Source organism: Vigna umbellata, chromosome 10 (genome assembly GCF_029865625.1).
Source record: "Vigna umbellata cultivar VRB3 chromosome 10, Vumbellata_1.0, whole genome shotgun sequence".
Classification (NCBI taxonomy): Eukaryota; Viridiplantae; Streptophyta; class Magnoliopsida; order Fabales; family Fabaceae; genus Vigna; species Vigna umbellata.
This window is the reverse complement of record NC_142174.1, coordinates 9,102,241-9,174,329: the sequence shown is the minus strand read 5'-3', so window position 1 is coordinate 9,174,329 and position 72,089 is coordinate 9,102,241. Positions and strand designations below refer to the sequence as shown.

Sequence of the window (72,089 nt, the reverse complement as noted above, 5' to 3'; positions counted from 1 at the left end):
TTAGAACGGACGCTCGTGATAAGACCGAGCGCTTATTAAGAACGGACGCTCGACATAAGGCCGAACGCTATGAAGGACGAACGCTCGACATAAGGACGAACGCTATCAAAGACGAATGTTCACCATAAGGACGAACGCTATCAAAGACGAACGTTCACCATAAGGACGAACGCTATTTAGGACGAACGCTTCGGTATAAGACCGAGCGTTACTTATTCATAAAGTTTTAAATATTTAAATACTGCTGAGCTAGACGAACGCTCAGACCATCAACTGGGGACGCTCGCTCTCGAGCAGAATTCTTTCCAAATGAAGGAATTCCATTCTAAGTTGTTTTAAAGAAAAAAAACCGAACGGTCTAAGACCGTACAGTGACGAGCGTCAATTATCAAGGGGATAATTTGGGTTTTCAGACTTCTCAAACTTAACAAATTTCCAGATTTCAACATCTCAGAATATACTTTATACTTCAAAAAAATTTTCAAATCTTTAAACTTTATAAATTCTACTTCCAGATTAATTCCCATTCAACAATCAACCTATTAAGAACTCATACATTAACATATTCATCCATCACTCATACGAATCAAACCAACATGCAGTTTCAAACCACCCAAACATATATAATACAGTCAACAGTGCTCGTTCATGACAGATAAATCAAAATCAGAATCACAATCCATAACAGTGGTCCTCCATACAGCTCAAATATCATGCTTCTATCACATGCAATTCAGTTTACACAACATACAAGTATCAATTAAAAATTATAAGCTTCCCTTACTTGGATAGCAGTGTACTCCCTATGCAACCACTTGTTAACTTGTCCAAATAAAATTTCCTACCCGCAACGTGCTTTCTCAAGCGTTTCACTAACTCTATCCAGAAAGAACGTAGGAAACTTAGAGTATATTCTAACATGCAGCTGCATTAAGGTCTGCATGCAACTTAGAAAAGGGTTTCTAGGGTTCGAGAGCTTACCAGTCCAGATCTTGGTTCTGTTCGGTTCAGAACGCTGTTCACGGTGCAGGGAACGTTTCTGCAGTATCTGAAATGGATTAGGAGTAAGCTTTGGTAAGTTACAGAAGAGAGAGGCTTGGGAGTTCTTAGAGAGAAGTTGGAGGAGATGAAAGGGTGAATTCGGAGGAAGAAGATGAGTGAGTGCAGGTGAAAGGGTTTTTCTGAAACTTAGAGTTTTGTAAATTTCTTGTTCGTTTGAACGAACGTGTCTCAAGCCGACACCTGCACACCAACCTCTGATCAGGAAGCTTCTTCCGCAACACGTGGCGTGCTTGCATGCAAGGATTGGTGCGTTTTTAATGTACTGAGTGCGTGTGACGTGGAGCGGTTTCAGAGAATTATGGGGGCTTGGTTTCAGTGCACTGCAGAGGGATTTATCAGCTTTTGAAAGTGGGTTTTTAATGAGAATAAGCGTTGATTGTGGTGTGGATTAATTATGATGACAGGGAATTACTACTACTAATTATTTAGGGTTTCACAATCGGAAATTCTTATTTTAATTAATTTGAATTATCTGAGGCTAATTATTTGCATTATTAATTGCAGGAAAATTATTGGATAATATTTTGGGAAGAGAAAGGCCGCATCAATTATATTTTAAGCTAAATTGAGAGACGAGGTGTGAAATTCAATTATGGGAGTGCACACAGAGTAGCTGATTTCGTTTTGGGCTTGGAGAAGTGGATTTCAAGTGGTGTGTTTAGAGTAAGGGAGGTGCACAAGCAAAGCACACGGCCCACACCTTATCCAGCAAAGATGGAGGTGCACGAAGAAGCCAAAAAAATGGAAGACAACACGTTGTCCAACAATTGGATGAAGAGGCACTTTCGGTCCAGCAAGCTACGCATGGAGAGGGTGTGCACGTTGGAAGAAAACCAATAGGAGGTGTTGCCACGTCTTTGAATGGAAGTGTCACAGCCCATCAGCACACGTCCAGCACAACAACGTTTGGGAGGTGCTTGGACTAAAGAAAGGTGACATCCAGCAACTCCCATCCAAAAAGCTTGGAGAGATTAAGAATTGGAGAAGCCACGTTAGCAGCAATTGGCAGCACACGGCCCATGAGAAGCGTTCCAGCAGCACACGTGGAATTGGAGGGTTTTCATCTTGCATTGTAAAAGGGAAGCTCCAGCCGCCATTCAAGGGGGGAGGTGTATCCAGCAAGGCTTCACGGGAAGAAGCTGGCTGGAAATAAGCACAATATTATTTTCTTTCTTTGAAAAGCACTCGGACAGCAACAAGAAAGGTGTGCGCGGATGAGTGGGGGGGCTGGAGAGGGGACACACGGCCAAGAGGCAGCCAACCACCACCCTCACGGAACTTGAACTTGGAACGTTTGTTTGAAGAGCACATGGTCTTGTTTTTGTTTTTGTCTTCATGTTTGAACTAGATTTTTATTTTTATATTCTATAAATTAGAGTGTTATTTTGCTGTGAAGAAGTGTGCATGCTGGCAGCTTTTATCACTTTCATTTGGTGATTAAATGCTTTGGAGATTTCTTTTCTTTGAAAAATGAAGAAGTGATTAGGTGAAGGTTGGTGGGAAGCCACGTCCAGGAGGTGCTCACGGTGATTGATTACTTTTTCCTTTCTTGGAGAAAAGTGGTGCACGGTGATCTTTATTTTGGAAGAAGAAAATTAACTCTTTTGCATTAGAGAAGAAAGGTGTGTGCACGGTAATGGGAGAATGAGAATAGCACGGTGATTCAATTGGTGAGCACGGTGTCAGCAGTTGTACGTCCACGAGGGGTAGCTCCATAATTTTATCTTTCTTTAATGAAGTTTCGTGGTGTAGCCCCTTGCTGGATGCTACCTTCTGCTGGGATCCCGTGTGCACCAATTTCTTCTGCTGGACCTCCTTTCCAGCTCCACGTGCTTTCATTTTGCTGTATGCCACCTCCAAAGTGCTTCCCATTCTCCGCGTGAAAGCAGGCCCTCCATGTGCGTGCAGCTCGAAGGCTTCTTGGACGCGTGAATTGTGCTGGAAAAATGAAGATGTGGGCAGCTGCTGCTGCTGGAAAATGTTGCTCGTGTGCTTGCTTTCAAAACATGGCAGCCTTGGGTTGTGTTGATTTCTACTATACGTCACCTCTGCTGGACTAGCTGGGCTGTGTTGCTGCACCGAGAGGAAGCTCCTGGACGCTGCAGTGCTGGACCAAGAAGAGTTGTTGGATGCTCTTTACTCCAAGCACTCCTTCACGTGGACCAGGCCGTGTTGATGTTCCTTTCCCCTTTGAAGGCTGGATGTGCACCCCTCTAGTTGCCAACGTGGCTTCTGCTGGAATGCCCCCTCAAGTTTCCTGGACGTCCAAAGCCCGGTTCCTCCTTGGCTTCTTCGTGCACCTCCATCTTTGCTGGATACAACCCGTGTCAAGCTGCTGTGTGCACCCCCAAGCTTGTTGGACCAGCTCTTCTCTTTTTTTAGTTTAAACAAAATTGATGTCATTGATGGACAAATTTATGAACACCAAATTATGATGTCACAAACTTGTTTTTCAATCGGCAAGTATGACCGAATCGTTCAAGTAATAAAACTTGGTAAGACCAAGTATCGTTCTTCCCAAAGGACTCACGGCCTAGTTTAGTTGTGTGGTTTCTTGATTAGCTAAGACTTAAAGAAGAAATATTTGGAGTTTTATATGCAAAAGACGAAAATTAAATATGTATGCATGAAGTTTTTGATCAATGGCAAGAAAACAAAAGATAAACACTTTCAATGAAATATATGTATGAATATGTTGTTGGGGGTCAATTTCATCTTATCCACTCTCATATATTTTTAGGAATTCAACAGTCAAATCATCATTGTTAATGCCACTCTCTAATGTACCTTTCCAGAAGGCTTCTCCCTAATCACGAGTTCATACAATTCCTAGCATTCCTAATGATCAGTTCATAAGTGCAGGAGCTTAACGACAACCAATATAAAATTGGGAGAAATTCCCCGGATCTAGACTTCCCCGTACGTGCCCGTATCGACAAAACCAATAATCATGCATCGAATGAGTTAAACAATGCAAGCATTAAGCAAAGAGGAAAAACCCTAACTAATGATGAAAAGAAAGCATAAGTCTTAATTAAAAGATGTAAAAACAGATTCCATATATGAGAGTTTCACAAGATTACATTGATTCCCCAACAAACATACAGAGTTTAGTTCACCATATTCATGGTGAACCTAGATGAATTACAATGAAAGAATGAAAGAATAAACCCTAAAAAGGTGAAGAGGAAGCCTCAGCATCCAAGATCCTCCTTCGAAGGGGTGGAAGAGAGAGTGTTTGCTTCGTTCCAGCCAGAGATGCCTAACCCTAGGAAACCCTAAAGTTTATATATCATTCGTAAATTACAAAAAGTCAAGTCCAAGCCCATTAAAGTGCCGCTCAGCGGTAAAATACCGCTCAGCGGTGAGTGCGTGACTTGTTTGCTCCTCTCAGCGGCCATTTTGCCCCTCAGCGGACCTCCCGCAAGCTCCTGAGTGCCGCTCAACGGTAAAATACCGCTCAGCGGTGAGTGCGTGACTTGTTTTCTCCCCTCAGCGGCCATTTTGCCCCTCAACGGACCTCCCGCAATCTCCTGAGTGCCGCTCAGCGGTAAACTGCCGCTGAGCGGTGACTTCGGCTTCTCCTTTTTGCACTTTTTGTTGTCTTTTCTGATTTCAACTCTCTCCTTCTTCACTTCTTTCACCAAATTCACCTTAAAACCTGCACAAAAACACTGAAATCAAGCATAAACCTGTCCAGCTCTCTTATTTCTAAAAACATGAAGAAAAGCATGATTTCAAGCTAGTTTCTAAGTGTAAAGGTTGCTTTTAGTGTCAATTTTAATCATGAAAATAACAGTTTTTCAACTGTTATCAGTCATATTTTCTTTTGACCTCCAAAATGTCCCAAATATTATCCAACAATTTCTCTACAATCAATAATGCAAATAATAAGCTCAAATAATTCAAATTAATTAAAATAAGAATTTTTGGTCAAATTAAGCACAATTAGCAAAAATGGGAAAATATTGGACAATTAAGCACATTTTCCGAATTAAATCCGGTACAATAAACTAAGTGAAGTGAAGAAAATATTGACTCATCAAGTTCCTTCCGCGTGTTGCCTCCTGGACTAGGCCAAGTGCTTCTGCCACCACCTGTTGCTTCTGGGCTTCTGATGACAAATTTATGAACATCGAAAAACGGCGCCAAAAACTTGTTTAACCCTCGGAAAGTGTGACCGAATCGTATCAAGTAATAAAACTAGGTAAGACCAAGTATCGTTTTCCTAAAGGACTCACGGCCTAGTTAGCTATATGATTTGTTGATTATTTGAGACTTGTGAACAATTGATTGTAGGTTTTAAATGCAAAAGACAGTAATTAAACATGTATGCATGAATTTGATCAATGGAAAAGAGGAATACAAACACTTTAATGAATTAGATGGATGAGTATGCTGTTGGGGTTATCAATTTCATCTTATCCACTCTCATATACTTTTAGGAATTCATCATTCTTTTCATCTATTGCTAATGCCACTCTCTAAATCACCTTGCAAGAAGGCCTATCCTTAATTACGAGTTCATACAATTCCTAGCATCCCTAATAATTAATTCTGAAGTGCAGAAGCTTAACGGCAACCAATATGCTATTGGGAGAAATTCCCCGGATCTAGATTTCCCCGTACGTTCCCATATCGACAAAATCAATAATCATGGCATTGAATGAGTTAAACAAAGCAAGCTTTAAGCAAAGAGGAAAAACCCTAACTAAAGATGAAAGAAAGCATGTATCTTAATATAAGATGTTAAAACAAATTCCATATATGAGAGTTTCACAAGACTACATTGATTCCCCAACAACAATACAAGGTTTAGTTCACCATATTCATGGTGAAACTAGATGAACAATAATGAAAGAATGGAAGATAAAACCCTAGAAAGATGAGGAGGTAGCCTGAGCATCCAAGATCTTCCTTCAAGGGGTGGAAAAGTGAATGTTTGCTTCGTCTCAGCCAAAGATACAAACCCTAGGAACACCTATAGCTTATATACTATTCGTAAAATTACAGAAAATTAGGCCCAAGCCCAAAATAGTGCCGCTCAACGGTAAGTGCGTGAGTTGATTCTTCCCCCTCAGCGACATTTTCACCCCTCAGCGGATCCAACGTGAGTTCCTGAGTGCCGCTCAGCGGGAAACTGCAGCTGAGCGGTAGTTTCGACTTCTCCTTTTGCACTTTTTTATGTCTTTTCTGATTCCATCTCTAGCCTTCTTCACTTCTTTCCCCAAATTCACCTTAAAACCTGCATAAAACACTGAAATCAAGCATAAACCTGTCCAGCTCTCTTATTTCTAAAAATATGACCAAAAGCATGATTTCAAGCTAGTTTCTAAGTGTTAAAGGTTGCTTTTAGTATCACTTTTAAGCATGAAAATAACAGTTTTTCAACTGTTATCAGCTTCTCTACGCTCTTCGCTTCTCAAAATAAGGGTAAATGACCCATGATGCTCCTGCGTGCAATTGTTGGACTCCCTTCCCGCTCCACGTGCTTTCATTTTGCTGGATGCCACCTCCAAAGTGCTTCCCATTCTCCGCGTGAAAGTAGGCCCTTCATGTGCGTGCAGCTGCTACTGGACCGTGAAGCATCTTCTCCTAATTACCGCTTGTTGGATGTTGCTGGGCCGCGTGGAATTCCTTTCCCCTTTGAAGGCTGGATGTGCACCCCTCTAGTTGCCAACGTGGCTGCTTGTGTTGGACGCGTGATATTCTTCCTCTGCTGCTACCCGTAGCCCTCCATGCTTACTTTCTTTCTCCAGCTCTACTCTCCTCTCGGTGGTGCCTGCCCTCTTCCAATAATCCCCCAAAACCAGCGCATGTGTCTCCTCTATTCCAGATGTAATTCTCCCCTTCTCTACTGTCAGCATGTCCAGCCCATCTCCCAGCTTGTTGGACGTGCAAAAATCTCTTTCAGGTGCTGCTGGCCTGGACTTGCTTGTTGGATCGCTTCCGTGTTCTCACCAAAATTCAATCACCTTGCACCTACTTTTTTCTTTCGCTGCTGTGATGGCCCGTGAGCGTGGACGTGAAGGCTTCCTCTTTCCCGTGAAGCCCACCAAGCTTCTTCATGTGCTTCTCTCTTAGGTTGTGTGTCTCCCCTCAACTGGATAATGAAACCCACGTGTTGCCTTTGCTTTTCAATTCTCATTGGGTCGTGGTGAAGCTGGTGGAAAATTAATTACTGAATAAAGCCCCTTCTACTTGTTGGACCGTCTCGCTGCTGTGAAGATGTGCACCCCCCTTCCAGGACGTGGACGTGTGGTGTGTTTCCTTTCTTCAAGCTTGCTGGGTAGAATCAACTCTCAAGGGCCGTGTGGTGCTACTGCCAACCTTCCTTCCGTGTAGACCCATTCATTCATCCAGCACACTTTCTTCATTTTAAAAGAAGCTTCTCCAATCAAGCCTATCTCCATGTGCACTCCCATAATTTAAAGCCACACCTCCTCACTTACTTTAGCTTAAAAATATGATTGATGTGGCATTTCTCTTTAAGTCCCAAAAATTATCCAATAATTTTTCTACAATTAATAATGCAAATAATTAGCCTCAGATAATTCAAATTAATAAAAATAAGAATTTCTGATCAAATTAAGCACAATTAACAAAAATGGGAAAATATTGGACATTCAAGCACAATTCCCTGATTAAATCTAGCACAATAAGCTAAGTGAAATCAAGAAAATATTGACTCATCAAACTTGGTGTCCTTTTTCTTTACAACCCCCATCAGTTGAGGATTCAGTCTTCCTTGAGGTTGTCTCACTGGTTTAGCATCCTCCTCCAAAAGTATTATATGCATGCAAAAAGAAGGGCTAATACTAGGAATATCTGCTAAAGTCCAGCCTATTGCATTCTTGTGGTCTCTGATAACCTGTAATAGTTGTTTTTCCTGCTCATCAGTAAGCAATGAAGATATAATAATAGGGAGTTTCCCATCCCTCTCAAGATAAGCATACTTCAAATGGGATGGTAAAAGTTTCAACTCCAAAATGGGTGGTTGTACCACAGATGGCAAAATTTTACTGCCTAAGGTAATCTCAGCCACCTCAACATCATACTCGGACGCCTCAGAGGTATCATCTATCAATACCGCGTCCTCAAAATCACCTGCTTTACAGTTTTCTTTTTCGTCCAAAATTAGGTATGACATATTTGAAAAAGAAAAATTGTTTACAACATCACTTGATAAGTCAATACAAAACAAAGAATGATCTTTACTCTGGTGCTTCCCAGCTTCCAACACGTTGAACCGCACCTTCTCGTCTCCTATCTCCATTGTCAATGATCCTGCATGCACATCTATCTTGGTTCGTGCTATCATCATGAAAGGTCTTCGCAAGATAATAGTTGTTGGACTGATTCCTTCATCATCCTTCATGTCCAAGATATAGAAATCTGCAGGAAAAATTAACTTGTCTACTCGGACAAGGATATCCTCAAGCACACCTGCAGGGTTAACTGTGCTACGGTTGGCCAGTTGAATGACCACACCAGTAGTCTTAAGAGGTCTCAAAGATAGAGAACTAAACACTGATAAAGGCATTACATTTATGGAAGCCCCTAAATCTAGCATGGCATTGTCAAACTTTGAATTTCTAATAACACATGGAACAGAAAACATACCTGGATCCTTGCATTTTCGCGGTATTTCAATATGCTTCTTAATCAAACTTGACACATTTCTTCCCAAATTCACAACCACATTATCCCTAAAATGCCTTCTATTTGTGCAAATTTCTTTCAAAAACTTGGCATATTTAGGGATTTTCTTAACAGCATTTAACAAGGGAATGTTGATCTCCACCTTTTTGAAAGTATTTAAGATCTCTTGGTCTAATTCCTCCTTTTTTTGTTTCTTGGTTTCAACCGATTTGGATATGGAGGAGGTGGAGAATAAGATGAAGAAGATTTTTTAGAAGAAGAGTTAGAGGATACTAACCTGGATTTATCAGTGGTAGTCTCCGGTGATGGTTCACTTGGTCCTCCATTGTCATCAATTTGTGCTCCTTCTTTCTCCTTATCTTCATCCTCTTGGGCTCCTTCAGGGCCTTCTACTTCCTTACCCATTCTCAAAGTAATAGCACTTACATTTTGCGGGTTTATCACTGTTTGTGCAGGTAGTTTATTGGACTCCTTAGCCTCTAATTTTTCCACCCTCTAAGTCAACTCTACAATTGATTTCTTGATTTCTGAATTTTGCTCAAGTATTGTTTTTATGAAATCTTGTAGTGACATTTCAGGTTGAGGTTGCTGCCTTTGTTGAGGTGGAACATAAGGTTGTTTATTTTGTTGATACCTATTGGAGGATGAGTCATGATAATTATGGTATGGTCTATTTCCTCCAATCATGTTTGCAGCAAAAGCTTGAGATGGGTTTTCCACAGTGGTTTCCACCAAGCTAGGACATTCATCAGTATAATGGTTAGTTGAAATGCAAATTCCACACTTCTTAGCAATTTGTGGAGTTGAGGTTTTAAACAAACTTGCAATCTCGTCGAGTTTGCTTTCTAGCTCATTCAATCTTTCATCTATCCTCTTTCCATCAACTACACCATTATCAATTTCTCTTGTGCCATACTGTTGATTGTCTACTGTCTTCCGTTCTATTAGATCTATACCATCTTCTGGTGACCTGTCTAAGAAGGATCCTCCGCTTGCAGCATCTGCGCATGACCTATCAGTAGGACTTAAGCCTTCATAAAAGCTTAGAATAAAATCTTCCATTTGGAGTTGAGGGCATGAACAACATAGTTTCTTGAATCTTTCCCAATACTCACTAAGATTCTCTTTATCTCTCTGTCTTATATCTTGAATTTCTCTGCGGATAGCTGATAATCTAGATGTAGGAAAATACTTCTCAACAAAAAGTCTTTCAATAGTTTCCCAATTTGTAATACGTGCAGATAGATAATACCACCAATCTTGAGCTGCTCCTTGAAGAGTAAATGGAAAAGCTCTCATTTTAAGGCTCTCTATTGTGATCTTGGGAGATCTAAAATTTTCACACAACATGTGAAATTGTCTCAAGTGCTTGTGTGGATTCTCCCTTGATAACCCATTGAACTTTGGTAAGGCATTTAACAGGTCAAGTCTCAACTCCCACTCCTCATTAACGTTACTTCGGATAGCTGTATTGTGGGAGGTGGCTAACTGTCTGATGGTTCTTTGTACCATATTGTTTGGGTTAGGATTAGGTAAAAGATTGGATGGTATGTTTATAACTGGAGATAATGAAGGTGGTATGGTTTCAGATGTAAGAAGTGTTCCCTCAGTAGAACACCCAAATTTCAAACTTCTTCGCAGCTTACGCAAATTCCTTTCGACTTCCGAGTTAATTTGATAAAATTCTCTCGGGTTAGCTCTGGTCATGCACTATGCAATCTTCTTGAAGTTGTTTCTTTGTTACTTCTCTTTTTTTTTCTTTTGTTCTTGCTTTAGAGAAAGATTTCAAATAAGAGATAAGAGAGACTTGTTGGGTCCACTCCCAGGAAAGAGAGGTGTGTCACTGATAACAGTTGAAAAACTGTTATTTTTATGATTAAAATTGACACTAAAAGCAACCTTTACACTTAGAAACTAGCTTGAAATCATGCTTTTCTTTATATTTTTGGAAATAAGAGAGCTGGACAGGTTTATGCTTGATTTCAGTGTTTTTGTGCAGGTTTTAAGGTGAATTTGGTGAAAGAAGTGAAGAAGGAGAGAGTTGAAATCAGAAAAGACAGCAAAAAGTGCAAAAAGGAGAAGCCGAAGTCACCGCTCAGCGGCAGTTTACCGCTGAGCGGCACTCTGGAAGTCACGTGAGGTCCGCTGAGGGGCAAAATGGCCGCTGAGGGGAGAAAACAAGTCACGCACTCACCACTGAGCGGTATTTTACCGCTGAGCGGCACTTTAATGGGCTTGGACTTGACTTTTTGTAATTTACGAATGATATATAAGCTTTAGGGTTTCCTAGGGTTAGGCATCTTTGGCAGAAACGAAGCAAACACTCTCTCTTCCACCCCTTGGGGTAGATTGGGAGATGGTGACAACTCTCCTCTTCTCTTTCACGGGTTTTTCTATCTCTTTCATTCTTTCATTATTGTTCATCTAGGTTCACCATGAATATGGTGAACTAAACCTTGTATGTTTGTTGGGGAATCAATGTAATCTTGTGAAGCTCTCATATATGGAATCTGTTTTTACATCTTTTAATTAAGACTTATGCTTTCTTTCATCATTAGTTAGGGTTTTTCCTCTTTGCTTAATGCTTGCATTGTTTAACTCATTCGATGCATGATTATTGGTTTTGTCGATACGGGCACGTACGGGGAAGTCTAGATCCGGGGAATTTCTCCCAATATGATATTGGTTGTCGTTAAGCTCCTGCACTTATGAACTGATCATTAGGAATGCTAGGAATTGTATGAACTCGTGATTAGGGAGAAGCCTTCTAGAAAGGTACTTTAGAGAGTGGCATTAACAATGATGATTTGAATGTTGAATTCCTAAAATATATGAGAGTGGATAAGATGAAATTGACCCCCAACAACATATTCATATCTATATTTCATTGAAAGTGTTTATCTTTTGCTTTTTGCCATTGATCAAAATTCATGCATACATGTTTATTTTCTGTCTTGCATCTTAAACCCCAATTATTTCGTTTGTAAGTCTTAGTTAATCAAGAAACCACATAACTAAACTAGGCCGTGAGTCCTTTGGGAAGAACGATACTTGGTCTAACCAAGTTTATTACTTGAACGATTCGGTCATACTTGCCGATTGAAAACAAGTTTGTGACATCATAATTTGGTGTTCATAAAATTGTCCATCAGTCACAATAGACAACTTAAGTACCAAGTCTTTCCTAGCCTAAGTGTATTCAAACTAACCTCAAGTATTTCTCAAGAGAATTCTTAATTAAAACAAGAACAAAGATTTTTGCTAAAACAAGAATGACTAAAGACTACAAAATAACTCAAATTAAATTAAATGTATGTGCGTAAAAAAAATTAAAGATAAAAATAAAAAATAAAAATAAAAATAAGAAATAAAAATAAGAATCAAAATATTCAAAATACTAACCGTATTCCCCGGCAACGACGCCAAATTTGATAGGTTGTCGTTGAAGCTATCAAATTAATACTACTTTTCAAGGCAACTTCAGTATTGCCAAGTAGTAGTATTCAAGAAAGTAGATAGGGTTAAAGTAACCCTGAGTCGTCTCCCCAACGAACACGGAATTGCTTTCTGTTGAACAATCGGCAAGTATGACCGAATCGTTTCAAGTAATAAACTCGGTAAGACCAAGTATCGTTCTCCCAAAGGACTCACGGCCTAGTTTAGTTATGTGATTTGTTGATTATTTAAGACTTAAGAACAAAATAAGTGAAGTTTAATATGCAAAACAGAAAATAAACATGTATGCATGATTGTGATCAATGGCTAAAATAAAATACAAACACTTCAATGGAATATATGGATGAGTATGTTGTTGGGGTCATCAATTTCATCTTATCCACTCTCATATACTTTAGGAATTCAACATTCTTTTCATCATTGTTAATGCCACTCTCTAAATTACCTTGCAAGAAGGCCTATCCCTAATTACGAGTTCATACAATTCCTAGCCTTCCTAATAATTAGTTCTTTTAGTGCAGGAGCTTAACGGCAACCAATATACTATTGGGAGAAATTCCCCGGATCTAGACTTCCCCGTACGTTCCCGTATCGACAAAATCAATAATCATGCATTGAATGAGTTAAACAAAGCAAGCATTGAGCAAAGAGAAAAAACCCTAACTAATGATGAAAGAAAGCATGTATCTCAAATAAGATGTTTAAACACTAATTCCATATATGAGAGTTTCACAAGACTACATTGATTCCCCAACAACAATACAAGGTTTAGTTCACCATATTCATGGTGAAACTAGATGAATAATAATGAAAGAATGAAAGATAAAACCCTAGAAAGGTGAAGAGGTAGCCTGAGCATCCAAGATCCTCCTTCAAAGGGGTGGAAGAGAGAGTGTTTGCTTCGTTTCTGCCAAAGATACAAACCCTAGGACGTCCTAAAGCTTATATACTATTCTAAAATTACAGAAAATTTAGGCCCAAGCCCATAAGTGTGACGCTCAGCGGTAAAGTACCGCTCAGCGGTAAGTGCGTGAGTTGGTTTCTTCCCCTCAGCGGCCATTTTGCCCCTCAGCGGATCCCCCGTGAGCTTCTGAGTGCCGCTCAGCGGTAAACTGCCGCTGAGCGGCAATTGCGGCTTCTCCTTTTGCACTTTTTGATGTCTTTTCTGATTTCATCTCTCTCCTTCTTCACTTCTTTCACCAAATTCACCTTAAAACCTGCACAAAAACACTGAAATCAAGCATAAACCTGTCCAGCTCTCTTATTTCTGAAAATATGAATAAAAGCATGATTTCAAGCTAGTTTCTAAGTGTTAAAGGTTGCTTTTAGTATCAATTTCAAGCATGAAAATAACAGTTTTTCAACTGTTATCACTTTCGAATATCTGACTCTTATGAATGTTATGCAATGCTTATGAATAAAAGTAATGGTTTAAGAATGTTTAAAGAATAAATAGGAAATTTAAAAACAATTATGTTGAAATAGGCTAATTGCACTACTTTTCAAAGATAGATTCATCATCGGTTATTCACGAATAATTGTTCAACTAATTATTGATTAAGTTTCAAATTAATTAAAGTACATTCTTAATTAATTTGAGGGCGATCGTGTATTTAACCAAAGTAAATTCTCAATCAAATGCAAAACCTTTCTAGATTATTCACAATAAATTCAACCAAAATACATCTCAATCAAATTCTATTGTGTTTAATCATGTCTATTCTTAAGTCTCCTAACCAAATTAAAAGCTAATCAATCAAAGTAAATTCTCAATTGATTATAGTTGAAATTATTACTAATCAATCAAAGTACAATCTCAATTGATAGTAAAAACCATTTAATCATATGAAAGTTCGTAAATTAAATCAAAGTAGATTCTCAATTAAACCTAGAAACCCTAGAACTCATATAATCAATATGCATGTAGATTCAAACACACTATGATGCAAAAATCTTTGCTTTTAATTTGATAGAGACACTAGTATAAAAACTGCTTTTTAACTCGCGTTATAGGCCTCGGTTTAGGTGCAACCGAAGTCTATCAAACTTATACGCCTCGGTTCAAAATCAACCGAAGCATATAAGTCATATTACCTCGGTTAAAGTAATGACCGAAGCCTAAAAGCTCACCTACCCCCTGACAGTCTCTGAAATTTGAAATAAGTGCAGAGCCTATGGCTTCGGTTCGTTCAGAACCAGTGTAGAATAGTGTTTATGCCTCGGTTTAAACGCAAACCGAGGTATATAATCATTTCATACTTTTTTTTTCTAAGAACTATAGGCCTCGGTCAGGTGTAGAACCGAGACCTATATGTATGTATGGCTTCGGGCCAGCAGAGAACCGAGACCTATTCATTTTCCAGATCTCCCTCGCTCTCGCTACCTCAGTCTCCCTCCCTCTCACTCGTTCTCCCTCACTCTCCCTCCCTCTCACTCTTTCTGCCTCACTCTCCCTCCCTCTCACTCGTTCTCCCTCCCTCTCCCTCCTCGGTTGCTCTCTCCCTCCGTCAATCTCTCACTCCCCTGGCTCTCGCCTCGCCATCCCTCCCCTGGCTCTCGCCTCCCCTGGCTCTCGCCTCCCTCCCCAGGCGCTTCTTCCTTACCCCCACGAACCTCCCACAACTAAACCACACCACACCGCCCAGATCTGCCACCGTTTCCGTAAAGAGCACCCGATGAAGAGGAAGGAGAGGCATCGCGCAGTCGGCGGCGGCGGAGGAAGAATATCGGAGAAGAACGGTGCGGGGATGGGGGCCTTGTGGCGGAGGCAGATGTGGAGGCTGCGGGGGTGAATGCGAAGGGCGCGGAGGGTGCAGAGGGCGCGGAGGGCGCGGAGGGCGCGGAGGGCGCGGAGGCCACGGAGGGCGCGGAGGCGAATGCAGAGGATGTGGCGGAGGAGGAGGAGAAGCGACAGAGGCAGCGGTGATGGCAGAGGCGGAGGCGGATGCGGCGATTGAGGTTGCGGAGGCGAATCCAGAAGCGTTTTTCTCCAGATTTCTTTTATTTTTGTTTTGAATTGAATCTGAGATTGAATTTGACTTTACTTGTTAAATTGATTGCTTGAATTGAATCTGAGATTGAGATTGATTTGTTGAATTGAATCTGAGATTGATTTGTTGAATTGAATCTGAGAAGCTTGAGGCACCAAAATGATTTTTGTCAAGAAGCTTGAGCAATACAGAAGCTTGAGGCGTGATACGAGTGGCTAAAGAAGAAAAAAAAAATAAAAAATGGACCATACTGCCTCGGTTCAGGCTCCAACCGAGGCAGTAAAGGGAGTGAAACGATTTCGTTTGTTAGAACCGAGGCCTAATCGTATCATTATATGTCCCGTTTCAAAAACCGAGGCATAAAGTCCACCGCTTTTTACCTCGCCCGAATATGCCTCGGTTCAGGAACCGAGGCCTATTAGCGAAAATAACCGTTGTCGTATCCCTTAACTGTACTAGTGAGAGATGAAAGACATAGAGAGAGAACAACTTAAATCAATAATCAAAATAAACAATTGCATTAACTCAATCTAACCTCAGAATCCATAATGGAATTACAACAGAATAGCCCTAGATGCTTAGCTCTCCATGAATGGAGTTGAATACAAGATGAAAGAAAAGTGAGAGGAGTATGAGAGAATGAATGAATGAAGTCCCCCCTGGGTCTTTTTATATAGGGCTTGATTGGGCTTGGACTCTGAATATTCAGTTGACAAAATCTTTTATCTTATATCTTCCAAATAACTAAAAGATGTAGATAATTATAACATTATTTGGAAGATATTTTCTGTTGATATTCCCAAATTACATTAATTCAACAACTGAATTTTATCTTTTAGCTTTTCTGACTTTCCAAAATTGCATAAATGCCCTGAAATTTCTTCTATCTACACTTTAGCCCCTTTTGAATTTTCCAAATAAAATCTGATTTTGGGCCTTGAATTGCCATTTGGACCAATAAAACTTATATTCTCAGCTACACAAATAAACATTAGAACATCAAAGAATAATTTATGTGCTAAAACTCACTTTTTACGTCTCTTTATTTCCTAAACCCAACAATTCCAATCATCACAAATCCACTTAAAATCAATCATTTAAGCACAATTATCCCATCAAAAATTTGAATTTTAAAGCATAAATGTGGGCATAAATATGCACTCATTAGTCCAGTACAAGGGAAACTTAGGTTGATCGTTTGGAAAATAAAATTGGGAACGACCAGCCTCAAGAATGACAACCTTGAGGAAATTTCCCTTGAAGTCCTTGTAAGATGTGTTGAACAACTTAAATAGTTGTCTTTCCTTTATGGCTTAATTGCTTTCTTTGTCCCCGATTTGGCTGAAGTGTGTCAAGTTCGTCCATCCTTTTAAAAAAGTTTTAATTACGTCCAAACTTGTTTTAAAAGTGTCAATTTCGTCCAAACGTGGATAAAAATTGTCTCAATCAAATTCCTTTCGATAAATAGGTACAAAAGGCGTTAACTTTTTTTTCTATCTTCTCTAGTTTTCTGAACACAACAACTTTTTGTCAATGTTTACAGCATTTGGTGATTATTGATGTAACTGGCACCTAACTCAATTTAGTACATACATCTCTTATTTCTATTTATTTAATTAATGCTTCAACACCATAACTACTCACTTCCCCATCCGAACACGATTTAATATACTAAATTCAGTTTAATTCAAGTTTTCTCTCCAATAAAAAATATATTAACTATACATCAAAATATGATAAAAAACAATGAATTATATTTCACATAAATCAAAATTAGTGTATTTTCCCCACACTAGTGCAGAATTGGCTTTTAACGTCCCCCCAAAGACGTCCGTCCACAAAAGCCCCAACGTAAATAATTGACAGGTGGCATATTCGTAAATAAGTGAAACTCTAGACGTCCGTTGTGCGGGGGGACGAACATCTATAATATTATAGACGTCCATGGGAGGGACACAGACGTCTAAGAGGCTGAACAAATGAACGCTTCAACTCCCCTGTCAGCCCACTAAACGTTCGTTTAGGAGGGGCCCTTATAGACGTCCGTCCTGGGTGGATGGACGTCTAAGAGGCTGAACAAATGAACGCTTAAACTCCCCTGTCAGCCCACTAAATGTCCGTTGGGGATGGGGACGGACGTCTATAATATTATAGACGTCCGTCCCCCAATAACGGACGTCTATAATATTATAAACATCCGTTGTGGAGGGAGACAAACGTCTACAATGATATAGACGTTCGTCACCCCATATCGGACATTTCGGGTGCTGACAGGGTGGTTGAAGAATTAATTGTCTTCAACCCCTTAAACATTTGTTGTGGAGGGGGCCGAATGTCTATAATATTATAGACGTCTGGCCCTCAGCACAACGGACGTTTAAGGGGCTGACGGAGGGGAGTTGAAGAGGTGATTGTCCAGCCTCTTAGACGTCCGTCCCCCCCACAACGGACGTCGAGAGTTTCACTTATTTAGATGACAACATCCTTTTCCTCTCTTCCTTACCGGGAAGGCAATCTTATGGCCTTCACCTCCCGCCCGGCCCAGAAATGGAACCCAGCCCCCCTTCTGATCCATTCATTTCTGCAAGCAGGGGGGATCTTCGATGCTGTCATTTCGAAATGTCCGCTTCAACTGCAATTTCACCTCCCAAAAAGCAAAGTTGGCTTGACGAGCGCAGATGCGAGGAAGCGGGAGCAAGATAAGCGCTTTTGTTACTGAGAAGCTAGATTTACCGGGAGCAAGATAAGCGGAGCAAGATAAGCTCGACGATTCAAGACTTAGCCGAGCGTTAGCAAAGCTAGATTTACCGAGAGGATTCGAGCTAACGAAGCGCTGTAGTAGCGCCGGCCGAAGCCCTATGTGCTAAAATGCTGAGCTAAGGACGCTCCGCCTTATCTATAGAAGTAGTCAACCGAGTGCACAAACGGACGTCTTGCAGTGCACAAACGAACGTCCAACCCCAACCCTACTACAAAACAATTCAGGAGGTGGTCGTCGCGGACGTCTGACGGGCACGTGGGACGTCTATGTGGACGTCCGAGGTGTACACCGGACGTCTAGATAGGCGTCGGGCCTGACACATCGGACATCTATATACACGTCCGATGTGGACCCCCGACGTCTGAGTAACGTCACCCACAAAGACGTCGGGGGGAAGGTCGGACGTCAAAAGGCCAAAAGAATGAACGTCTAAAGCTGTTTTTGCACTAGTGCCACTAATAAAACAAAGAAATAAAAAACATAGTAATGTTCTATCAGATAAAAAACGCAAAATTATTTTACATAAAACATATAAATAAATAAAAATTTAAATATTTAAGAGTGTACTAACAAAAAGTTGTTGTGTTTAGAGGAGTAGAGGAGATAGAATAAAAATAAGCACTTAACACACTTGAGCGAAACTGAGGAAAAATAAGCAATTAAGCCTTCGTTTATTGAGATAAGGGAAACCCAAGGCTTGTTCGGGTGAGGGGTGACACAGAAGAAATAGAGGAACGAGCCAAGAGTGAGAGTAAGACCAAGAGCGGCACAAACGATCAAGAATGCTTGCATGAAAGCCTACCCGTTCGGATGAAACTAGGTGGGAGCAACGTTAACTTCTCGTAGCACACCCATTTTGAAGTTTGAGAAGGGAAGAAGAACACGTAGATCGCGAAATAATGTTGCATAGGCGTAGAAGAAATCTTAAGCATACCCTTTTCGGCCATGGCAAGCCCGCTCGTTTAACTGGCAGACGACCAACTTAAAACAATCAGCGCCACTGGCCTTCTTCACTAAGAAAACCCCATTAGTCAGTTCTTCTATTGACTTGCCAATAACAAAGGAGGAAGAATAAAGCTTAACCTCATGAGGAACCCAACCGTAACCGGCAACAACGAGCCTAAATTTGCACCTTCTATCCCACTCACCGGTGAAGTCGACGTTGATCGCCACGTCGTCTTCAATGGCCTCAAGAAGTCGAGAGGAGTTCTCGGCAGTTGGTGAAGCGACCTAGTTGTCAGCAGGAGGGTCCCTCTCACCATTGGGACCAAATATGGAAAAGTTGACGGAGGAGGACGACTCTACAGCATCGTCAGCATACCCACGACCTTCCACCCTGGCGGACTCAGAGGAAGACATTGTTTATCTGAAAAGAGGATGAATACGTGTCATCGAGTGAAGAGTAAGTATCCTTGGTAGTTTTTGTAAGGGGAAGTTCATAAACCGATCGGCAGAACCGAGAGAAACCCTCACACAATTCCAAATGATTTGCAAGGGCTTGGGAGACCTATGTTACTATGTGGTGAGTCGAATAAACCGATCGGTTGGGTTAGGACGAAGAGCGACGCAGCCGCTCGGGTCTGACAGCCGTTGAGCAGAGTTAAGGCATAGTCAATATGATAACTGCTATTGATGAGTGGTTAATGTTGACATTAATAACCATTAAGAGGTAAATTAATAGGTTTGATTTTTTTAAACCTATAAGTAAAGGTTTAAGTTCAAGGTAAGGAACACTTTTCCATAATGAAATTTATAATTATAATTATTCAAGTTGAAATAAAAAAAAACTACTGTTGTAATGGTTAATTAAAGATCGAATACGAAAAAAGATAGTAGAAAAACAAATGGTTATAACAGTGATGATCATTCTCCTAATTATAAAAATAGATATAAATAATTTCTACATAGATAATTTTATAAACATTTTTTTATCATAGATAATTATTTTTATTTAAAAATAATTAATTGAAAGGGAAAAGTGAAATAATAAAGAGGAAATATTAAATACTTAAAATTAAAATTTATAAAATAATTATTTTAATTTAAAAAAGATAACTTATTAATTAATATATATATATATATATATAAACAAATCCCTTTTATATAATAATATATATTACATAATCTTGGTTTTGAACATTTTAAACTGTTTGTTAAAACTTTCTTTAACTGTGAAAGAAAAAAAAATGGCATAGAATAAATTTTAAAAAATAATAATTTACACCTGAATAGTAAATCAAAAATCACTTTAATCAGCATAAGTAATTTGGTAAATAGAAAAATGAAAAAATATTGTGAAAACGGGTGATAAATAACAAGTATTCACACAGCCTTTCTGCTGCAAATGCAAGTGCAACTGCTATACATTGTACTCTGAAATGATAAGAGGTTCAATTTGAAAGAACCTCGTGCCCTAATTTTACACTGAATTTGCAATTTGGTATTACAACCAAGACACAAAGTAAGATTCTAAGTTCACTTTTTAGCCTTAATTGTTCATTACTCAAACACCCATTTTGTTCGTTCTTTTCAATTATTTCGGTTCCTTTTCAAAATTGTTTTTTTTCCATATATATATATATATTGATCTTCTTTGTCAATTAACGAAACCCAGACTAGGATGTGTTTCTTGTTATTTATTTTTTTGCTGACAGGTACTCATTGTTAACCTCTGACTCTAACAAGCAGTTGAATCGAGTCAGATTACTGTGGAATACAAAGATGATGAAAGAAAATTACCAGTTTCAAGAATGAAAGATGGTAGCTATTGAATTCTGTTATGTTTTAGCAAAGATTTGAATTAGACTATTTGTATTGCATATTTCTGTATATTAAATTTTCGGCTGCTTGCACTTTGCTGATGTGAAGGAAGTCTCTGATATGGATTTCTAGCATGCACTTGTCTTCTGAAGAATCTTTGTATTTTATTCAAGTTCTTTGTGTCTATCTTTCTTTTGCTGTAATGTCAAGTGAATTACTTACACGCGAGAACGGTAATTTCCATTTTCCTATGGTTCCATTTATCTTTGTATCCCACATAATTTGATTTGAGATGTTTCAGTTGTGATTACATCTGTTATCATTCTCTGCATATGCTGGTAATGTATGTTTATCATCTCCAGGAGTGAAGACTCTTCATGTTGTTTGCAACTAGAATGATGTCTTCCGGTTGTGTGACAATTGCCAAATTTAAATCTCGTGATTATAACTGTTCAAGAGTTGATTTTGATGCTTTCTTTTACAAGACCACGATTGGCCAGAAGCAATGCTCTCCATGCTTTAGGATTGCTCAACATTGTTTAATTGTTAATTTCAAGTAAGTCTCAGTAGCAGTTTTTGTTAATGACTTTTAATCCTGCATAAAATCTAGGACAGCTTTTGATACCTGATACATAATTTGGAGATTCTGTACCAAATAAATGCTGGCATGAAGCACGGAAGCATAGTTCTATTTAAGAGAGGATGATATTGTATACCTGTCTTTGTTGCTAGACAGTTCCTTCACATCAACTTTATTGGGTTACACATTTGCTATTTTTTGGTTAGGTGGGATTAAGTGTCTAAAGTGATAAGGAGTTTTGGGGGTCTACAAAAGATGATAAGAAGAAATTGTCTAAAGTGATTAAGGGTTTTCTTGTTCTATAACAGATGATGAGAAGTGTTCTTCCTTTAGTCTAACATGGTGAAATGTGTTTAACGGTTAATGAAACGTGTTTCATTTCAAAAGTCTGGTAAACTTAATTTGGTGTAGACCTTATGTTGTAATATTGACATTCTTTTGAAGACTGTATTCTAAAAGGTAGGCATATAATTGAAATAGCTGATATTTTGTAGCTAATTTGGGATATCAATATGAACTTGTACTTGCAACCGTGGTGTTTGAAACACTGTATAGGTGAATATCAATCAAAAATTGGTTATATGAGGAGAACCATTATTGTTGATCTTTTTCTTAGGATATTAAGTCTTTATGTCTTCAGGAGGATGACTTGGTCAGTAAGAAACAGCTTAAATGACAGCAGTTTTAGTTCTTCCACTTCAAATGGCAGTAATGGAAGGACCCGCATAATTAGAGTGATTCAAGAGTTTCAGAGTAAGTTAGGTTCTAAAATTCAGGAGGTAAAGAAAAATCTTCCCATGAAGCTGCTTTTCTTCTTGGTTGGATTTTATTGTGCAACTGCCTTTGCCACTGTTATTGGACAAACTGGTGACTGGGATATTCTATCTGCTGCCTTGGCTGTGGCTGTTGTGGAAGTCATTGGGGCTCTCATGTATAGGGCTTCTCTTCCTTTAGTTAGCATGAATAGAGGCCTTATTTCCTTGTTTAATTATTGGAAGGCTGGCCTTACACTGGGACTTTTCTTAGATTCCTTTAAATATTGATTTGATCGTATTGCTGGATGAGCAATCTCTTCTATGTGAATTGAAATTTCCCACTTTTCTTATGATGCTTGGCATTTATAATGCACATGACTCATTGCCATTGCAGTAATCTGTCCCCACTATGTTTGATAAATACTGAAGTTACACTTAACTCGACGAAAGATGGATCTTTTTCAATTCTACCGTTAAAATCCCTGAAGTTCAGTGCACATATCCAGAAGATAAGACATTCAAGCTATGAGATGAATCATGCATATGACGAACATAGCAATGGTTGAGTTTTGACTGGAGCACATTAAAGGGCATTGAAACATTCAACAACTTCACATTTTCAATTAACTCTACATCGGCTTTGGTTCAACCAACTCCTGGAACATTATTTCACTCCTTCTGTCCCTTACTTCAATGTTTCATCCTATAATCCGTGTTGGCATCAGTTCCTTGATAGTAGTGGGATTGCTGGTATTCATTTTGCAGGGGCATTCATACAAATTGGAACATGTGAGATGATGGTATACAATGATGTGGAACTTTGGATCTTTTTGCAAGAAATCCAGCACTGTTTTACATGTCCAACACGGAATATGTGTCTTTTCCATACAGAGGAAACTTGATTGCCTCGTGAATGGTGATGCAAAAATTGAGTTTGGTACAAATAATGCAAACTGTCTCAGATATAGTTTTTGTAATGTGATTGTGGATCATCATTTCTACACGAACTACAAAATACTTGAAAATTGCGCCATGTTGATGTCTACCAAGCTCCACCATGAACTGCAAACTGTGCCATTTGTTGAATTGATTTGTTTTTCTTTATTAGTATTGCAATTTTATCCATTTGTTGAAAATTTATCCATCTATGTACAATTTTAGTTCGCTAGAAGAAAAGTCATCCCTCATGTCTATATACATTTTGGATATACAGTTACCTCCTGAAATCATTGCACAGTGCAAATTGATGTAGATATATCTCTTTGATGAATGTATGTACTAGAAATTCTATTGCGATAAATTTATGTGCAACACTTTGATGAATGTATGTCAGTTTTTAACTCAGCTTGATGACCAGATTACATTCACTTTTTCAAGAAGAATGCTGGTCAATTTTCCAAGGGATGGTAACTTTACCTTCTACATTTCAAGCAAATTCAACTTGAATCTGAGTAACTATTTCTCTAATTGCGTCCTTCCCCTTATGATTGCCCTGACACCAAATTTTTTGAAATCTGAAACTAGTACGGTTGGATGTTAAGCAATCAGCACTAACAATATTTTACTATTTGTGACAATTTAATACTGCTAAACTAACTATGCATTTGGATTATCATCTGTAGAATAGAATTTAAACTAAGTTCATTTTATAAAAACTAACTGTGGCTAAAATTAATTATAATGTGTTTGGATTCATTTTAAATTACTTATGATCATGTTGGAATAGTAATTTTATAGAATTGCTTTGAAGTAAATATAAGTTTAAAACCTGTTTAATATCCATCTATCTTTTTATATAGATGATTTTTTGCATTGTAATTCATTAGTTATTATTGATATTAACATACACTATGTAGCTTATAAAATAAAATTCATAGCCTAGATTGGTTGACCATGGGCATGGAAAAGGCATGTCATAAATTCGATCCTTGTACAGAATGCTGACAAATACAATTTCATGAACCCTTTTACACCATCATGATAACAGAAGACCATAAGTTGTACATCAAAGTTAAAAATACTGTCTTGCATAATTTTTTCATTTTTGTGTTTCTCACCTATGCTTATGCAAGCTGTGAAGGGGTTTGTATGGAATAAATTTAAATTTTAGTTGGAATATCTATACTAACTTTATTTTTCATTAATAACTATGCCAACGAATTTAACATTTTTTTCTACACCCAGAAAAAAATAAGATTTAGCTTAAATTTTAATCGACTTAAAAACTACAAAAAAAAATTTCATCTCAATTTAATAAGTCTTATTTTCAACTTGGTGTCAGAGCTCCTGATCTTGGAGCTCGATTCCGCTGCAACAAGTCACATCGCTGCCGCTGTTCGACTACTACCGCTGCCGCAGTTGCCGGTTGGGGTCGTTCATAGGGCAGAAAGGTGTGCCGAACATCAGCGATCACAGCGCCGAAAATTGCTCTATGATAGGAGCCGCTATGCACCGCCATGCGCCGCTACCGTCACCGGTGCGTGTAGCCCACGCGCCCACCTTCGGCAAGACCTACTCGCTACCACTGCCACAGATAGGGTCGTCGGAGCCTCCTGAGTCTATTCCTGGGGTCGGTGACAACTCGTTTGGGCTATATTTGAGTAGATCTGAGTTTTAAGTTCGTCCCGTTTTTCCTCGGTGTGACCCACTCGCTACTGCCGCCACAGCTAGAGTCTCCTAAGTTTGTTCCTAGGGTTGGTGATGACTCGTTTTGCCTATATTTGAGTAGATCTGAGTTTGAAGGTTTTGTTCCTTTTCTTGGGTACGGGATGTCTGAAATAAAAAGTATTCCTTTGGGGTACCTAATAACCTACCAAATATAGGAAGTACCTGTTGGTTGGATGGTCAGAATTACTTAAAATGGAGCCAATTTATTCGAAGGGTTCTTAAGGGTCGTTCAAAACTTGATCACATAGATAAAGGAGGACCAGGACCAGACGACACTCATTTTTCAATTTAGGACAATGAAGATTCATTAATTATGACTTGGATGTAGAAATCCATGATTCCTAAGATAAGGAGAAATTATATGTTTCATTCTTCTGCAAAAGAAATATGGGATAATTTATAGAGTACCTTTTCTTTAAAATAGGATCTTGCTGCTTACTATGACATCAAGAACAGGATATTTAATACAAAACAAGGTTCCCTTTCCGTATCAGAATTTTCACGGAATCCTGAATGGTCTTTGGATGGAACTCGATCAAATCCAAACAATAAAGATGTGTAAAACAGATTTTGACGCTCTTGTTGAATTCATTGAAAGGGAAAGAATCTTTAAATTTCTACAGGGCCTGAATCATGAGTACGACCCAATCCGGGTTCAGATTTTTGGAAGAGAAAAATTATCATCCCGGTCAGAAGGTTTTTTTATGGTAAAAGGAGAAGAAACTCGGAGAATTGTCATGCTTAATGGAGGGATCTCCAACACATGCTCTGCCATGACAACTAGAAAGGGAGTCCACAAAGGCACAAATGTTAGGAGAAAGACGTTTGAAAAAGGTACTCATGGGGACTATTGTTCATACTGTAAAAGATCTGGACATACCAAGGAAACATGCTTCAAACTCCATGGAAGAAAGAATGTTCTCGAGCGCATGGGAAACAACAAAGGGTCTACTCAAAGATGGGTAAATCATACTACCTCATAATGGGAAGCCACTAATCCATCTAGTCCTTCACACACACCACTAGATCTTGATATGAAAGCTTATAAGGAGAAACTTGAATGCTTGGAAGCAATGGTTGAATCAATGAATAAGCCCTCTGGATCATGTACTTTGTCCATAAAAGGTAAGATTTGTCTCAATATTGTTGGTCATGTGTCTCAAGGTATTTAGATCCTTGATTTGGGTGCAACCGATCATATGACACCTTTTAGTGGGGTTTTCGACTCATATGGAAAAAATAATAAAGAACAACTTATTACAGTTGCGAATGGTCAGGGTATACCTATATGCGACTCTGGGAATATAATTTTGGACTCATCTATTATATTAAAGGATGTTTTACATGTTCCTCTATTAGTTAATAGTCTTATCTCTGTGCAAAAACTCACAAAGGGTTTAAATTGTTCACTAACATTTTTTCCAACTTATTGTGTTTTTCAGGACCTTGCCACGGGGAAGACGATTTTAACTTGTAAAGAGGAAAATGGGTTGTATTTTTTAGAGTTTGATGACCAAAGCAACACACAAATCATGAGTCAACAAACTACATCTGAGACGTGGGCAAAATCTCAAATATGGTTACATCATCAAAGGCCTAGGCATCCTTCATTTAGTCTTATCAAGTCCTTATTTCCCCATTTGTTTACCAAGGAGTCTGTTGAGTCTTTTAATTGTGTTATTTGTCAATTGTCAAAACACCATTGTGCATCTTATCCTATTAGTAATAAAAAGAGTATTTCTCCATTTGATTTAATTCACTCTGATGTTTGGAGTCATGTCATAGATTCTATTTCCAGAGCCAAATGGTTCGTTACCTTTATTGACGATTGTACCCATGTCACGTGGACATACCTTATGAAAAATAAATTCGAAGTTTTTCAAATTTTTGTTAATTGTTTCCGTCTTGTCCAAAATCAATTTGGCAAAAATAGGTTTGATAATGGTATTGAATATGTGAATCATGAATTTCTCAATTTTTTGTCTCATAATGGTATTGTTCACGAACTAACTTGTGTTAACACCCCTCAACAAAATGGGGTTGTTGAAAGAAAAAATCATCATCTTCTTGAAGTAACTAGAGCTCTTCTTTTTCAAATGTCTGTTCCAAAAAATTACTAGGGAGAAGTTGTGTTAACTGCCACATATTTCATCAACAGGTTAACCACTCGTACCTTAAATGACATTAGTCCTATAGAGTCTCTATTGTCTTTTGTTCCTTCTTCTTCCCTAACAACGAGTCTACCTAGTCGAGTCTTTGGATGTATTGTTTTTTATTCACTCTCATCATCGTCACCGTGCTAAATTAGATCCCAAAGCTCTTAAATGTGTCTTTATTGGGTATCCTTCTAATAAAAAAGGGTACAAATGTTATCGTCCTCAGAGTCGTCGTATCTTTATCACCATGGATGTCACATTTCATGAAACACAATCCTATTATGTCAGTCCGCCACTTGAGGAGGAGAAAGCACTTGAAGTGGATGAACTCTCCTTCTTGTCATTACCATGTTTGTCGTTGTAGGATGCCCAAGACCTGAGCAATGAAGAGGACGAAGAGGAAGAAGAAAAAATTTTTGACAAAAAATATGAAAGAGGAAAACAACTCACTTCGACTCTCGAGCAAGAAAAATTGTTTAATCCGAAGGTGAGGATCCCTGAAGATATCAATGAGAAGGAGGTAAGTATTATTGAGGATTTACCCAGGAAAGAAGATCATGTGCTAAGTATCTTATTTCTCAGTATGTTTGCACTAACAATCTCTCTGATAAGCAAAAAAGTTTTATTGCCGTCGTTGATGCCACAAAAATTCCTACCTCAATCCAGGAGGCCATGAAACTTGAACATTGGAATCCAGCCATGAAAGAAGAGATGAATGCATTAAAAAGAAATTCAACTTGGGAGATTGTTGATAAGCCAAGAGACAAGAGGGCAGTAGGGTGTAGATGGATATTCATAGTGAAACATAAGGCAAATGGGACAATAGAAAGATATAAAGCTAGATTGGTGGCAAAAGGATATACCCAAACATATGGGATTGATTATGAGGAGACATGTGCCCCAGTGGCAAAGATGAATACAGTTTGAGTTATTCTCGCTTTGACTGCTCATTTTGGATGAGACTTACACTGGATGTGAAGAATGCCTTTCTTCATGGAAATCTAGATGAGGAAGTGTACATGGAGATTCCCCCAAGTTTTGAAGTGAAAAATGAAAGAAACAAGGTATGCCTCCTGAAGAAAGCATTGTATGGTCTTAAGCAATCCCCTAGAGCATGGTTTAGAAGATTTACAAAAGCAATGGTTTCCTTGGGATACATACAAAGCCAAAGAGATCATACTATATTCATAAAGCACTCTTCTACAGGTAAACTCACTCTATTGCTTGTCTATGTGGATGATATGATTATTGCAGGAGATGATGAATCAGAAAAATTGGCATTAAAAGATAAATTGGCAGCTCAATTTGAAATGAAAGACCTAGGAAAACTCAAATATTTTCTTGGAATAAAGGTTGCCTACTCCAAGAACGGAATTTTCATCTCCCAAAGGAAATATGTACTTGATCTCCTCAAAGAAACAGGAATGTTGGGATGTAGAACTTCAACAGTTCCTATAGAACAGAATCACATAATTGAAAGTGAAGAAAATGCTCTTGTAGAAAAGGCCCAATATCAGAGATTGATGGGAAAATTGATTTATCTATCACACACAAGACCTGACATTTCTTATGCTTTGAGTGTAGTTGGCCAATTTATGCATGATAAGAGAGAGACACATGCAAGTAGTTGACAAAATTCTCCAATACCTGAAGTCAAGTCCAGGAAAGGGGCTATTGTTCAAAAGGGAAGACACATTGACTATGAAGATATATACTAATGCTGACTATCCAGGTTCTATTACTGACAGAAAATCTATTTCTAGGTATTGTGTATTTCTTGGAGATAGTCTGGTAACATGGAGAAGCAAAAAGCAAGATAGAGTATCCCGTTCTAGTGCAGAAGCTGAATTTCGAGCCCTTGCTCAAGGAATGTGTGAAGGACTCTTGATGAAAATCATTTTGGAGGATCTTAAAGTCAAAGTGGAGAACCCGGTGCAATTACACTGTGACAATAAGTCTGCTATGAGCATAACCCATAATCCAATACAACATGACAGAACCAAACACATTGAAATCGACAGACATTTCATCAAAGATAATCTTGATTGAGGCTTTGTGATTACAACTCATGTTCCTACAAAACTTCAAATAACAAATATTTTTACAAAAGGGCTTCCTCCATGTAGATTTCAAGATCTTGTAGGCAAGTTGGGAATGATTAATATTCATTTACCAATTTGAGGGAAAGTGTTGTAATTTGAGATAATATCTTTAGAATCTTCCTAATTAAAGGAAATACATACATAATCTTTTATTTTATTTTATTTTCCTAGTTTTCTTAGTTTTCCTATTTTTCTTTTTAGGAGAATTAAATTATTATAAATAAAGGGTACGAGAATGTATTTTTCATGTTGAGAATTCTTATTTACAAGACTAATGCTATACATATATGCAAGCCGAGATCACTTTGGTGCAGAAGAAACGCGACATTATATTTCCAAGAGGGGAAGAGAAGAAGAATTAAGAATTATCTTTGGGACCTTGATGCAGTTTCTATCTAATTATAGTACCATACCCTAAATTCAAATTTAAAATCAAAGTTCAATCCTATGATACACGAGAAATGGTTGCATGAGAGATAGTGTATAGAAACTAAAACTTTAATAGATGTCAACATAATGGAACATTGAAGAAAGATGCCAAATTATTACCACTCCAAGCAAGTATGCATAAATTCTCCCCTTTGAAACATTATCAAAAAGAAAAATATAACGGTGATTATACCAAACTGCACGTGCACGTCGATTTGGATATCGATCTCCTCGTTGTCAGCGAGATTATTGTAAGACACCGGCTGCAATGAAGAAACTTAAGCATGGGATTAGAGCGATAGGTGAAGCGGGAAATCATGTTATTAGCCGTAATCTGCAGATTATTCGTCTTGGCAAACTGGGAAAAGTTGAAGACGCTATCAGAATATTCTCTAACATGACCCACAAAAATCTTGTAACATACAATTCCATGGTATCCCTTTTAGCCAAAAATGCTAGAATCAATGATGCTAGACGATTGTTTGACAAAATGTCTCTAAAAAACATTGTTTCTTGGAACTCCATGATTGCTGGATATCTTCACAACAACATGGTTGAAGAAGCCACTGAGCTGTTTGATGCAATGCCTGAAAGAGACAATTTTTCGTGGGCTTTGATGATAACTTGCTATACACGGAAAGGGGATCTTGATAACGCTAGAGAATTGCTTGAGTTGGTTCCTGATAAGTTGAACACTGCATGTTGGAATGCAATGATAGCTGGTTATGCAAAGAAGGGCAAGTTCAATGATGCTGAGAAAGTGTTTGACCAGATGCCGACAAAGGATTTGGTTTCTTACAACTCAATGTTGTCTGGGTATACACAAAATGGGAAAATGCTTTTAGCATTACAATTTTTTGAGAAGATGGCCAAGAGGAATGTGGTCTCATGGAATTTGATGGTGGCTGGATATGTTAACAGTGGTGACCTTACTTCTGCTAGGCAATTGTTTGAAAATATTCCAAATCCTAATGTTGTCTCTTGGGTTAAAATGCTGTGTGGGTTTGCACGATACGGAAAGATTATAGAAGCTAGAAGACTTTTTGACAAGATTCCCAGAAAAAATGTGGTTTCTTGGAATGCAATGATTGCAGCCTATGTCCAGGAGTTACAAATTGATGAAGCTGTTAAGCTGTTCAAGAAAATGCAGCACAAAGATAGTGTCTCATGGACTACAATAATTAATGGGTACATTCGAGTTGGTAAGCTTGATGAAGCACGTGATGTTTACAATCAGATGCCTTACAAAGACATTGCAGCGAAAACGGCATTGATGTCTGGATTGATACAAGATGGAAGGATTGACGAGGCTAATAAAATGTTTTGTCAAATTCATGCACGTGATGCTATTTGTTGGAACAACATGATTGCAGGCTATTCCCAGAGTGGAAGAATGCATGAAGCTCTGAATTTATTTAGACAAATGCCGATTAAGAATGTTGTTTCATGGAATACTATGATTTCTGGATATGCGCAGGCAGGACAAATGGATAGAGCAACAGAGATCTTCCAGGCCATGAGGGAAAAAAGTTTAGTTTCGTGGAATTCTCTTATTTCTGGTTTCCTACAAAATAATCTATACTCCGATGCTCTTAAGAGTTTGGTTATGATGGAGCAGGAGGGAAAGAAACCCGATCAATCAACTTTAGCAAGCGGCTTAAGAGCATGTGCTAATCTTGCTGCTTTGCAGGTAGGCAAGCAACTTCACGATTACATTCTGAAGAGCGGTTATGTCAATGATTTATCTGTCAACAATGCCCTGATCACTATGTACGCAAAATGTGGAAGGGTACAAAATGCTGAACAAGTGTTCAGAGACATTGAATGTATTGATCTTATATCTTGGAATTCCTTAATTTCGGGTTATGCTTTGAATGGATACGCAAATAAGGCATTTGAAGCCTTTGGCCAGATGTTATCACAGAGAGTGGTTCCTGACGAGGTTACTTTTATTGGAATGTTGTCAGCATGTAGTCATGTTGGTTTAGTGGCCGAGGGTTTGGATATTTTTAAATGTATGATTGAAGATTTTGCTATTGAACCCTTGGCAGAACACTACAGCTGCCTTGTTGATTTGTTTGGCCGTGTGGGTAGGCTAGAGGAAGCCTTCAACATTGTGAGGGAGATGAAGGTGAAGGCAAATGCTGGATTATGGGGTTCATTGCTTGGGGCTTGTCGTGTACACAAAAACCTGGAACTTGGCATATTTGCCGCCCGGAGACTCTTCGAATTCGAGCCTGATAATACCTCCAATTACATTACCCTGTCAAACATGCTTGCCGAGGCTGGTAGATGGAAAGAGGTCGAAAGACTAAGGATGCTGATGAGGGACAAAAGAGCTGCAAAGCAACCTGGTTGCAGCTGGATTGAAGTTCAAAATCAGATACAACATTTTTTGTCAAATGATCTGGCAAAGCTGAGACATGAAAATATTCAGATTATAGTGAATACTTTAGCTGCACACATGAGGGATAAATGTAACATAGCTGACATGGAATCAGCCTGTGACATTCTATGACCGGAGGTAGTCACAACTTAGCTTTTGAACTACATTGAAAAAGTAAAGTGAACTTCTATTGCATTGTTACCAGGAATAATCGGAAGATAACTGCTTTTTATTTAAGGTCTTGATATATGTGATGATCACTATGACACACCCGAGCATTGTCTGTTTCATGATCTTCACACTGTTTTCTGGTGATTTCCACAATCCTATATTTAATGTAAGTTTCAGCCCAATGGGCATATTAATTTGTTAAGTGTTTCACTTGTTCTTTCATTTTATTCGGAATGAGGACAAACCTGTTTTTTGTTAGCTTTGGAAGAGAAAAAAACAGGGGAGAAGAGAGCAAAGGGAAAAACATACGCACACAGAGAATGGGTGTCTGGTAAGAAAACTTTTATTTACAAACGGTTACAGTACAAAAGAATAGGATGACTCTTATTTATAGCTTTTGGAGTCTAAGTTTAGAATCACTTAAAAGTAGTAAACTAGGCTTCAATTAATACAACACTTCCCCTTAATTCAAGTACTAAAATCAACCAAGCCTAATTCAGATATTAGGCTTCCAAATCTGTTCCCTTTCAAAGGTTTGGTAAAAATATTTGTCAATTGTAACTGAGTGGGACAATAGATCAGCTTTATCCTTCCATTGTTGACTTGTTCCCTCAAAAAATGAAATCTAGCCTCTATGTGTTTACTTCTTCCATGTGATACTGGGTTATTGGCCAAGCTGATTGCTGACTTATTATCCACAAATAACTGGATGGGTCTCTTCAATTCCACCTTTATTTATGTCAAGATAGAAGCAAGCCACGTAGCTTGGCATGCAGCAGCAGATCCAGCCATGTATTCTGCCTCACAGGTGGACAAAGCCACCACTTGCTGCTTTTTACTGCACCATGATATCGGTGCACCCATAAACTTGAAAAAAAATCCAGTAGTGCTTCTCCTATCACTGTTATCTCCACACTAATCAGAATCAGACCAGCCCTCCAAGATATCTTGCTCCTCACAGTCTTTAGGAAACAATATTCCAAGTTCTATTGTCCCCTTTATATATCTTAGCACCCTCTTTGCAGCTAACAAATGCAATTTTTTTGGCTGGTGCATAAATCTGCTAAGGATACCTACTGCAAAACAAATATCAGGCCTGCTATTACATAGATACCTGAGTAAAACCACCATTTGTTTATACAGTGTGTTGTCCACTTCATCTTCATCATTTTTTGAAGCAGTAACCTTTGCCTCTGCTGGAGTTGTTGCTGCATTACACGTCTCCATACTGAATTTCTTCAAGATCTCTGCTGCATATTTTCTTTGGTGGAGAATAATTCCCCTGCTGGATTCAACAATACAAATGTTATTTATCAAAGTATATCTATCTAAGACTTAGGTAAGGAAAACACTTTTGTTGAAAGTCTTTATTCACTTCCCTTTCTTAGTCTTAATGTAAGTTGATACTTCTTTGGATGAGAAATCCTTAAAGGAGTTGCCATCATAGGGCTTGGCAATCCCTTTAATCTCCTTATCACCCTCTACCTCCATTTCTCCTTTTCGTGATAAAGCATTGGCTCCTTTATCAGATGCCCTTGTCTTGTATCGGATCTCAAAATTGTACCCCAATAGTTTCGCTATCCAATTCTGCTGGTTTTGGGTGTTAATCCTTTGTTCCAATAGGTATTTCAAGCTCCTCTGATCTGTGTGTACAATAAATTGTTGTCCCAACAGGTAGGGCCGCCAGTGTTGTATGGCTAAGACCAGAGCCACGAGCTCTTTTTCGTATATTGACTTGTTCAATGATGTTACGGAAAGGGCTTTACTAAAGAAAGCCACTGGTTTCTTATTCTGCGAAAGCACTACACCCACTCCCTTGCCTGAGGCACACATTCAATGTGGAATTGCTAAGAAAAATCTGGTAAAGCCAGGACTGGAGCTGTCGTGATAGCCTCTTCTAGTTTCTTCATAGCCTCACTGCCTTGGTCTGTCCAGCAAAACTACCCCTTCTTCAAGAGGTTGGTTAATGGTCTGGCTACATGCCGATACCCCTTTACGAACCTTCGGTAGTATCTAGTTAAACCCATAAATCCTCTAAGAGCCTTAATGCTTCTGGGTTCTAGCCAATCCATAACTGATGCCACCTTTGCCTTATCCATCTCCACCCCCTCTTCAGTGATCACATGCCCCAGATAATGAATTTGTCTCCTCCCAAAATCACATTTCTTTCTATTAGCATACCATTTGTGTTCCCTCAAAGTTCCCATAACTTCCTGGATATGCTCTAGGTGATCTACCCATGTGTTACTATAGATTAAAATATCATCAAAAAAACACTAAAACACTCTTCCTCAAATATTTCTACAGCAGGTTATTCATCACGCATTGAAACGTTGTCGTCGCGTTTGTTAGCCCAAAGGGCATGACCAAATATTCATAGTGCCCTTGGTGTGTTCGAAATGCCGTCTTGGGTAAAACCTCCTCTTCCATCCGTATTTGGTGGTGGTCGCCAGCCTTTAGGTCTATCTTAGTAAAGAATCTTGCCCCCCTAAGTTCATCATGAAGCTCCTCAATTACGGGTATAGGAAATTTATCCAGTTTCGTCACCTTATTCAAAGCCCGGTAGTCTATGCAAAATCTCTAGCTTCCATCCTTTTTCTTCACTAGTATTACAGGACTAGGATAAGGGCTATAACTTGGCCTTATGATCCCTGACTCCAGCATCTTTGCTACTTGCCTCTCCACTTCTGATTTCATCATATAAGGGTATCTGTATGGCCTCACATTAACTGGGTCAACCCCCTCCTTAATGGGTATCCTGTGATCCCATTGCCTGATTGGTGGTAAGGCCTAGGTTGCCTGGAAATTCTCCCCATACTCTCCCAACACCTCTTCCAGTTCACGCCTTTGCTCCTAAGTCAGCTGCTTCCCTCCTCTGGATTCTTCTTCCCACTCGATCAAGCTTGTACTCACTCGGTTAGGCCCAAATCCCATACGTATGGTAACTGCCTCTAGCTCCCTAACCTTCAATAGAGCTGCAACCGATACTAGTCCACGTGTTAGGGTAGGATCTCCCTGTATGGTTACTTTATGTCCCTCGTGTTTGAATCCCATAGTCGGAGTCCCCAATTAATAGTCACCTCCCCCAAAATAGTCAACCATGCCACTCCTAAAATTATGTCGACTCCCCCTAATTCAAACAAGTAGAATCTCTCTTTCACCTCTACCTCTCCCATCCTTACCACCACACCTTCACAGCAGCCCTGGGCTTCCTTCCTCCTTCCATCTCCTAGACACACCTTATAGGAAGGGGTCTCTTCTATTAGCAAATCGAGTTCCTCCACAGTTTTTTTGGTTATGAAATTATGGCTGGCCCCACTGTCAATCAGCACCAACACTTTCCTTCCATTCACCCAACCCTGAAGCTTCATTGTTCGCGGCTGAGTGAGTTCCCCTGCTGAGAAAAACGACAATTCCATGGGCTTGGCTCCTCTTGTGCCCTGTTCTCCCCCTTTTCTTCTTCCTCTTCTCCCTGCATCTGAATGGTTATCCTTGTGCTCCGTTCTGGACAGCGATGGCCTGGGCTATACGACCCTTCGCAATGGAAGCATCTCCCTTCCTCTCTTCTCTTAACGTACTCTGCGTAAGGTAAGTTCCTCACTCCTCATCCCCTTACGTCGTTAGAAAAATTACTCCCCGCCTTTGAAACTGCCGCCTCTCCTACCATCTCGTTCTTGTTCACACTAGGCGTCCCAAACTAACCTTGTTTGTTTACTCCTCCCCTAATGGGTTTAGACCTTGCCACCGAGCCCATTCCCCCATGGTATTGGCTCCACCCCGCATTGCTTCGGTTGTTCGACCTACTACTTAATCTTGGGTTCTTGACGACTTCTTCGATGTCTCTCGCCACCTCCATCGTGACCAGCAGATCTTTTCGATTGTGTGGCTTGATTTGGCTATGTATGTCTCCCTGTAGCCCAGCAAAGAAATACCCCATCAATTGCGTATCGGCCACCCCCTTCGTTTGGGCTACTGATAATAGTTAGAAAAATTGTTAAATTGTTATTTTCATGCTTAAAATTGATACTAAAAGCAACCTTTAACACTTAGAAACTAGCTTTGAATTATGCTTTTGTTTATATTTTTGGAAATAACAGAGTTGGACAGGTTTATGCTTGATTTCAGTGTTTTATGCAGGTTTTAAGGTGAATTTGATGAAAGAAGTGAAGAATGATAGAGATGGAATCAGAAAAGAACTCAAAAAGTGCAAAAGAAGAGAAGCCGCAAGTACCGCTCAGCGCCAGTTTACCGTTGAGCGGCACTAATGAACACCCGTTGGCTCCGCTGAGGGGTGAAAGTGCAGTTGAGGGAAAGAATTCAACGCACGCACTTACCGTTGAGCGCCATTATTTTGGGCTTAGGCCCACTTTTCTGTAATATTTCGAATAATATATAAGCTTTAGGACTTCCTACGGTTTGTATCTTTGGTAGAGTACGAAGAAAACACACACCTTTCCATCCCTTGGAGGAAGATTTTGGATGCTAAGGCTACCTATTCAACTTTCTAGGGTTCTATCTTTCACTATTTCATTGTATTTCATCTAGTTGCACCATGAATATGGTGAATTAAACTCTTCTTGTTGTTGGGGAATCAATGTAATCTTTTGAAGCTCTCATATATGGAATTATGTGTTTAAACATCATATCTATGATACATGCTTTCTTTCATTAATTGTTAGGGTTTTTCCTCTTTTCTCAAAGCATGCATTGTTTAACTCATTCGATGTCATGATTATTGATTTTGTCGGTATGGACACATACGGGGAAATCTAGAACTGGGGAAATTCTCCCAAAAGCAGTATTGCCTAGACAAAGGGATATGAGGGTTGGTTGCCTTTAAGCTTCTGTGCTTCAGAGTTAATTATTAGGGATTCTAGGAATTGTATGAACTCATGATTAAGGATAGGCTTTCTTTGCCGAGACATCGAGTTTAAGGTAATTTAGAGAGTGGCATTAACATTGATGAAAAGAATGATGAATTCCTAAAATATATAAGAGTGGATAAGATGAAATTGATCACCCCAACAACATACTCATCCATATAATTCGTTCAGTGTTTGTGTTCTTCTTTACCATTGATCATCACATGCATACATGTTTACTTTTTGTCTTTTGCATTTGAAACTTATAACAATTTGTTCACAAGTCTTAAATAATCAAGAAATCATATAACTAACTAGGTCGTGAGTCCTTTGGGAGAACGATACTTGGTCTTACCGAGTTTATTACTTGATACGATTCGGTCAAACTTGCCGAGGGTTAAACAAGTTTTTGGCCCCGTTTTTCGGTGTTCACAAATTTGTCATCAAGTTTTTGGCGCCGTTGCCAAGGACTCGTGATTTAACTAGTTCATTTGTGTGATTATTGATTATCTTTGACTTGAATTTTGAATTTTGAAATTTTGAATTTCTGTTTTTATTTTCTGTTTTTTATTTTATGTTTTTATTTTCTTTTTTTATTTTTCGGTTATTATTTTATTATTTTATTTTATTTTTTGTGTTTATTTTTCTGTTTTTATTTTTTTGTTTTTATTTTATCTTCTTTTCTCTTATTTTATATCTTCTATATCTTTTTGTCCTATCAAATTTTTCTAGGGACTTGTTTTCTTGTGTATGCAGGAAGCAATTCGAACTAGAAGCAAGGAAACCTCGGAACCTCTTCTTGATTAGACGAGAGTAGACGGAGGAGAAGAATCCGTACATCTAGAGAACTTTTCCCTCGTCCGGAAATTATTTTACAACCTTCACCACAAGGTTCTTACCATAGCACTCAGGAGATGAAGAATAATAATGTTAGACAAACTCTTGCAGATTACACTAATGTAGTTGGCCCTCAATATTTCAATAGCATAGCACGACCGAGGGTCAATGCAGCTAACATGGAGGTGAAACCGGCATTAATCCAACTAGTTAAGAGTAATCAATTTAATGGGTTGTCTCATGAAAGCCCATATGAGCACCTCACAACTTTTAATGAAATTTGCAATACAGTGAAGATAAATGGGGTGCCTGGCGAAGCAATCAAACTTAGCTTGTTTCCTTTCTCATTGGGAGGCAACGTTAAGCTTTGGTTGAACTCTTTTCCAAAAGGAAGCTTTACAGAGTGGGAAGGAGTGGTGACAAAATTTTTGAACAAATACTTCCCACAATCCAAGGTAAACAAAGGGAAGCAAGAGATCTTATCTTTCAGTTAAGGCATGGAGGAATTACTAGGTCATGCATGGAACAGGTACAAAAGCCTATTAAGAAAGACTCCCACGCATGGATTTGATGAAGTAGAAGTAGTCCTATTCTTCCTTGGAAGTCTTGGTTCACAAACCAAGTTGATGCTAGACGCCTCAGCTGGAGGCAATATCAAATGGAAGACTTCAGAGGAAGCCACTGAAATAATTGAAAACATGGCTACTAATGATAATGAGTTGAACAGTGAAAGAGGAGCTCCTATTCAACAAAAAGGAGTTCTATAGTTGCAATCCAATGATGCCTTGTTATCTTAGAATAAGATAATAACTCAACAATTGGAGAATCTCACAAAGGCACTTGCACAACTGCCAAAAGAGTTAAAGACTGTTGCACAGGTTCAACCACAGATGTGTGAATTATATGGTGGTGACCATATCAATGGTCAATGCACCTTTCCAGTGGAAGCTTTAGAGAATGTTAACTTCATGGCCAATCAATTTCCATACGGTCAGGGGAATTTTAATCAAGGGTGGAAACCACACCCAAGTATTGGTCAAGGACAAAGTGGGAAAGCTGGACAATCAGGGCAATTTAACAAGCAACAACAACAACCAACCTTATGGCAACAAATGGCTACACTTAATGAAAGATCAATAAGGATGGAAGAAACTCTTCAGCAATTCATACAGGCAACTGCATCCACTCAAAAGAGCACTGAAGCTGCTATTAAGAACTTGGAGACGCAAGTGGGTCTCACAAAAATTTTGGGGCTAATACTGAGGTTAACTGATGACAAATTTATGAACACCGAAAAACGGCGCCACAAACTTGTTTAACAATCGGCAAGTGTGATCGAATCGTATCAAGTAATAAAACAAGGTAAGACCAAGTATCGTTTTCCCAAAGGACTCACGGCCTAGTTTAGCTATGTGATTTGTTGACTATTTAAGACTTAAGAACAAATTGATTATAGGTTTTAATGCAAAAGACAATAACTAAACATATATGCATGAAGTTGATCAATGGAAAAGAACAAAACAAACACTTCAATGAATTATATTGTTGAGTATGTTGTTGGGGTTATCAATTTCATCTTATCCACTCTCATATATTTTCAGGAATTCATCATTCTTATCATCAATGCTAATGCCACTCTCTAAATTACCTTGCAAGAAGGCTTATCCCTAATTACGAGTTCATACAATTCCTAGCATTCCTAGTAATTAGTTCTTAAAGTTCAGGAGCTTAAAGACAACCAATATGCTATTAGGAGAAATTCCCCGGATCTAGACTTCCCCGTACGTTCCCGTATCGACAAAATCAATAATCATGGCAATGAAGGAGTTAAACAAAGCAAGCAATAAGCAAAGAGGAAAAACCCTAGCTAAAGATGAAAGAAAGCATATATCTTAATATAAGACATTAAATCAAATTCCATATATGAGAGTTTCACAAGACTACATTGATTCCCCAACAACAATACAAGGTTTAGTTCACCATATTCATGGTGAAACTAGATGAACAATAATGAAAGAATGAAAGATAAAACCCTAGAAAGAGGAGGAGGTAGCCTGAGCATCCAAGATCTTCCTTCAAGGGGTGGAAAAGAGAGTGTTTGCTTCGTCTCTGCCAAAGATACAAACCCTAGGACGTCCTAAAGCTTATATACTATTCTAAAATTACAGAAAATTAGGCCCAAGCCCAAAATAGTGTCGCTCAGCGGTAAACTACCGCTCAGCGGTAAGTGCGCGAGTTGTTTTCTTCCCCTCAGCGGCCAAATCACCCCTCAGCGGATCTAACCTGACTGCCTGAGTGCCACTCAGCGGTAAACTGCCGCTGAGCGGCAGTTGCGGCTTCTCCTTTTGCACTTTTTAATGTCTTTTATGATTCCATCTCTATTCTTCTTCACTTCTTTCACCAAATTCACCTTAAAACCTGCACAAAAACACTGAAATCAAGCATAAACCTGTCCAACTCTCTTATTTCTAAAAATATGACCAAAAACATGATTTGAAGCTAGTTTCTAAGTGTTAAAGGTTGCTTTTAGTATCAATTTTAAGCATGAAAATAACAGTTTTTCAACTGTTATCACAACTCCAAACTTAGAACTTTGCTTGTCCTCAAGCAAACAAGATGTAACTCAATCTTCTATCAATCCTTATAATGGTTCACTCATTCAAAAATCCTCTTTTCAAGATAAGTAAACTTCAATCAAACTTATGACAAAGATTTCAATCAAGATGTACACATGCTTTGGTGTTCACAAAGTCACTTAATATTCCACAAATGCTATTTTTTCATGAATGATCAATCAACTAAACATGGATGTTCATGTGCTCAATGAATATTTCCTCACTAGGTAAAGTGTTTCACTCAAACAGAAGTGTATAAGAGGTAATCACTCATTCACTCTACTATCACAATGTCACATGAATCGTCTTTGCCTTTCATTTAACCACAATCAAATAAATTCACAAGCATGCATCATCAGAAGGACTTTTTCAATGGCTTATAATGTGGCTGGGCTAACAAGAAAATTGGTTTTTCTGGATCACAAAACCCTTGAGTTAAGAGAATCATACCAACACAATCATTCTTATTTATTCCCAACTTTCTTTTGCATTGAGCTTTGCTTTTTCTTTTCTTTTCTTTATTCTTTCACATTCTTATTCTTAGCTCTTAGCTCAATGCTTTCAATCTCCCTTTCTATTCTCCAACAACCCCAAACTTGAACATTTATCAATACCACAAAATATTTTCTACTTAACTCAAGGTAAAGCTTTTTCAACAAGGGTTTCCAAATCATGTTCAAGGCTAAAGGTTCAAAGGATAGAACACATAGTGTTCTCTTTTAGTGGCTAATCATGAAATTGGCTAATATAAGGGTTACCAACAAATGGCCTTGATCATATGATGCAAACAAGCAAGTAATTCAATCATAGAAAACCTGGGCAAAGTCATTCATGCTTTCACAATAATAGTATTCAACACAAAAACTCTAAAGCTCAAAACCTCACATATAAGCTCATTCATATTGGACATAAACATCCTGCTTAATATCACAATCACAATCATAATATCATGCATTTGTTCACAAAGCTTGTGAACCACCTGTATGAGCATATAATGTGCAATCTCAACATCAATCCATATCAAAGTATTATCAACCATCACTTATCAAACAATCACAATTATAAGCAAACCATCACACCAGACAAAGTTTCCAATTGAGTACATAAAACCCTATTCTAAACCAAAAGTAAATAAGTTCAGAACACAAAACCAAATAAAGCATAAGTCCTGCTCTAATTATGATATCATTCATCAGTAAATGCTATCTCAGCTCCTCATCAATTTGAGCTGTCATCTGTATCCTCCTCTTCTTCCTCATCTTCTGCATCCTCAAATGCATCATCATCATCAGCTTCATCCTCTTCCTCCATCTCCATAGCTGAAGCTTCAGCTACTTCAGCTCTACCTCCTTGTACCTGCTCTTCTGGCCAAGCTACCACATTATGAAATTCCTCCATAGTCCACCTGTGTGCTGGAGGTGTATCATACATTCCAACAATCATCTCTACAGTAGCCACCTGCCCTTTGTGGATAGACTGTAACTGTGCACCTATAAGAGACATGTACATGTCCGTCATTTGGAATGGTTCTGCTTCATGTGTCTGAGCAGATGCCCTACTCTGTGCTTGCCCTCTTTCTCTGCGAGTACGACGTGGTGGAACTGGTTGAGCTACTTCATCTCCTCCACAATATTGTCTATAATAAGCCTCATCATTTGCTTTCCTTGGCCTTTCAAAGGGTGGAGATGAAGTATCCACCCCAGCTATCTTGCAGAGGTGTGTGATTAAGGACAGATGTCCTAAGGGTGCTTTGTTGTTTGTTGTGTTAGCACACACCCTTATCTCATCAGCTATTACCTGTCCAATATTGACATTCAAATTCCTGATTGCACAATGATAACAGTTGAAAAACTGTTATTTTTATGATTAAAATTGACACTAAAAGCAACCTTTACCCTTAGAAACTAGCTTGAATCATGCTTTTCTTCATATTTTCATAAATAAGAGAGCAGGACAGGTTTATGCTTGATTTCAGTGTTTTTGTGCAGGTTTTAAGGTGAATTTAGTGAAAGAAGTGAGGAAGGAGAGAGATGAAATCAGAAAAGACATCAAAAAGTGAAAAAGGAGAAGCCGAAGTCACCGCTCAGCGGCAGTTTACCGCTGAGCGGCAATCAGGAAGTCACGGGAGGTCCGCTGAGGGGCAAAATGGCCGCTGAGGGGAAGAAACGTCTCACGCACTTACTGCTGAGCGGTACTTTACCACTGAGCGGCACTTTTATGGGCTTGGACCTAATTTTCTGTAATTTACGAATAATATATAAGCTTTAGGGTTTCCTAGGGTTAGGTATCTTTGGCTGGAACGAAGCAAACACTCTCTCTTCCACCCCTTTGAAGGAGGATCTTGGATGCTGAGGCTTCCTCTTCACCTTTTTAGGGTTTTATCTTTCATTCTTTCATTGTTATTCATCTAGGTTCACCATGAATATGGTGAACTAAACTCTGTATGTTTGTTGGGGAATCAATGTAATCTTTTGAAGCTCTCATATATGGAATTTGTTTTTACATCTTTTATTTAAGATCTATGCTTTCTTTCATCATTAGTTAGGGTTTTTCCTCTTTGCATAATGCTTGCATTGTTTAACTCATTCGATGCATGATTATTGGTTTTGTCGATACGGGCGCGTACGGGGAAGTCTAGATCTGGGGAATTTCTCCCAATATCATATTGGTTGTCGTTAAGCTCCTGCACTTATAAACTAATCATTAGGAATGCTAGGAATTGTATGAACTCGTGATTAGGGAGAAGCCTTCTTGAAAGGTACTTTAGAGAGTGGCATTAACAATGATGATTTGAACGTTGAATTCCTAAAATATATGAGAGTGGATAAGATGAAATTGACCCCCAACAACATATTCATACATATATTTCATTGAAAGTGTTTATCTTTTGCTTTTGCCATTGATCAAAACTTCATGCATACATATTTAATTTTCGTCTTTTGCATATAAAATCCAAATATTTCGTCTTTAAGTCTTAGCTAATCAATAAACCACACAACTAAACTAGGCCGTGAGTCCTTTGGGAAGAACGATACTTGGTCTTACCAAGTTTATTACTTGAACGATTCGGTCATACTTGCCGATTGAAAAACAAGTTTGTGACATCATATTTTGGTGTTCATAAATTTGTCCATCAAGTTTTTGGCGCCGTTGCCGGGGACTCGTGGTTTAACTGGTTAATTTGTGTGATTATTGATTATCTTTGACTTTAATTTTGAATTTCTGTTTTTATTTTTCGGTTTTTATTTTATTTTATTTTATTTTATTTTATTTTCTATTTTCTGTTTTTATCTTCTCCTATATCTTTTTGTGCTAACCAAATATTCTAGGGTTTTGTGTTCTTGTGTATGCAGGAGGCAATTCGAACTAGGAGCAAGAAAACAACAGAACCTCTTCTTGAAGGTCTAGACGAGAGTAGACGGAGGAGAAGAATCCGAACATCTAGAGAACTTTTCCCTCCTTCGGAAACTCTGTTGCAACCATCACCACAAGGTTCTGTTCATAGCACAGAAAATATGGAGAACAATAATATCAGAAGAACTCTTGGTGACTACACCAATATAGCTGGACCTCAGCACTTTAACAGTATAGCTAGACCTAGAGTCAATGCAGCTAACATGGAGGTCAAACCAGCACTGATCCAACTGGTGAAAAGCAATCAATTTAATGGGTTATCTCATGAAAGCCCATATGAGCACCTTACTACCTTCAATGAGATTTGCAACACAGTCAAAATTAATGGGGTGCCAGATGAAGCGATCAAACTTAGTTTGTTTCCTTTCTCATTGGGAGGCAATGCTAAACTTTAGTTAAATTCTTTCCCAAAAGGAAGTTTCACAGATTGGGAAGCAGTGGTGACAAAGTTTTTAAACAAGTACTTTCCACAATCAAAGGTGACAAAAGGCAAGCAAGAGATATCTTCATTTAAGCAGGGCATGGAAGAATCACTGGGGCATGCATGGGATAGATACAAAAGTCTGCTAAGAAAAACACCCACGCATGGCTTTAAAGAACAGGAAGTAGTCTTAACTTTCCTTGGAGGGCTTGGTTCACAAACCAAGATGATGCTGGACGCCTCAACAGGAGGCAATATTAAATGGAAAACTCCAAAGGAAGCCACAGAAATTATAGAAAACATGGCTACTAGTGATAATGAGCTGCACAGTGAGAGAGGAGCTCCTATGCAACAAAAAGGGGTTCTCCAATTACAGACACATGATGCCTTGCTAGCTCAAAATAAAATTCTAACTCAACAGCTGGAAACTCTGACTAAAACGCTTGCACAATTACCCAAAGAGTTGAAAACTGCTGCACAGGTACAAACCCAGTTGTGCGAATTATGTGGAGGTGACCATATCAATGGTCAATGTGCCTTTCCAGTTGAAGCTGTAGAGGACGTTAATTTCATGGCCAATCAATTTCCATACAGAGAGCAAACTGGCACTGCTCACCAGCCCACACAGTATCCAAGAAGTTGTTGATGGAATCAGGATCATACCTGATAGCATGGCCTCTAACATAGCCCAAGTAAATCATAGCTGGATAATCACCAATCTTTCTTGCATTAGTGTAGAATTCTTTTACCACAGCTATATTGGCAGGTGAAGGGTATGTGGCTAGCTTTCCCCAATCATTCCCTAACAATTGCTCTCCAACTTGAGGAGCAAAGTTAGGTATCATTCCCACCTTTCTCTCCATCAGTAACCTCCTATCTTGGACCACCTTGAAGTGCTTCTCATGTTTGCGATATAGGAACCTACTAGAATGGGGTTGTTCTGGTTCCTTTTCTTTTCTTTTGGATGCCATGGTCTTAAATCTTTTGCCTGAAGAGGATGCCATTCCTACATCAAACACAGATACCAAACCACACAACATGTTGTTAATCATTAGTAAAAACACAGAAAACACCTTATTTCGAGGCTAAACCACCGCTGAGGGTCAAAATCACCCCTCAGCGCCACCAGTGTAGCAATCCAGAACATAATTCAGCAAAAATCTGTTACTTGTCAGAGTACCGCTCAGCGGTAATTTACCCCTCAGCGGTAAATCTGCAGATTCTTGAAAATTTCTTTTTAACCTGTCCTAACTCCACCCACATCCAATTTTCAGTTTTTCAGATCAAAATCATTCAGTTTAATCGGTTCAAACTTCAATTAAATCATCAAATCATGCATAGAAATCAAAACCCCTAAAGATTCATGGTTTAACAATCAAATTCAAATTCAAGAACCCTAGAATGAAAAATGCTTGACTTACTTGGGTGGAGATGCTAGATGAACTGAGAATGCTTTCAAGCTATGATGCTCTCTCTTTCTTCCATCCTTATTGACCTTTCATTTAGTATAGCCATCTGTTGCCATAAGGTTGGTTGTTTTTGTTGCTTATTGAATTGCCTAGTTTGTCCAGCTTGCCCAGTTTGTCCGTGACCAATGCTTCGGTGTGGTTTCCACCCTTGATTAAAATTCCCCTGACGGTATTGATTGGCCATGAAGTTTACATCTTCTAAGGCTTCTGCTGGAAAAGCACATTGACCATTGATATGGTCACCTCCACATAATTCACACAATTGTGATTGAGCCTGTGCAACAGTCTTTAACTCTTTTGGTAGTTGTGCAAGAGTTTTCTAAGAGTCTCCAGTTGTTGAGTTAGTATCTTATTTTGTGCTAGCAAGGCATCATGGGTTTGTAATTGTAGAACTCCTTTTTGTTGTATAGGAGCTCCTCTTTCACTGTTGAGCTCATTGTCACTAGTAGCCATATTATCAATGATTTCTGTAGCTTCCTCTAGAGTTTTCCATTTGATATTTCCTCCTGCTGAGGCGTCAAGCATCATCTTGGTTTGTGGACCAAGACCTCCAAGGAAGGTTAGGACTACTTGCACATCATCAAAGCCATGCGTGGGTGTTTTTCTTAATAAGCTTTTATACCTGTCCCATGCATGCCCTAGTGATTCTTCCATGCCTTGCCTGAATGATGAGATCTCTTGCTTACCTTTATTTACTTTTGATTGTGGAAAGTATTTGTTTACGAACTTGGTCACCACTGCTTCCCACTCTGTAAAGCTTTCTTTTGGAAAAGAATTTAACCAAAGCTTAACATTGCCTCCTAGTGAGAATGGAAACAAGCTAAGTTTGATTGCTTTATCCGGCACCCCATTTATTTTCACCGTGTTGCAGATTTCATTAAAAGTTGTGAGGTGCTCATATGGGCTTTCGTGAGACAACCCATTAAATTGATTACTCTTCACCAGTTGAATTAATGCTGGCTTAACCTCCATGTTGACTGCATTGACCCTTGGTCTTGCTATGCTGTTAAAGTGTTGAGGTCCAGCTATATTTGTGTAACCTGCAAGAGTTCTTCTGGCATTATTATTCTCCATATTTTTTGTGCTATGGTTAGAACCTTGTGGTGATGGTTGTAACAGAGTTTCCGGAGGAGGAAAAAGTTCTCTAGATGTACGGATTCTTCTCCTCCGTCTACTCTCGTCTAAACCTTCAAGAAGAGGTTCTGCAGTTTTCTTGCTTCTAGTTCGGATTGCTTCCTGCATACACAAGAAAACAAAACCCTAGAAAAATTGGTTAGCACAAAAAGATATAAAAGAAGATATAAGATAAGAGATAAGAAGATAAAAACAGAAAACAGAAAAATAAAAAATAAAAACAGAAAATAAAATAAAATAAAATAAAATAAAATAAAAACAGAAAAAATAAAAACAGAAATTCAAAATTCAAAATTCAAAAACAAGTCAAAGATAATCAATAATCACACAAATGAACTAGTTAAACCACGAGTCCCCGGCAACGACGCCAAAAACTTGATGACAAATTTATGAACACCGAAAAACGGCGCCATAAACTTGTTTAACAATCGGCAAGTGTGACCGAATCGTGTCAAGTAATAAAACAAGGTAAGACCAAGTATCGTTTTCCCAAAGGCCTAACGGCCTAGTTTAGCTATGTGATTTGTTGATTATTTAAGACTTAAGAACAAATTGATTATAGGTTTTAATGCAAAAGACAATAACTAAACATGTATGCATGAAGTTGATCAATGTAAAAGAACAAAACAAACACTTCAATGAATTATATGGATGAGTATGTTGTTGGGGTTATCAATTTCATCTTATCCACTCTCATATATTTTCAGGAATTCATCATTCTTATCATCAATGCTAATGCCACTCTCTAAATTACCTTGCAAGAAGGCTTATCCCTAATTACGAGTTCATACAATTCCTAGCATTCCTAGTAATTAGTTCTTAAAGTTCAGGAGCTTAAAGACAACCAATATGCTATTGGGAGAAATTCCCCGGATCTAGACTTCCCCGTACGTTCCCGTATCGACAAAATCAATAATCATGGCAATGAATGAGTTAAACAAAGCAAGCAATAAGCAAAGAGGAAAAACCCTAGCTAAAGATGAAAGAAAGCATATATCTTAATATAAGACATTAAATCAAATTCCATATATGAGAGTTTCACAAGACTACATTGATTCCCCAACAACAATACAAGGTTTAGTTCACCATATTCATGGTGAAACTAGATGAACAATAATGAAAGAATGAAAGATAAAACCCTAGAAAGAGGAGGAGGTAGCCTGAGCATCCAAGATCTTCCTTCAAGGGGTGGAAAAGAGAGTGTTTGCTTCGTCTCTGCCAAGGATACAAACCCTAGGACGTCCTAAAGCTTATATACTATTCTAAAATTACAGAAAATTAGGCCGAAGCCCAAAATAGTGTCGCTCAGCGGTAAACTACCGCTCAGCGGTAAGTGCGTGAGTTGTTTTCTTCCCCTCAACGGCCAAATCACCCCTTAGCAGATCCAACGTGACTGCCTGAGTGCCGCTCAGCGGTAAACTGCCGCTGAGCGGAAGTTGCGGCTTCTCCTTTTGCACTTTTTAATGTCTTTTCTGATTCCATCTCTATTCTTCTTCACTTCTTTCACCAAATTCACCTTAAGATGTTGGATAGTGAAGTACCTTTTAAGGAGATATTACAGCACATTGTAGTTTATACAAAGCTTGAGGAAGAAGTTTCTACAAAGAAAAGACGTAGAGATGATGAGACAAAGGAGTATAAAGCTGTTAAAAAGAAGTCATTCCCTCCAAAAGCAAAAGATCTAGGAGGTTTCTCCATTCCATGTGCTATAGGGAAGAAAAGGATAAAGAAGGCTTTACTTGATTTAGGATCAAGTGTTAACTTGATGCCTTATTCCTTACTTTAACAGATTGGTGATCTTGATGTGAAGCCTATAAAGATGAATTTATTAATGGTGGATGGATCCTCAAAGAATCCCTATGGTATAGCAGAGGATGTTATAGTTTGTGTAGGCAAACTATAGTTCTTGGTGGACTTTGTGGTGATGGAAATGGAGGAGGAGAGGATACCCTTATTCTTAGAAGATTGTTTATGAAAACGGCCAAAGTCATCATTGAAGTGGATGAAGTCATAGTGTTGTTCCAAGACCGAGAAGAAAAAGTTGTTGTAGATGTCTTCAAATAAGAGGGGCAGATGCAGGAGGAAGAAGCTAGTCATAAAGCTACATATCAAGATGTACTCATGACTAGCCTTGAAGATGAAAAGCCAAATGTCAAAGGTAAACATTGTTTTTTGTTTCAGGTACAAGAAGAAGAAAAGATTGGGAAAGGAAGAAAGGTCCATGATGACTGGATGCAAGAACGACTCCAACTTGGTAAACTTGTGAAATTCAAAAACAAGTTGTGGGTTGTGAAAGACTACAAAGAAAATGAGGTGATAGAGATAGAGTCTCCAAATTCCAGAAGAGTCAGAAAAGTGGACCGGAAGTAGTTGATGAGTTGGTGTGATATGAATATCAACCATGAAGATGGAACATGAGCTCTATTGGGTCAAGCTAGTGACGTTAAAAGAGCACTTGTTGGGAGGCATTCCAGTGATTTGAGGATAATTTTTTTTTATTTTATTTTGGTTTTGTAAATTGTTATAAACTTGGACATTATTTCTGTAAATTTCTGGGTATAACATCTACTGAAGGATGCTAGGTGGTTAAGTATCTACTGAAAGATACTAGGTTTGACACCTACTGATGGGTGTTGGTGGATGTTTGGGTAAGGCTCGTGACGTTAAACAAGCGCTACCTGGGAGGTAACCCATTTGATTGATTGTATTTTTGTTGTTTGTTCTGCTTTAGTTGCATGATAGGGATTTGGATGCATGAGTGATCTGAGAATTTAATTGCAGGGAGTAAGTGAGGGGCATGAGTAGGAGGCACCTAGGTCAAGTTAGGAAGAAGAAAAGCACAACACGAAAGTGCCGGTGAGCGGCAAACTGCCGCTGAGCGGTGGTATCGTAGATTGGGCTTAGGTTGCCCCTTAGCGGAACCCGAGCCCATTAGGGTATTTTTATACCCTAAGTAACACCTTGGCCTCTATTTTCATATTCTTCTCTGCACACACACACACTCCTAAACACTTTTCCAAAGGTTCTTCACATTTTTCCCTTCATTCCTCTTGAGAAAATCTCCCTTCCACTCACTTTCTAACTAGCTTTCACTCTAAGTTTGGGGTTGGAGAGAGCATCATTGTTCTTCACAGTTTGAAAGCATTCTCTACTCATTTAGCATCTCCACCCAAGTAAGTCAAGCATTTTTCATTCTAGGGTTCTTGAGCATGAATTTGATTGTTGAAGCATGAATTTTAAGGGGTTTTGATTCCTATGCATGATTTGATGAATTAATTGATGTTTGAACTGATTGAACTGATTGATTTTGATCTTGAAGCATGAAAATTGTATGTCGATGGAGTTAGGAAAGGTCAAAAGAGTATTTTTTTGAAAATTTGTAGAATCACTGCTTAGGGGTAAATTTCCGCTGAGCGACACTCTGACAGACCTTTGATTTTTGACTGAATTTTGTACAGGATTGATGCATTGGTGGCGCTGAGGGGTGATTTTGACCCTCAGCGGTGGTTTAGCTTGGAATTAGGGTGTTGTTTTTGGCATACTAATGATTAACAACATGTCTTGTGGTTTTGTAATATGTGTTTGATGTAGGAAAATGGCATCCTCTTCAAGCAAAAGAGTGAAGACCATGGCATCCAAAAGAAAAGATAAGGAACCAGAACAACCCCACTCTAGTAGGTTCCTATCTCGCAAACATGAGAAGTATTTTAAGGTGGTCCAAGATAGGAGTCTCCTTATGGAGAGGAAAGTTGGAATGATACCTAACTTTGCTCCTCAGTTTAGAGAGCAACTGCTGGGAAGGAATTGGGGGGAAGCTAGCCACATACTCTACACCAGCCAATATAGCTGTGGTAAAAGAATTTTACACCAATGCAAGGAAGATTGGTGATTATCCGGTTGAGGATTACCTAGGCTATGTTAGAGGCCACGTTATTAGGTATGATCCTGACTCTATCAACAGCTTCTTGGGTATTGAATGGGCTGGTGAGCAGTGCCAGTTTGCTCTATGTATGGAAGAAGGCATTGATTTTGATGATGTGGAGAGTGTTCTATGTGTACCTGGAGGACATTTTCAGAGGAACAGAACTAGTTCTGTGGTGAACATTAGTAGGACTGACTTGAATCCTCTTACAATGTATTGGATGGCATTTTCTCATGCCAACATTCAGCCATGTTCTCATGTTTTAGACATCACTCTCAGCAGGGCACTCCTCCTCTACTGTGCGATCAGGAATTTGAATGTCAACATTGAACAGGTAATAGCTAATGAGATACGGGTGTGTGCTAATACAATAAACAGCAAAGCACCTTTAGGACATCCTTCTTTAATCACACACCTGTGCAAGATAGTTGGGGTGGATACTTCTGCTCCACCATTTGAGAGGCCAAGGAAAGTAATTGATGAGGCCTATTAAACACAATACTGTGGAGGTGAGGAGGCAGCTCAGCCAGTCCCACCACGCCGTACTCACAGAGAAAGAGGACAAGCATCGAGTCAGGCATTTGTAGAGACACATGAAGCAAAGTCTTTCGAAATGAGGGACATGTATATGTCTCTTATAGGTGCACAGTTTCAGTCTATCCACAGAGGATAGGTGGCCACTACTGAGATGATTGTTGGAATGTATCATAGCTTGGCCAGAGGAGCAGGCCCAAGTCGGCAGAGCTGGAGTAGCTGAAGCTTCAGCTATGGAGAAGGATGAAGATGATGCTGATGATGTTGAGGATGACACATTTGAGGATGCTGAAGATGAGGAAGAGGAGGAGGATACAGATGACAGCACAGACTGATGAGGAGATGAGATAACATTTACTAATGGATGCTATCAGCACTAGAGCAGGATTTATTTTATACTTTTGTTTGGTTTTATATTATTGAACTTATTTGCTTATGTTTTTAGAATAGGGTTTGATGTACTCAATTGGAAACTTTGTCTGTTATGATGGTTTGCTTATGATTGTTGTTTGATAAGTAATGCTTGATGATGCTTTGATATTGATTGATGTTGAGATGTGCACATTATATGCTTATACAGGTGATTCACAAGTTTTGCGAACAAATGCATGATGTTGTGATTGTGATTATGATGCTAAGCAGGATGTGTATGTGTGATGAGTCAATATTTTATCGATTTCACTTAGTTGATTGTACCGAATTTAATCAGGGAATTGTGCTTAATTGTCCAGTATTTTCCCATTTTTGCTAATTGTGCTTAATTTGACCAGAAATTCTTATTTTAATTAATTTGAATTATTTGAGACTTATTATTTGCATTATTGATTGTAGGGAAATTGTTGGATAATATTTGGGACATTTTGGAGGTTAAAAGAAAATGCCACATCAAATATACTTTAAACTAAAATGAGTGAGGAGGTCTGGATTTAAATTATGGGAGTGCACATGGAGATGGGCTTGATTGGAAAAGCTAAGAAGTGGTGCTGGAAGCAATGGGAGGCACCATGGCCCAGGGCAGCACGCGGACAACATCAACACGACCTGCACTCATTGAATTATTACATCCATAGAGGAGACTTCGCGGTCCAGCTTGAAGCACAACACGTGGAAGAGAAGTGTTGAGGTGGCAAAAGAAGAGGAGTCCAGCAAGGGGCACGCGGGCTTCACACACACAGCAGCAGTGGCACACGTGAAGGAAGCGCTGAATCACTTGGGCTGGAGGAAAAAGGCTTCAATTGGAAGATCCACGCTGCCTTGATCCAGAAACCCTAGTCCAGCACGCATCCAGCAGCAAGCTTCACGGCCCAGCAGCAAAAGCAGTTGCGGCAGTCCAACACCTACATTAACACGATTCCAACAAGCATGAGGTGGCATCCAGAAACGGCCCAAGGCGGAACTGAAGTGGAGTCCAGCAGCCTCCACGTCCCACATTTGTCTAGCATCCAGGTGCACCAACACAATGAGCGTCCAACAAGCACGCGGACAGCAGCGTCCACACAGCAGGCCTTCACATGTTCACGCGGACAACAGCAGGGGTGCAAGGCATTCATCCATCATTAAATGCGCATCTCGGTCCAGCAGGCCGTGAAAGGGTGTGACAAGCAGAAATCAACACAGCCCAAGGCTACCATGTTTTGAAAGCAAGCACACGGACAAATTAATCTGGAGCAGCAAGCTTGGGAGTGCAACGGATGAGTTGGAAGAAGGGTGCTACGTCCAGCAGCTTGGGGTGTGCACGGTGGAGAAGCAAGTCCAGCAACACGCGTAAGGGCTGGACAGATGGCACATGAGGGTTTAAAAACCTGTGGAGTTGAAAGAAAAAAAAAGGGGGGGGGGTGACGTGAGGAGCCAGCCGCCACCTTGGGGGAGATTTTATTTTGGTGTAGGGAATGAACACGGAGGGAGAAATTTGATTACAGCCAAAATGTAGGTCCAGATGCTTGGAGAAAGTGGTGTCTCAGGCTATTTATTTTATTTTATCCCACGCAACCTTGCTTTTGGTAGGTACAACGGTCTTTTCATTTAACGTTTAGAGAATATGCACATGGCTAAAGCTCAATACAATGTGCTGGAAAAATCAGAGAGCTCCAATAGATTCTTCAATTTGTATTAATGCTTGGACCGAGAATTATTTTCTTTTATTCTATATATTGAAATGCTTTTAGGGTGAAATAGTTTACTAATTTATATTATTCTACTGTTCAAGCATGTTTTCATTATTGTTTCCGCTGGTGATGTGCCCCTTCTAGATGTCTACAACGTACATTTCCTTTGTTAGCTGAATGTTGCAATTTAATAGCATTAGATGAGTTTTTTGCATTCAATCAGTGCTTTCAAGTTAACACAAGCTCGATTTTTAATTTGTTTAAAAGTAGAACCGTTTAGTTTATTATTCTCGTTCATTGTGTTGTTTATTTTGTTCGACTTCTTTATCTTTCTACATTTCCAATTTCAGCACTTGCTTTAGAGACCGTTCGATCTCAATGTATAAACGTTCAGTCATCTATAGGACCATTCGGTCTATATGCTTTGTTCATTTAATTCAATGTTTTGAATTACATTTGGATGTATTTAATTTCGAATTTTAATTTAAGTTCATCCGCAAACAAAAACAAACCTTTCAAAACCCCCCACTACGTGTTTGACTTGAGACTCGAACCACATTTGGTCCTTGAGAGACGACCTAGGAGTCACTTCCTAGTTTATACTGCATTAATTTTGCAATCAAATTTTGTGTGAGGTGCGACCCTCTCAACAAAAATGGCGCTGTTGCCGGGGACTGCCTACAAAGCACCCATTGGGATGTCTCCATATCGGGTTGTCTTTGGAAAGGTATGTCATTTACCAGTTGAGATTGAGCATCGGACATATTGGGCTGTGAAGACTTGCAACTTCTCCAATGACCAAGCTAGAGAGGAAAGGAAGTTGCAACTGATTGAATTGGATGAGATCCAATTAGAGGCCTATGAGAACTCGAAGTTCTACAAGGAAAGGACCAAGAGGTTCCATGATAGCTCCATTGTTAGAAAGGACTTCGAGGTTGGCCAACAGGTTTTGTTGTATAACTCTAGATCCGGCCTTATGGGTGGTAAGTTGAGATCAAAGTGGACTGGACCTTTTGTTGCGACTAATGTTTATCCTTATGGTGCAGTAGAGATCCAAGGTCCATCTGCAGCTAAAAGCTTCAAGGTGAACGGGCATAGACTGAAGCCTTTCCTCAGCAATCCTTCTTTGTTGGATGCAGTGGTGGAGGAGACGTCTTTGGTCCATCCTACCTACCCTCCCATCTGACTCAGGGAGTTTCTTTTCTCCTTCCCTCCTCACTTTTATTGCACTTTGTCGATATCTGATGACTGTTCTGATTATTGATCTGCTGATTGTGGACACACTGAGGGACATTGTGTCGTTTAAGTGTGGTCTATTAGGGAGGTTGTTTCTTTGTCATGTTCAGTTTTATGTAGTTGTGTTGTGTCTTGTGTACAGTTTTGCATGCTTTTCGTGAATTCTAGATTGTGATTAGGTTGTCAGTTTCCTTCACTTCATTGATACTCTGATTGTTGGATTCCTTGCTTTTCTTTGCTTGGAAGATGATCATGATGTTTGAGAGTTGGATTGATGGTGACCATATTACTTGCGAGATTTGAGCCATTTGATGATCTTTCTTGTGCGTGATATGTCTCTTGATTGCTTGCACATATGTCTTGGCTTGACTCTTTTTGATGATTCTTGATTGATACGCATGTTGAAAGTGATAAAGGCATTTTGTTCTTGAGCCTCTCTAGCCAAATAAGCTTACCTTGTTTTGATCCTTTGATAACCCCTTTTGAGCCTATACTTTCCCCCATTTCTTTGTTTTGAAGCTCATACACTATCCCTAAGTGAAAAAACCATGATTACCTTAACCTTAGGGAATTTGGAGCTTTGGAAGTGTCTTGGGAAAGAGTGTGGTCTCCTTGGGGATTCTGATGAATTGGCTAGTTGGTTCCTCTTCTTGTTTTGTTTTGGAAATATGATTTATATCTTGTCTCTTGAAGTAAAGAAAAGAGACAGGATGGAAAAAAAGAGAGCAGAAAAACAGTAAAAAATAAATAAAAAAAAATATTGTGAATAATTGTGAATAATGGAGTCAAGAAGAGGATGGAATTAGAGGTTGTGGGTGTGTTTGAATGTGTTCACACTTGTTCCCCATTGCTCCTCTGTTCCTTATGGTTTGTAGCTTCTTATCCAGATATATCCTCCCTTGTCCTTGGCCCCATTACAACCATGAAAAGACCTTTTGATTTGAACATGCGCATGTGCTTGAGATTTGGTATTAGAGGCTTGCCAAATCTATTTGTGTTTGCTTTCTTGAGTGCATTGAGTGACATTGATTTACCTTAAACACTGGAGAGAAACACTGATTGTGTGCATCTGTGAGGCTCTATTGCTTTTGATTCATCTCTTGAACTGATTGATTGCTTTCCTTGTACTGAACTGTTTGGATGATTCTTTGAGTATCTGCTTTCATTGACTCTGTGTGGGATTCTGCCTATACCTTTTACTTTCTAGATTTTGTGAGAATTGTGCAACTGTGTTCCTGTTTTGGAGTCTTTGTTGTCTGTCTGTCGAGTCTGTGTCACCTCCCTGATGTTTGAGTAGTTCCCTGGTTTTCGTCTTGATTTTGCCCAGGAGTGCAAAAGACTACGTGTGGTGTATTTTGATGAGTCGTTATTTCTTGAATTATATTTAGTTTATTGCACTTAAATAAACCAGGGAATTGTGTTTAATTGTCTGTTATTTCCCCGTTTTCCGAATTGTGCTTAATTTGGTCAGAAATTTGTAATTGTGCTAATTTGGGTTTTTTGAGCTGATTAAGTGCATTTTTTATTACAGGAAGAATTTTGGAGATACATTTTGGGACATCAGGAAGAATGCAATTAAATTCAAGACTCTCCGCACAGACATTTTTGAATTAATTAAATTGTAATTCAGTAGTTTAGAATTTTTGAATCAACTCTTACATTTTGGGTCAATTTTTGGTAAACTAGACTTGACCCAAAATTAGAGGTTAGTGACTTGGACCCTAGGGTTTTATTGTGTGGACCCCACCCCTATTAAAGAGAGGACACACGGCCAAGGGCTACAACCGCCACTTGGCACTCACTCTCGATCTCAATCTTTGGTTTTTAGGCTTTTGTTTTTTAACTTTTCTTTGGCTGGAAACGCTATTTTCGAATGATGAATGAAAAGCACACTTTTAATTTTTCCATTTCGTTTATGCAAGCGCTGGATTCATGAGCAATGCTTATTTAATTTTCATTATGAAAAGTGCACGGTTTATGTCCAACATTGTCACATTGCAGAGGGGATCCAATTTCTTTTAGAAAAGCTCATTTTTGTTTATTCAGAATGGTTGCACATGGTGCTAGCATGTTTTGGAGGAAGTGGTGTGTTGTCACGGCATGAGAGAATGGTAGCAGTAAGGTGTTACGTCCAGGGGGTAGCAGCTGCTACGTGGATGTATTAGACGCACACAACATTCATTTTGCTTTGTAGAAGGGAGCGTCACGGCCTGGCTGGAGGAAAAGGAGGATTCATTCATCTTTCATTTGGAGGAATTTTGGCTTAATGGAGGGGCGCGTTGAGCTGGAAGAAGTGAAGTGGTGTCTCGGCCTCTACGTGTGTTGGGCAGCACTTTGCTTGTCACGCTGATTCATGGAAGAGGAGATATAATTTTTGATGGAGAAAAGCATAACGATGACGGCTGGAAGAAGTGTTAAACGATGATTTTAATTTGAGAAGAGCACGCATAAAGCTGCCTCACCTTGGGAATTCCAGCAACACACGAGATTCTTTTCTTTACAGAATAGGACGTTGTTCAATTGATGGTGGGAACGTGGAGCGTGAGCGAGGCAGAGTGATGATTCATTAATGGAGGGCACATAGCTGTCACGTCCAGCTTGGGGTGCAAGGGAATTGTCTTTATTTGAAAAGAGTGTGACATGCGTTGATGGATAAAGAAGATGCACGATTATTAATCTAAAAAAGGTGCACACGGAACATCCTGGAAAGAAGAGGAAACATGATTGATTTTTGGTGCATTTCAATTACTAATTTCAACATTTCTTGCTTAATTACTGTCGCATTGTGCTTATGGTTAGAGCTAATTGCATTTATGGAATTGCAAATTATATACCTTTCGGTCTACTTATGCTAGCATCTTTTATCGCAACCTGGATGGTGCCTTTATTCACCATATTTGATCCTTGTTCCATTTGCTTTAGCATAGGATACATATATAATTAATTGCATGCTCGGTCCTTACCTCAGGGACTCAACTTCAATATCGTTCAACTTTGATGTTTCTTTCAATTATTTGCATGTTCTTAACCATGTCGGTTGTGAGAATTTAAGTGAGATGTTAGTTTAAGTTAGTTGGGTAATTTTTGTTGGAAAAGAGGTTAGAGTAGCCCTTCATTTGTTAATTTGTGATTGAAAGTTTGTAATAGAGTTAATGAACAACCGTTTTAATTTTGTGTTTACATCTATGTTTATATTCGTGTTTTAATTTAGTTCAATTGCATTCACAAACCTTTCACAACCCCCCTGATAACAGTTGAAAAACTGTTATTTTCATGCTTAAAATTGATACTAAAAGCAACCTTTAACACTCAGAAACTAGCTTGAACTCATATTTTTGCTTTAGTTTTGTGAATGAGAGAGTTGAAAGTGAATTTAATGGTTTTGTGCAAGATTCCCTTGATTTTGTAGGCTAATTGAATGATTTGAAAGAAGAATTGAAGTACCGAATGATTGGAGTGCTAAAAAGTCAACCAGAAACCAGAAAAGTCAACCAGTCAACCAGAATACGGAAAAAGTCAACCAGACGAGTTTTGGGCCATTTTTCTGCGATTTTATGATCTGTTTGGGCCTGGACCCGTTTTCTATTATTTTTATGTCCTATTTAAAGACCTAGATGTCTTAGGGTTTGTATCTTTGGCTGAGAGGAAGCAGAAACACACTTTTCACCCCTTGGGGTAGATTGGGAGATGGTGACAACTCTCCTCTTCTTTCTAGGGTTTTTCTATCTCTTCCATTCTTCCATTATTGTTCATCTAGTTTCGCCATGAATATGGTGAACTAAACCTTGTATTGTTGTTGGGGAATCAATGTAATCTTGTGAAACTCTCATATATGGAATTTGTGTTTTAACATCTTATATTAAGATACATGCTTTCTTTCATCTTTAGTTAGGGATTTCCTCTTTGCTTAATGCTTGCTTTGTTTAACTCATTCATTGCCATGATTATTGATTTTGTCGATATGGGAACGTACGGGGAAATCTAGATCCGGGGAATTTCTCCCAATAGCATATTGGTTGCCTTTAAGCTCCTGCACTTCAGAACTAAATACTAGGAGTGCTAGGAATTGTATGAACTCGTAATTAAGGATAGGCCTTCTTGCAAGGTGATTTAGAGAGTGGCATTAGCAATTGATGATAAGAATGATGAATTCCTAAAGTATATGAGAGTGGATAAGATGAAATTGATAACCCCAACAACATACTCATCCATCGAATTCATTAAAGTGTTTGTATTCCTCTTTTCCATTGATCAAATTCATGCATACATGTTTAATTACTGTCTTTTGCATTTAAATCGACAATCAATTTTTCACAAGTCTTGAATAATCAACAAATCATATAACTAACTAGGCCGTGAGTCCTTTGGGAAAACGATACTTGGTCTTACCGAGTTTTATTACTTGATACGATTCAGTCACACTTGCCGATTGTTAAACAAATTTGTGGCACCGTTCTTCGGTGTTCATAAATTTGTCATCAAGTTTTTGGCGCCGTTGCCGGGGACTCGTGGTTTAACTAGTTCATTTGTGTGATTATTGATTATCTTTGACTTGTTTTTGAATTTTGAAATTTGAATTTCTGTTTTTTATTTTTTCTGTTTTTATTTTATTTGATTTTATTTTATTTGATTTGATTTTATTTTATTTTATTTTATTTTATTTTATTTTATTTTATTTTATTTTATTTTATTTATTTTATTTTATTTTATTTTCTGTTTTAATTTAATTTAATTTTATTTTATTTTCTGTTTTTATTTTTATTTTTTTTATTTTTTTATTTTTTTTTGGTTTAATTCGTATTTTGGTCCCTCTTTTCGTAGGGTCTGTTCAAATTGGTCCTACTTTTTTTCAAAAGTTCACTAAGATCCCACTTTTCGCAAAAACGGTGCAAGTTAGTCCTTTTTGGTTACGGCGTTAAAAAGACTAACGGCACAGCTGCCCAGCTGGCAGAAAACTGATGAGCTGTACATTTTTTGTTGACGTGGCACTCTACATGGAAATCACCCATCGCATCTTGCAATTGCAACCTTCAACCTCTGCCCCAACTCTCTTCCTCCCATATGCCCATGGCGTTCCTTCTCATCACCACCTTCTCCTTCTCCTCCTTCTCTTCCTCCTTCTTCCACCCTTTCAATTCCACCTTCCTTTTTTTCCCAATCTCTCTCTGTCTTCTCAATTCTAACCCTAACCTCACCTCTTTCGAAATCTCCAAACTTCAAAAACCGCAAAATATAGTCTAAGAGAACCATCACCCGTGTTCAAACCCATCAATTATTTTCCACTCGGTCACGCTTTCACTCCCAAATTTCTGATTTTTCTATCTGTTTATCGCCTTATTCGCCGTCTCAGGTATTGCTGATGGTATTCGCCGTCCCAAATTATACAATTTGTTTCCAGATGAATTTCTTTCTCTTTCAATTCACAGTAAAATAATGTATTATCAATCACACGCGCCTTTAAGTAATTTTTTTAAGAAAAAATCAACAATCTGATAAATTGGTAATATGTGATTTATTTGACCTTTATTGCGATTACATTTTTGTCTGTAGCTTTGTTTTACCTCAACGGGATGAAAGTTTGGCACATACAATGCAAAATCAAAAGGTGAGTTTTAAAATTATTAGCAAAACTTAATAAATAATAATTTTACGAGGATGAAAAACCACAAATTCAATATTCTAACATCGTAAAAGACGATTTACTAAAAAAAATGACATAAAACCATCAAGTATTTAAAACCAGTGACAGTAGATTATATAGGCAGTGACAAGACAATTTTATTTACACTTTGATTTAATTAAAAATTAGCATATGTAAATAATTAGATAACAGTGATATTAAAATAAAGTTTTAGGGGTGTTGATGTATAAGATAGGTATATATAAAAATGAAGAGAGGTGGAAGAAGAAAGAAAAAGATGTTGCATTTATTGCAGAAAATTGTGTGTGTGGAAGTATCCGCAAAAATCCCGTGAGTGGGTAAAGATGCATCAGCTGTGATTCAGGAACCTTAGCATTATTCGTTGCACCTTATTAAATGCTCTTCACCCTTTCTTTCACCCAAAAATACAAACCATAAATTCAACTCCACTATACTTTCAAATATGCAGATGCAAAATGCAAACTTCAGTTTTAATGCTCTCAAATCTTGGAATTGTTCTTTCCTGCTTTTCACCTACATATCTTTCTTTTATGTATTCAAAATCAAAAGCTTACTAGGTTGCATGCCGTTGTGTCAATAACAATGAGTTTAATGGGAGTTGTTCCTAAAGTTAGCTTAGAGTGTTTTCTATATTCAATAATTAGCTTTATTCAATGTAAATAATTATTAAATAAAAAGTAGCGGTAATTTTGTTTGAAGGGTGTGCACGTGTATCCATAAAGTCCATTTCCCGCCAAATCTGAGTTTGTAGGAACAGAAAAGAGAAGAAGCAATGGCAATGGCAATGGCGGGAAGAGACGGGGAATAAGGCGATAAACAGATAGAAAAATCGGAAATTTGGGAGTGAAAGCGTGACCCAGTGGAAAATAATTGATGGGTTTGAACAGGGGTGATGGTTCTCTCAGACTATATTTTGCGGTTTTTGAAGTTTGGAAATTTCGAAAGAGGTGAGGTTAGGGTTAGAATTGAGAAGGCAGAGAGAGATTGGGAAAAAAAGGAAGGTGGAATTGAAAGGGTGGAAGAAGGAGGAAGAGAAGGAGGAGAAGGAGAAGGTGGTGATGAGAAGGAACGCCATGGGCATATGGGAGGAAGAGAGTTGGGGCAGAGGTTGAAGGTTGCAATTGCAAGATGCGATGGGTGATTGCCATGTAGAGTGCCACGTCAACAAAAAATGTACAGCTCATCAGTTTTCTGCCAGCTGGGCAGCTGTGTCGTTAGTCTTTTTAACGCCGTAACCAAAAAGGACTAACTTGCACCGTTTTTGCGAAAAGTGGGATCTTAGTGAACTTTTGAAAAAAAGTAGGACCAATTTGAACAGACCCTACGAAAAGAGGGACCAAAATACGAATTAAACCTTTTTTTTTGTTTTTATTTCCTATCTTCCTATCTTTTCAATTATATCTTTTGATTCTTTATCAATCTTCTCCATCTTTTTGTGCTAACAAATATTTTCTAGAGTTTTGTGCCTAATGCTTGCAGAATGCAATTCAGACAATAATTTAACTATATGGGGCACTCAATTCTACCAAAGTAATCTCAACCACTGGTGGGAACCTCACTCAAGCATGGATCAAAGTCAATTTTGGCAAGCTGCCGGACAATTTGAGAATCAACCACAACAATAATGGCAACAACAACCCTCTCTATCGGCAAGAATGCCAGCATTGGAGGACGCACTTCAACAATTTTTGCAGGTGTCCAGCTCCACTCAGAAAAACATTGAAGCATCATGTAAAAGGATGGAGATGAACCTTCGTTACATTAGTAAGAGATTGAACGATTTTAAGGTTAATACTGAAGTTAACCCTAAGGAGGAAGGTCAAGCCATTGTCACTGAAAGTGACAAGATTTTTGATGAGAAAAAAATAGGGAGAGATGAGGAAAAGATAGAGAGAAAAGAAAAAGAAAAGTTGAGTGAGAAAGATAAAAATGAAGAAAAAAGAAAAAGAAGTGGTTGAGAGAGAAGAGAGAAAGAAAATTTGTGTGAAAATAAAGAAGTTGAGAAGAAAAAGAGAAGGGAAGAAAAAATATAAGAGAAAAGAAAAAGAGAAAATTTAGGGAGAAGAAAAGTAAGAAAAAGAATATGAGAGGAAAGAAGAAGGAATCATATGAAAAACCCCATCCTCCTCTAAAGAAGTATCGTAGGAAGGAAAAGAAATTTAAGTGCTTTATGGAAATCTTCAAGAAATTGGAGATTAAAGTTCCTATGATTGAGACACTGCAACAGGTTCCTGGTTTGATCAAATTTCTGAAGAAGTTCAGTAGAAAGAAGAAAAAGAAGATGGAACATGAGCTTTATTGGGTCAAGCTAGTGACGTTAAAAGAGCGCTTGCTGGGAGGCAACCCAGTAATTTAAGAACTTTTAATTTTTGGTTTGGTGATGTAATTTTGAACTTTTGGGTATTTTTGTTTTTTTTATAAGTTTGTTACAGGGTTTACATCTACTGATGGATGTTAGGCGGAAGAGTATCTACTGAAGGTGCTAGAGGATTTTGGGTCAGGCTCGTGACGTTAAACAAGCGCCGCTACCTGGGAGGCAACCCTGTTGATTGATTTTATCTGTATTGTTTGTTTTGATTCTGCTTTAGTTGCATCATAGGGATTGAATGTTTGAGTGATCTGAGAACTTAATTACAGGGAGCAAGTGAAGGGCATGAGTAGGAGGCTAGGTTAAGCTAGGAAGAAGAAGAGCACTTCACGAAAGTGCCGCTGAGCGGTAGTGTCGCAGAATGGGCTTAGGTTGCCCTTTAGCGGAACCCGAGCCCATTAGGGTATTTTTATACCCTAAGTCACGCTTTGGCCTCTATTTCCAGATTCTTCTCTGCACACACACTCCTAAACACTTTTACAAAGGTTCTCTACATTTTTCCTTTCATTCCTCTTTAGAAAATCTCCCTTCCACTCACTTTCTCACTAGTTTTCCATCTAAGTTTGGGGTTGGGAGAGAGCATCATTGATGGGGCTGAGTTTTTCAAAGCAATAGAGTAGGATTTATTTTATCAATCACTTTTGTTTTTAGAATAGGGTTTGATGTACTCAATTGGAAACTTTGTCTGTTATGATGGTTTGCTTATGATTATTGTTTGATAAGTAATGCCTGATGATGCTTTGATATTGATTAATGTTGAGATGTGCACATTAGATGCTTATACAGGTGATTCACAAGCTTTGTGAACAAATGCATGATGTTGTGATTGTGATTATGATTCTAAGCAGGATGTTATATGTGGAATGTGAATGAGGTTATATGTGAGGTTTTGAGCTCCAGAATTGTTATTGAATACTATTACTGTGAAAGCATGAATGACTTTGCCCAGGTTTTCTATGATTGAATCAATTGCTTGTTTGCATCATTTGATCAAGGCCATTTGTTGGTAACCCTTTTATTAGCCAAATTCATGAATTTAGCCTACTAAAAGAGAGCACTATGTGTTCTATCATTTGAACCTGTAGCCTTGAACATAATTTGAAAACCCCTTGTGAAAAGCTTTACCTTGAGTTAAGTAGAAAATATTTTGTGGTATTGACAAATGTTCAAGTTTGGGGTTGCTGGGAAGTTATGAAAGGGAAATTGAAAGCATTGAGCTAAGAGATAAGAACTAAGTATGTGAAAAGAAAAAGAAAAAGAGAAAGAAAAGAGAAGAAAAAGCAAAGCTCAATGCAAAGGAAAGTTGGGAATAAGTAAGAATGGTTGTGTTTATATGATTCTCTTAACTCAAGGGTTTTGTAATCTAGAAAAACCAATTTTCTTGTTAGCCCAGCCACATTATAAGCCATTGAAAAGTCCTTGTGATGATGCATGCTTGTGAATGTATTTGATTGTGGTTAAATGAAAGGCAAAGTCAATTCATGTGACATTTTGATAGTAGAGTGAATGAGTGGTTACCTCTTATACACTTGTGTTTGAGTGAAACACTTTACCTAGTGAGGAAAGATTCCATGAGCACATGAACATCCATGCTTAGTTGGTTGATCATTCATGAAAAATAGCATTTGTTGGATATTAAGTGACTTTGTGAACACTAAAGCATGTGCATGTCTTGATTGAAGTCTTTGTCATGAGCTTAATTGAAGTACTTACTTATCTTGAAAAGAGGATTTGTGAATGGAGTGAACCATTGTATTTATTGGTAGAAGATTGGGTTACATCTTGTTTGCTTGAGGACAAGCAAAGTTCTAAGTTTGGGGTTGTGATAACAGTTGAAAAACTGTTATTTTCATGCTTAAAATTGATACTAAAAGCAACCTTTAACACTTAGAAACTAGCTTGAACTCATTTTTGCTTTAGTTTTGTGAATAAGAGAGTTGAAAGTGAATTTAATGGTTTTGTGCAAGATTCCCTTGATTTTGTAGGCTAATTGAATGATTTGAAAGAAGAATTGAAGTACCGAATGATTGGAGTGCTGAAAAGTCAAGCAGAAACCAGAAAAGTCAACCAGTCAACCAGAAAAGTCAACCAGTCAACTAGAATACGGAAAAAGTCAACCAGACGAGTTTTGGGCCATTTTTCTGCGATTTTATGATCTGTTTGGGCCTGGACCCGTTTTCTATTATTTTTATGTCCTATTTAAAGACCTAGATGTCTTAGGGTTTGTATCTTTGGCTGGGAGGAACCAGAAACACACTTTTCACCCCTTGGGGGTAGATTGGGAGATGGTGACAGCTCTCCTCTTCTCTTTCTAGGGTTTTTCTATCTCTTCCATTCTTCCATTATTGTTCATCTAGTTTCGCCATGAATATGGTGAACTAAACTGTGTATTGTTGTTGGGGAATCAATGTAGTCTTGTGAAACTCTCATATATGGAATTTGTGTTTTAACATCTTATATTAAGATACATGTTTTCTTTCATCTTTAGTTAGGGATTTTCCTCTTTGCTTAATGCTTGCTTTGTTTAACTCATTCATTGCCATGATTATTGATTTTGTCGATATGGGAACGTACGGGGAAATCTAGATCCGGGGAATTTCTCCCAATAACATATTGGTTGCCTTTAAGCTCCTGCACTTCAGAACTAATTACTAGGAATGCTAGGAATTGTATGAACTCGTAATTAAGGATAGGCCTTCTTGCAAGGTGATTTAGAGAGTGTGATAACAGTTGAAAAACTGTTATTTTCATGCTTAAAATTGATACTAAAAGCAACCTTTATACTTAGAAACTAGCTTGAAATCATGCTTTTCTTTATATTTTCAGAAATAAGAGAGCTGGACAGGTTTATGCTTGATTTCAGTGTTTTTGTGCAGGTTTTAAGGTGAATTTGGTGAAAGAAGTGAAGAAGGTGAGAGATGGAATCAGAAAAGACATCAAAAAGTGCAAAAGGAGAAGCCGAAGTCACCGCTCAGCGGCAGTTTACCGCTGAGCGGCAATCAGGAGCTTACGGGAGATCCGCTGAGGGGCAAAATGGCCGCTGAGGGGAAGAAACGTCTCACGCACTTACCGCTGAGCGGTACTTTACCGCTGAGCGGCACTTTTATGGGCTTGGACCTAATTTTCTGTAATTTACGAATAATATATAAGCTTTAGGGTTTCCTAGGGTTAGGTATCTTGGCTGGAACGAAGCAAACACTCTCTCTTCCACCCCTTTGAAGGAGGATCTTGGATGCTGAGGCTTCCTCTTCACCTTTTTAGGGTTTTATCTTTCATTCTTTCATTGTTATTCATCTAGGTTCACCATGAATATGGTGAACTAAACTCTGTATGTTTGTTGGGGAATCAATGTAATCTTTTGAAGCTCTCATATATGGAATTGTTTTTTTACATCTTTTATTTAAGATCTATGCTTTCTTTCATCATTAGTTAGGGTTTTTCCTCTTTGCTTAATGCTTGCATTGTTTAACTCATTCGATGCATGATTATTGGTTTTGTCGATACGGGCGCGTACGGGGAAGTCTAGATCCGGGGAATTTCTCCCAATATTATATTGGTTGTCGTTAAGCTCCTGCACTTATGAACTAATCATTAGGAATGCTAGGAATTGTATGAACTCGTGATTAGGGAGAAGCCTTCTTGAAAGGTACTTTAGAGAGTGGCATTAACAATGATGATTTGAATGTTGAATTCCTAAAATATATGAGAGTGGATAAGATGAAATTGACCCCCAACAACATATTCATACATATATTTCATTGAAAGTGTTTATCTTTTGTTTTTGCCATTGATCAAAACTTCATGCATACATATTTAATTTTCGTCTTTGCATATAAAATCCAAATATTTCGTCTTTAAGTCTTAGCTAATCAATAAACCACACAACTAAACTAGGCCGTGAGTCCTTTGGGAAGAACGATACTTGGTCTTACCAAGTTTATTACTTGAACGATTCGGTCATACTTGCCGATTGAAAAACAAGTTTGTGACATCATATTTTGGTGTTCATAAATTTGTCCATCAAGTTTTTGGCGCCGTTGCCGGGGACTCGTGGTTTAACTGGTTAATTTGTGTGATTATTGATTATCTTTGACTTTAATTTTGAATTTCTGTTTTTATTTTCTGTTTTTATTTTTTCGGTTTTTATTTTATTTTATTTTCTGTTTTCTGTTTTTATCTTCTCCTATATCTTTTTGTGCTAACCAAATATTCTAGGGTTTTGTGTACTTGTGTATGCAGGAGGCAATTCGAACTAGGAGCAAGAAAACAACAGAACCTCTGCTTGAAGGTCTAGACGAGAGTAGACGGAGGAGAAGAATCCGAACATCTAGAGAACTTTTCCCTCCTCCGGAAACTCTGTTGCAACCATCACCACAAGGTTCTGTTCATAGCACAGAAAATATGGAGAACAATAATATCAGAAGAACTCTTGCTGACTACACCAATATAGCTGGACCTCAGCACTTTAACAGTATAGCTAGACCTAGAGTCAATGCAGCTAACATGGAGGTCAAACCAGCACTGATCCAACTGGTAAAAAGCAACCAATTCAATGGGTTATCTCATGAAAGCCCATATGAGCACCTCACTACCTTCAATGAGATTTGCAACACAGTCAAAATTAATGGGGTGCCAGATGAAGCGATCAAACTTAGTTTGTTTCCTTTCTCATTGGGAGGCAATGCTAAACTTTGGTTAAATTCTTTCCCAGAAGGAAGTTTCACAGATTGGGAAGCAGTGGTGACAAAGTTTTTAAACAAGTACTTTCCACAATCAAAGGTGACAAAAGGCAAGCAAGAGATATCTTCATTTAAGCAGGGCATGGAAGAATCACTGGGGCATGCATGGGATAGATACAAAAGTCTGCTAAGAAAAACACCCACGCATGGCTTTGAAGAACAGGAAGTAGTCTTAACTTTCCTTGGAGGGCTTGGTTCACAAACCAAGATGATGCTGGACGCCTCAGCAGGAGGCAATATTAAATGGAAAACTCCAGAGGAAGCCACAGAAATTATAGAAAACATGGCTACTAGTGATAATGAGCTGCACAGTGAGAGAGGAGCTCCTATGCAACAAAAAGGGGTTCTCCAATTACAGACACATGATGCCTTGCTAGCTCAAAATAAAATTCTAACTCAACAGCTGGGACTCTGACTAAAACTCTTGCACAATTACCTAAAGAGTTGAAAACTGCTGCACAGGTACAAACCCAGTTGTGCGAATTATGTGGAGGTGACCATATCAATGGTCAATGTGCCTTTCCAGTTGAAGCTGTAGAGGACGTTAATTTCATGGCCAATCAATTTCCATACCGTCAAGGGAATTACAATCAAGGGTGGAAACCACCCAAGCATTGGTCAAGGACAAACTGGGCAAGCTAGTCAATATAATAAGCAGCAGCAGCAGCAACCAACCTTTTGGCAACAGTTATCTATGCTTAATGAAAGATCAACAAGGTTGGAAGAAACTCTTCAGCAATTCATACAGAAAACTGAATCTTCTCAAAAGAGCACTGAAGCTGCTATAAAGAACTTGGAGATTCAAATGGGTCAGATTACCAAGCAATTGGAAGAAAGGCCAAATAGAAATTTTGGGGCTAATACTGAGGTTAACCCCAGAGAAGAGTGCAAGGTGGTAAAGAGTGTTGATGATGAGAAAGTTGAGTTAGATACAGAAGAGAGAAGAGACATAGAGAGCAAAAGTACTTTTCCTTTTCCAATCCATCAAGGGAAACAAATGGACTTCACAGAATTATTCAGAATGGTGGATAATGAAGCACCTTGGGAACAGATTCTACAGCAAATCGCAGTTTACACAAAATCTGATGAAGAAATCTCTACAAAGAAGAGACGTAGAGATGATGAGGCAAAAGAGTGTATAACTGTTAAAAAAGAGTCATTCCCTCCTAAAGCATCAGATCCAGGCAGTTTTTCTATCCCTTGTACCATAGGGAAGAAAAAGGTAAAGAAAGCTCTCCTTGATTTAGGTTCAAGTGTTAACTTGATACCTTATTCTTTACTGGAGCAAATCGGCAATGTTAAAGTGAAACCTGCAAAGGTTAAAATAGTAATGGCCGATGGATCTTCAAAGGAGCCATGTGGGATTGTAGAGGACATTATAGTTTGTGTTGGCAAACTTCAGTTCTTGGCAGACTTTGTGGTGATGAAGATGGAGACAGAGAAGATACCTATCATACTTGGAAGACCGTTTATGAAAACGGCCAGAGCTATATTGATGTAAATGAAGGTATAGTGGTGCTCCAGGACAGAGAGGAGAGAGTGGTGGTAGACGTCTTCAAAGATGAGACGCAAGCAAAGGAGGAAGAAGCTAGTTATAAAGCTGCATTTCAAGATGCACCCATGACTAGCCGTAAAGATGAAAATCTCAAGGTTTCAGGTAACCATTGTTTGTTGTTTCAGGTACCCAAGGAAGAAAATATTGGAAGAGGAGGAGAAATTCCTAGTGACTGGGAGAAAAGAAGACTCCAACTTGGCTCACCTGTAAGAATCAAGAACAAGTTGTGGGTTGTGAAGGGCTTTAAAGAGAAGGAGATGATAGAGATAGAGTCTCCATATTCTAGAAGGACCAAGACAGTTCAAGGAAACAGCTGAGGAGTTGGTGGAATGACAACATCAACTATAAAGAAGATGGAACTTGAACTTTATTGGGTCAAGCTAATGACGTTAAAAGAGCGCTTGCTGGGAGGCAACCCAGTGGATTTAAAGACTTTTGATTTGGTTTTGTAATTTTTAATTTGTGAACATTTTTTTGTAATTATTTTGTTGGAGATAGCATCTACTGAAGGATGCTAGGTGGTTAAGTATCTACTGAAGGATACTATGTTTGTAACACCTACTGATGGGTGTTGGTGGATTTTGGGTCAGGCTCGTGACGTTAAACAAGCGCTACCTGGGAGGCAACCCAGTTGATTGAATATTTCTGTTTGTTTATTTTAGGTAGGGTTTGCATAAGCATTTTAAACATTGAATTGCAGGGAACCAGTGAGGGGCATGTATGGGAGGCACGTAGGTTAAGAAAAGAAGGAGAAGAGCACATCACGAAAGTGCCGCTGAGCGGTAACTTACCGCTGAGCGGTACTCTCGCAGATGGGCTTTAGTTCCCCTTAGCGGGACCCGAGCCCATTAGGGTATTTTTAAACCCTAAGCTGCGTTTAGTTTTCTATCAGGCTTTCTCTGCACAAACACTCCACATACCTTTCCAAGGTTTTCCACATCTTTTCATTCTTTCCTCTTGAAAATTTCTCTTCCACTCACTTTCACTAGTGTTCCATTCAAGTTTGGGGTTGGAAGAGAGTATCTTAGATTGGAAACATTCTCATTGCATCTAGTATCTCCACCCAAGTAAGTAAAATGCATTTTGTTCATTCTAGGGTTTTTGATTTTGAATGTGATTGTCAAAGCATGAATATTTAGGGGTTTTGATTTCTATGCATGATTTGATGATATATTTGATGTTTGAACCGATTAAACTGCATGATTATGAACTGGAAAACTGAAAATTGCATTTGGGTGGAGTTAGGACAGCTTTAAAACAAGATTTTCAAAAATCTGCAGAGTTACCGCTGAGGGTAAACTGCCGCTGAGCGGCACTCTGCCAGATTTGGTTTTTCTGAATTTTTGCGTGTTGGAATGTGGCACTGGTGGCGCTGAGGGGAAATTCTGGCCCTCAGCGGTGGTTTAGCTTCGAAAGGAGTTGTGTTCTGTGTTTTACTAATGATTAACATCATGTTCTGTGGTTTTGTATTTGTGTTTGAATGTAGGAATGGCATCCTCTTCAGGAAAAAGATTGAAAACCATGGCAACCAAGAGAAAGGAAAAGGAACCAGAGCAACCCCACTCTAGCAGGTTCCTCTCTAGAAACATGAGAAGCACTTTAGGGTGGTTCAGGACAGGAGACTTCTGATGGAGAGAAAGGTTGGAATGATACCTAACTTTGCTCCTCAATTTGGAGAGCAAGTTAGGGAATGACTGGGGAAAGCTAGCCACTATCCTGCACCTGCCAACATAGCTGTGGTAAAGGAATTTTACACCAATGCTAAGAAGATTGGTGATTATCCAGCTGAGAATTATTTGGGCTATGTCAGAGGCCATGCTATCAGGTATGATCCTGATTTATTAATAACTTCCTGGACACTGTATGGGCTGGTGAGCAGTGCCAGTTTGCTCTTTGCATGGAGGAAGGTGCTGATTATGAGGATGTGGAGAGAGTACTGTGTATACCTGGAGGACACTTCCAAAGGAATCGATCTGGCTCAGTGGTTAACATTAGGAGGACGGATTTGACTCCTCTTGCAAAGTATTGGATGGCGTTTTCTCATGCCAACATTCAGCCATGTTCACATGTGTCAGATATTACTCTCAGCAGGGCATTCTTCATCTACTGTGCTATCAGAAACTTGAATGTTAATATTGGGCAGGTGATAGCTGATGAGATTAGTGTGTGTGCAATACCTCAAACAACAAAGCACCACTAGGACATCCCTCTTTGATCACGCATCTTTGCAAGATAGCTGGGGAGGAGGAGCTGGAGCAGCTGAAGCTTCAGCTAGAGAGATGGAAGAAGATGAAGCTGATGATGATGATGCATTTGAAGATGATGAAGATGAGGAAGAAGAAGAAGATACAGAGGACAGCTCAGGCTGATGAGGAGCTGAGATAGCATTTGCTGATAAATGCTATCATATGATTATGCTTTTGTGGTTTAAGTTTTCTGAACTTATTTGTTTTTGTTTTTAGATTAGGGTTTGATGTACTCTATTGAACACCTGGTTTGTTATGATGGTTTGCTATTAACTGTGATTGTGTGATAAGTAATGCTGAATGATGCTTATTGATTGATTGATGTTGAGATTATGTGCACATTAAAATGCTTATACAGGTGATTCACAAGCTTTGTAAACAAATGCATTATATTATGATTGTGATTGTGAAATTAAGCAGGATGTGTATGTCAAATGTGAATGAGCTTATATGTGATGTTTTGAGCTCCAGAGTTGTTATTGTTAAATGCTATTATTCTGAAAGCATGAATGACTTTGCCCAGGTTTTCTATGATTGAATCAATTGCTTGTTTGCATCATATGATCAAGGCCGTTTGTTGGAACCCTTTTTATTGGCCAAATTCATAAAGTTAGACCACTAAAAGAGAACACTTGTTGTTCTATCCTTTGAATCCTTAGCCTTGAACATACACTGAAACCCTTGATTGAAAATCTTTACCTTGAGTTAAGTAGAAGATCTTGTGTGGTATTGTTAAATGTTCAAGTTTGGGGTTGTTGGGAAAACATGAAAAAGGAAAAGCATTGAGCTAAGAGCCAAAAAGGAAGTATAGGCAAAGAAAAAGAAAAGAAAAGAAAAAGAAGTAAAGCTCAATGCAAATGCAAAGGCAAGTTGGGAAAAATAAGAATAATTGTGTGTTATGATTCTCTTAATTCAAGGATTTTGCGATCCAGAAAAACCAATTTTCTTGTTAGCCCAGCCACATTATAAGCCATTGAAAAGTCCTTGTGATGATGCATGCTTGTGAATGTTTTTGATTGTGGTAAAATGAAAG

General features: G+C 38.7%; 2 protein-coding genes, 1 long non-coding RNA gene and 1 pseudogene across 6 annotated transcripts; all 4 read left to right on the top strand.

The window, feature by feature from the left end:
- The first annotated feature begins 20,270 nt into the window (after positions 1-20,270).
- Positions 20,271-23,326, top strand: LOC148191824 (ycf20-like protein). 4 transcript variants are annotated; one of them, XM_088099876.1, is made up of 4 exons: positions 20,271-20,392; positions 20,620-20,691; positions 21,054-21,247; positions 21,912-23,326. In XM_088099876.1, exons 3-4 carry the CDS (start codon positions 21,069-21,071, stop codon positions 22,312-22,314), a joined length of 582 nt encoding a protein of 193 aa, XP_087956002.1. In that variant the 5' UTR covers positions 20,271-20,392; positions 20,620-20,691; positions 21,054-21,068; the 3' UTR covers positions 22,315-23,326. The 4 variants fall into 4 exon arrangements, with proteins under 4 accessions (XP_087956002.1, XP_087956001.1, XP_087956000.1 ...); XM_088099875.1 differs by having other exon boundaries at positions 20,277-20,392; positions 20,586-20,691; XM_088099874.1 differs by having other exon boundaries at positions 20,278-20,924.
- Positions 23,327-24,794: 1,468 nt separating this feature from the next.
- LOC148191823 (uncharacterized) lies at positions 24,795-26,170 on the top strand (annotated as a pseudogene).
- Positions 26,171-29,311: 3,141 nt separating this feature from the next.
- LOC124842045 (uncharacterized) lies at positions 29,312-32,159 on the top strand. Its single transcript, XM_047318457.2, has one exon. It carries the CDS (start codon positions 29,649-29,651, stop codon positions 31,896-31,898), a length of 2,250 nt encoding a protein of 749 aa, XP_047174413.1. The 5' UTR covers positions 29,312-29,648; the 3' UTR covers positions 31,899-32,159.
- Positions 32,160-32,228: 69 nt separating this feature from the next.
- On the top strand, positions 32,229-36,580 carry LOC148191822 (uncharacterized). Its single transcript, XR_015782488.1, has 2 exons — positions 32,229-33,895; positions 36,063-36,580. It is a non-coding gene; the product is annotated as an uncharacterized LOC148191822 (long non-coding RNA).
- Positions 36,581-72,089: the final 35,509 nt, after the last annotated feature.

Bases quoted from the DNA above. Each gene is read 5' to 3' on its own strand.
- LOC148191824 (XM_088099876.1), top strand. From the start codon at position 21,069: ATGTTGTTTGCAACTAGAATGATGTCTTCCGGTTGTGTGACAATTGCC. The intron at 21,248-21,911 runs GTAAGTCTCAGT...TTATGTCTTCAG, and splicing joins TGTTTAATTGTTAATTTCAA to GAGGATGACTTGGTCAGTAA.
- LOC124842045 (XM_047318457.2), top strand. From the start codon at position 29,649: ATGAAGAAACTTAAGCATGGGATTAGAGCGATAGGTGAAGCGGGAAAT.